This window comes from Fistularia commersonii, chromosome 17 (assembly GCF_037954325.1).
Source record: "Fistularia commersonii isolate RoL2024-O1a breed Wild chromosome 17, RoL_Fcom_v1.0, whole genome shotgun sequence".
NCBI lineage: Eukaryota > Metazoa > Chordata > Actinopteri > Syngnathiformes > Fistulariidae > Fistularia > Fistularia commersonii.
The window spans coordinates 18,010,152-18,079,207 of NC_141300.1; the positions used below are offsets into that span (position 1 = coordinate 18,010,152).

At 52.7% G+C, this 69,056-nt stretch overlaps 4 protein-coding genes across 6 annotated transcripts; 1 reads left to right on the forward strand and 3 right to left on the reverse strand.

Moving 5' to 3' along the window:
* Positions 1-11,771: 11,771 nt before the first annotated feature.
* cyp11a1.2 (cytochrome P450 family 11 subfamily A member 1, tandem duplicate 2) lies at positions 11,772-14,322 on the reverse strand. The gene is made up of 9 exons (XM_086163007.1): positions 14,057-14,322; positions 13,814-13,969; positions 13,540-13,739; positions 13,232-13,435; positions 12,995-13,155; positions 12,750-12,916; positions 12,588-12,666; positions 12,312-12,503; positions 11,772-12,218 (listed from the first exon to the last, which is right to left on the reverse strand). Exons 1-9 carry the CDS (start codon positions 14,320-14,322, stop codon positions 12,099-12,101), a joined length of 1,545 nt encoding a protein of 514 aa, XP_086019133.1. The 3' UTR covers positions 11,772-12,098.
* A 267-nt stretch (positions 14,323-14,589) lies between these two features.
* On the reverse strand, positions 14,590-19,850 carry stoml1 (stomatin (EPB72)-like 1). Its single transcript, XM_086163125.1, has 7 exons — positions 19,517-19,850; positions 18,509-18,615; positions 17,994-18,143; positions 15,570-15,773; positions 15,285-15,477; positions 15,005-15,193; positions 14,590-14,913 (listed from the first exon to the last, which is right to left on the reverse strand). The coding sequence occupies exons 1-7, from the start codon at positions 19,668-19,670 to the stop codon at positions 14,705-14,707; spliced, it is 1,206 nt and encodes a 401-aa protein (XP_086019251.1). The 5' UTR covers positions 19,671-19,850; the 3' UTR covers positions 14,590-14,704.
* An 8,510-nt stretch (positions 19,851-28,360) lies between these two features.
* arih1 (ariadne ubiquitin-conjugating enzyme E2 binding protein homolog 1 (Drosophila)) lies at positions 28,361-47,270 on the forward strand. Its single transcript, XM_086162951.1, has 14 exons — positions 28,361-28,836; positions 34,146-34,213; positions 34,311-34,458; positions 36,898-36,990; positions 37,083-37,138; positions 38,753-38,819; positions 38,930-39,036; positions 39,119-39,161; positions 39,284-39,355; positions 40,621-40,751; positions 41,712-41,769; positions 43,197-43,457; positions 44,005-44,117; positions 44,216-47,270. The coding sequence occupies exons 1-14, from the start codon at positions 28,549-28,551 to the stop codon at positions 44,298-44,300; spliced, it is 1,590 nt and encodes a 529-aa protein (XP_086019077.1). The 5' UTR covers positions 28,361-28,548; the 3' UTR covers positions 44,301-47,270.
* Positions 47,271-49,995: 2,725 nt separating this feature from the next.
* prmt2ip (PRMT2 interacting protein) lies at positions 49,996-60,357 on the reverse strand. Of its 3 annotated transcripts, none has more exons than XM_086162949.1 (3): positions 60,216-60,357; positions 53,390-56,319; positions 49,996-51,774 (listed from the first exon to the last, which is right to left on the reverse strand). In XM_086162949.1, exons 2-3 carry the CDS (start codon positions 56,262-56,264, stop codon positions 50,795-50,797), a joined length of 3,855 nt encoding a protein of 1,284 aa, XP_086019075.1. In that variant the 5' UTR covers positions 56,265-56,319; positions 60,216-60,357; the 3' UTR covers positions 49,996-50,794. The 3 variants fall into 3 exon arrangements, with proteins under 3 accessions (XP_086019075.1, XP_086019076.1, XP_086019074.1); XM_086162950.1 differs by lacking the exon at positions 60,216-60,357 and adding an exon at positions 53,089-53,123 and having other exon boundaries at positions 53,390-58,978; XM_086162948.1 differs by lacking the exon at positions 60,216-60,357 and having other exon boundaries at positions 53,390-58,978.
* Between the last annotated feature and the right edge of the window lie 8,699 nt (positions 60,358-69,056).

A 69,056-nucleotide genomic window follows, 5' to 3' on the forward strand; every position in this document is an offset into this window, starting at 1 on the left:
AGGCGGTTTGGATGATTTTAGTGCGCAGGAGGAAGATGGAGGTAGACGACAGCTGGAGGAGGACAAAGAAAATGGATGCATGGATGGACTTTTCCTCGTCTTATTTATTATTCATGTGTTACAGCCACCGTTTGGAAAAAACATTTCCAGTGGGTGGATGTTACTGCCATGGATTTAATAAGACGTTTGTGTGTAAATATCAGATATTACAACATGGACACCTGCGGCTTCTAGACGGGTGCGGCCTTTATACGTACACATAGATTTTGTGTGCGTTGCAGCTTCTATTCATGAGCTCTCAATCGTCTGAAATGATGCTAATCAGCAAAAAAAAAAAAAAAAAACGTTTTAAGATGAAGCTTCCTCGTGCTTTCTTTATGCTCGTACTCCGACACCACGGGTGAAATCAGGCGCCGCCCCTCCGCGTGACGCCGACACGTAGTTTTCCATCCGTGTGATGACGTTGTGCTCGCATACCGGAACCTTCCCACCGGGCCGCGCTCGCCGTCCGACCGCCTTCCCGCTCTAGCTGTTGCTCGCCGATGGACGATGAGCTGGATGGGGCGGGTCGGGGCGGCGGGGCGGGTCGGGGGGGCGGGCAGGACTGGAGGGTGGGGCCCCGATGTCTTTGTTAGCCGGGCCCGCAGCCTCCTCCTCCTCTGCAGCCGGTCCCCGGGGAGGCCTCGCAGGCTGCCTAATTGAATCAAGTACACATGGCGCCTCCCCACGCCGGCGCAGCCCCTCCCCGCCAAAGACCAGCGGCGAGCGCAGCCGGGCTTTGATGCTTTTGTTCTCCTCAGCACCGCGGACAGCGCTGGGGGCCGGGCAGGACCGGACGGGGGCTGGGCAGGACCGGACGGGGGGCGGGCAGGACTGGAGGGGGGGCGGGCAGGACCGGACGGGGGGCGGCAGGACCGGATGGGGGGGCGGGGGCTTCGCTGGATTGAGATGCTCCTCGTGGCGCCCGCGATTGACGACGTCCGAAGCCGGGACGGACGCCGGACCGGTTCGACCCCGAAGCACTTTTGCACAAAGCCACATTCTGTCGCTTCTGTTTCTAGTCCATGCGGGCGGGCGGGCGGGCGGGCCGACACCGTTGAGACGAGATAAGATACATCTTATTGATCACCAGTGGGGAAATTCTTTGGTCCCGGCAGCGTTACACTTATAAGTGTCAATAATTATGGATATTAATACAAATAGATTATTAGAAAATAGGACATCCATAGATAAATGGATAGCAGAGAGAACAGCAACAACATGGAGGATTAGAACAGACTGCAGAATGGAGAATAAATAAGACAGTAAGGGTGAAAGTAGACAAACTAAAGGACAACAGAAACGAAGTGCAACAACCGCAATGACAAGAATGAAGTAAACAAACAGTAATTGGCCTGCTGAGACCAGCAGGGATAAGAAGACGACAGGCGTGACCCGGTGGAGAGGCTGTGGAAAAGTATGTCTGTGTTTGTGGAGGAGACAAAGACGTTGGAGTGTGACGTTGCGTATCTTCCAGCCCTGCGTTCCCTCCGCTAGCTTTCCTCGGCCCCTCCCCTCTGCAGGCAGAGGATCCGAGCCGCGCCGCTTCTTCGACGCGACCGCTCGTTACGACACACTTTTACGAGTCCGCCAGACCCTTAGAGGGTCCGTCTGTCCGCCGGCCGCGGGGGATTTGCCGTCTCCCCCGGACGATAAAGACTCAGGCGTCCGTCTTCCTCGTCCTGCCGCTGCAGACGCCGGCTCGCGATGAATCCCAACCCTTTCTTTTTAATCAACTCATAAAACGGCACCGCGTAATGAAAGAGACTATTTTCCCCTCATCGGGTCGGTAACACGATCCCGAGGTCGTACCCCTGGACGCGCCGCCGCCTCGAGCCGGGGTCTCGATCCGTCTAAAAGGCCGGGGATGTAATTGTGGAAGCGGCCGGATCGGCGCATCCGCCGCTAATGATGTTACGGGAGTCTGGACGAGGGTTGGGACTCGCGGCCCCGGGGAGGAACGGACGCTCGGGAACAAGGCCTTCCATCTGGAGCCGCGGGCCGCCGTTTCCCGATTATTGATTTTCAGCGACGTGAAGCCCCCCCTCCCTCACTAAGACCACGCCCGAGACCTCCGACACCAGCCGAGGCTGCGGCGCCCGACATGGATCCGTCCGTCTTAAGGATGAAGATACCGCTGCGCCGCAAACGGCTCCGTTTAAAAAAAAAGAAGCTCATCACGTGTAAATCTGAAAGTCTCTCCGTCTCCGGGCCTTTTGATTGACGTCGATCGATATCCACTTTGTGTACAAATTTCAAATTAATCAGGCCGCCTTATATGGTATTGATTTCTTCTTGGGACGTTTCCCGCTCCTCCTCCGTCCGTCGGAGCGACACGAGCGAATGACAGCGGCTCCTCGGGGGGGAAGATCCCCCCGCTCCCGCTGCCTTTCGGCTTCGAATTTCCATCGATCTCCGGCCGCTCGCGCCATCAATAGCAATTCAGTTTCCGTCATCGCCTCGATATCAAGGCCAATCACCGCGAAGCCTTTTCTTTCTGTATATGTTTCCGGTCGTCTCGGACCCGAGAGGCTCCGCTGCTCCCCGGCGGCCTCGTGTTCGGAGAAGCGTCGCGGACGGGGGAGGCAGAATATTAATAGGCAGCTCGACGCATTTCAGCCGTGCAGGTTGGACGCCGCCGTCCCTGAATGGCGGTCGGCCGGTGGGCCGGCCGACGGGGCCACAGTGACATCTACTGGCTCGGCTCGGTGGCCGTGAAGCGAGGCGTTCTGACTCTCCGCGGGTCCCGGACACTCTTTTGTTCGCAAGACGTGAAAATGTCATTCAATTCCCCGCGCCGTGATTTACTTCGTCTCCCGCATCTGGACTTCCCGTCCGCTCGGAAGACGATTTTACTCGACGCCTCCTTTTGTGTGAATGGCCGACGCGGCCGTTCGACGGCGCTGCGGATAAAAAGAAAGCAAAGAGGGAGTGTTGGGGGGGCGGGCGGCGCCGCCAGACTCATGAGCTGCAGGCTTCAGAGACCTTGGGCGGCGAGGGTCTCCGCCAGTCAAGGTTCTGGCGGCTCCCGGATCGAGCTGAGCGTCAGAACCCGGGGGACAGGCGTTGAGCCGGTAATGTAAATTCCCCTTTTTTTTTTACAGCATCAAAATGCGGTTTTGAATGCGTCCGACATGACTCTCTCATTAGCGGACGCCGGCTTCATTAAGACGCGCTTGTTTTCCGCTAATTCCTGGCGCCTCCCCGTCCTGCTGCGGTCCGATAAGGCCGTCGCCCCTTTGGCTCCCGCTCAGCTCCGGCTCTTCTGTTTGAAGTGCGGCGCCGGCCCGTATCTTCCCTCCGCAGACGACCAAAAGCCTTTTTTCTTTTTTCCCTCCTCCCCCGCCCCGTTCCCGGCTCGGCGTCTGCCTTCTGAACGGGGCGGCTCTACGGTGGCTTCATAATGAACCCGTCCTTTTGTTTCGCCCCTCTCGTGTCCGCCGAGCCCCCGGCTAATGGCCGCTGATCCCTCCATTTAACGTGCGGCGTGCGGAGGAACGCCGGCCGCTCAATTAACACCCGAGCCTTGTCCCGCGCCGAGAGGGTCCCGGGGTTAATGTCGCCATTCTGCATTTCAATCTGATTTCAGAGAAGTGCACGGCTCCGGCCGGAGGGACGAGTTCCCTCCTCCTCCCTCAGGGCCGCACCTTTGCTCCCGTCCATCCGCGGGAAGCTAATGCGAGTCTTTAACCCTCCGTCGGACCCAATTTAACGCCCCGGATCCGTCCCCGCTCCTGACGGATTGTGTTTGCCGCGAACGGGAAACCGAGCCGCGATCCAAACAGCCATTTCAGTCAGTAATGGGTTGAGCGCGGCCGCGATGGAAGGGGGGGGGGTTTCCAATCACATCGGCCGACCGTTTGACCTCTGCGCCGGGGAAGGGCGTCGGCATCATCGCTGCCTGACGGCCGCCGTAAATCCAACCGCGGCGACGGCCTCTGCAACACGGGAGCCGCTCATCAATCTGCTGCTCATCAATCTGCTGCTCATCAATCTCCCCAACCTTTTGTCCGCCTGGCGATCGGCGGGAGGGTTTTCTTATATTTCAAAGAGGGAGTGTGTGTGAGGGGGAACATCATTTGGCTTCGCCGTGCATAAACACACCTTCAATCACGCTCGTCCGCCCACTGTGCCGACCCCCTCGCCCACACACACACACACACACACACACACACACACACACACACACACACACACTAAAGCTTTTACATGCTCTTACGTGCACTCAGGCCGCTCTCCTCCTACGCGGCTAAAAAGCTCTGCGAGCGGCCGATAAAGCTTTAATTCCATTTATTACCTCAACATACAGGAATAACATTACAAGCTGCCGCACAAAAATAACACACAAAATAATTTACAAAAATTAGCTGCAAGGCTTTTACGGAACGTGCACGCTACTGAAATGCGCACGTATGTTCGGACAATATAACAAAATGAAAACAAATTTACCGTCACTTCCGAACTATAAGCCGTTACTTTTTGCACTTGCTTCGAACGCCGCGGCTTCAACCTCGATGCGGCTGACGATTGTTGTTTTTTTTGTGTGACGAGTTTCAAGCCGCCAAAACATTTCGCCTCGTCACATCGGACCCATGAAATGAAGGTAAAACTCCGAGGCCGCTGGATTCAGACGGCGAAGAAGACGACGTGAACGGTTTTAGAAGAGCGAGATAGACGTCATGAGCGATGGAGCTGGTGAGCCACGGCCCGCTTCCACACACTCCTCGCGGAGCGCCGTTTTTGCAAACTGCCGAGGTCACCGGTCAGATGTTTTCTTGCGACAAGAGCGCCGAGAAATGGGCCGACGAAGAGGTCCGGGGTTAGCTCGCGGCTAACGGGGCTCCTGACGGGGCCAGGAGGCGATAAAGACACTTCAACCGGTCCGATGGTCCGTGTTTTGGCTCGGCGGACCTTCGAGGCAGCGTTTGGACGGCGACCTTCTTGCTCGGCTTCCTCCGCCACTGCAACCCTTGAACCCTCGTCGCTCCTCGCCGTTCCCAGCTGACACTGGGTCACGGGCCGGCTGTCAATCACAGGGCGTCACGGAGATGACGGACAACTTAGTCGTATGAACCCGTAGAAGCCGGAGAACCCAGACGAGGGAACACGGAGAACCCGGACGAGGGAACACGGAGAACCCAGACGGGGAACACGGAGAACCCGTCGACCACAGCAGTCGAAGCATCAGCTGCAGCAGCAGTGAAAACGTTCCACCACCACATTTGGAAAAGGGCTCCAGCAGGGACAACATTTGCATAGAATTATCCCTTGTGACCTCCTGTGTAATGGCTCTGCGTGTAATGGCTCTGTGTGTGTGTGTGTGTGTGTGTGTGTGTGTGTGTGTGTGTGTGTGTGTGTGACACCAAAAAGCTGATTCCACAATCAGCGCCGCTGAGGTTTCTCTGAAGTAAATGTCAGCCTCTGAGTTTGTAGCTGCGGCGCAAACCTATCATTTGAGAAAGGTCGCGTTGAGCCGGCGGGGAAAAGCCGACCGAGGCGGCGCCATCGACGGCACAATAACAGATCAAAAGTCCAATAAAATATATTTTCTACCTTTTTATGATTAAACATCAAGGCACCTTTCATCGTTTAATCGACCATTAACCCTAATTTTTTGGGTTGACCTTAAATGATATGAGGAAATGTTGTCACCAATTAACTTTTTTGAAAGTAGTGCACAGTGAACCCTTAAGGTACAAATCACTTTATACATTTTTATAATTTTTATAATTATATATGTATATATATATATATATATATATACAACATTATAAAAAATTGATTTCTAATTCATATATAAATTCATAAAAAAAATAATTATAAATGATAAAAAATGTATAAAGTGATTTGTATCTTCAGGAGCTACTGTTCACTACTTTCAAAAGTTTATTATCAACATAATTTCCTCATATTGCAAAATGTGCTCAAATCACTTTGCCTTTTTTCCAATTATTTTTTTTGTAACAACTAGAGTTTGAGTGGTTCGGCGTCTCTGGTGAGTGTTCGTGCAGGAGGTTTTGTCCGAGCTCTTTCAGCGCTTGTGGCCGTGAAGACCGCCAGCTCGCGATAACGTAATGTCAGACACGTTGGATACGGACGGAAACCCGTTACTAGGAAAAGACGGATCCACGACGGCTCCGATTACCTCGATCGATCGAGATCGCGTCGCGACTCCAGTAGAACGTCTCAAATTCCGGCTTTCAGTTTTTAGTCTGCGACTTTGAAAATCTTTCAGCGTGAGATGATCTGCAGACTGGAAGCGTCTCCGCGGGCGTTAAAGACCTCGGGAGACCTCGGGCTGCAGGGCTGAAGACCTCAAGCAGACCCTCGCTCTGTGTGAAAGACACAAGTTCTAAAGAACTTTAAAAACAGAACCGTACAATATCTACTCACCGTTACGCAGAATCAGGGGAACCCCGAGTTTGTTTCCCTGCACCTGGATGTTCCCTCCAGGATCTTCTTCTTCTGGGCCTCGATTGATGCTCTTGTTTCTTCATGTTGACGTTCGTTGTGTTTCTTTCCAAACATTCCAAGGCTGGTCTTGGAGGACTCTTGCTATGTTCTGGTATCTGCTGCTCTTCTGTGTCACTCTGTGACTCTTCTGGTTTCCCATCTTTTCAACTTAGCTCTTCAAATGGTTTTGCGTGGTCGTTTCAGCGAGGCCTGGCTCGGCCACGTGCACGGAAAAAGCCCGGTGACTGAGTCAAGTGCATGTGTGAGGCGCGGGCGGAAGCGGCAACGCTGTAGGCTAATGAAAATAAGATACAAAAATAAGAAAAATAACATACTAAATGTCCTTTAAACACTCTTTCATAATGAATGCAACATGATGATCATTTTATCTGATACTCTGGAGAAGGTTGGATCCACTAAAACTCAGACTTTTATCTTTTTATCTCATTTTATATCACAGATTTTTTGCCGTACCGCTGCTTTTTGCAGTAAGAATGTATTTTACACATTCTACATTGTGTATTTCACAATACACTGCTCAGGAAAATAAAGGAAACACTAAAATAACATCCTAGATCGGTGTTACAGCCACTGTTTGGAAACAAACCTTTCCAATATGTATTTGTGGATGTGGATTTATGAAAACCTTCTGTGTTCCATCGCTTTTCTATGTACATTTAGTTTATTTCAGCCGGTGCTGCTTCTATTCAGGTGGGCTCAACAGTCCGGAAATGACGGTAAGAGTATAGGATGTGTTTGTAAAGCTTTAGAAAAGATCTCAATAATAAAATAAAAACATGGTTGCTACTTCTGGAGGCTCCGACACCTCGCCGGCCGACCGCTGCGTTCGGGTGCAAACATCACCCCGACGTCTGTGGGGTTCAGGGTCGCCTTCTTTACACAAGTGGCCCTGTTTGTTCACGCCGGGGGAGGGGCTGGACCGGCCAGATGTTGCTTACTGCTGATGCTTTCCTGACACACACACACACACACACACACACACACACCTCAGTCTGTTTTGAAAACCTTCACGCCCGGCCTGCCTCTGTCGGGGAGTCGATGAGATTATGCTGCTATTTGAGATGGGAAATGAAACCCCGTGGTCCGGCCACTCGTTTGAGGAGCTCAAAAACATCTTCATGTTTTTTTTTTGTCTTCTCCGTCCTGTATCTCAGCGGGTGAAAACACAAACGTCTCTCCTCCGCCCCCGGGTGAGGATCACTGCTGCACCGTTGCTCGGCTCGGCTCGGCTCGGCTTGGCAGGGTTCCTGCGCCGACAGGAAGAGCAGCTGCGTCGTCTCCTCTCACCCTCCACACCTTCCGCCTCACCAGCCCTCAGCTTTTCAACACGCCCCCCTTTTTACCTCCGTGTCCATTAGCGCCCTGCACCCATTTCCGCTCGGCCTGTTATGTGTTGATGGTGGCAGGAGGAGGAGGAGGAGGAGGAGGAGGAGGAAGGAGGTCCTCTGCGAGAGACGGGACGGGGAGGACACCGAGGTCAAACATGCAATGGGAGGGGAGAGGAGTGGCGTCTGATGAAAAGAGGAGTGCGGGAAGAGGAAGAGGAGGAGGAGGAAGAGGAGAAGCCTCCTGGGAGCTGCCTTCCTCCAGAAGGGTAATTGAAGTGCGCTGGCGGCCGACGCTGAGCTGTCACTCCAGCGCAGGGACGTCTCTGCAGGGTGGCTTTTTATTGTCTCCTGAATTCTGATGATGCTAGCAAAATAGCAGCCCCAATTACAATGTCTCACTTAGCGACCCCTCCTTCCCCCCCTCCATCACACACACACACACACACACACACACACACACCTCCAAACATCTACATGTAACAGGCTGACACGCATTCTGAACACGGGCGGCGGCTGCAAAGCACAAAATGTGAATATGAATGATTTCCCTCGGAGGATTTAGTACATTTGTGGAGCCGCCCCACGCATGATAATGCCACATTAGACTCCGTGGGAGGAGTTTTTATACATTTATTTTCTTTTTCTCGCACGGGTTTTCCCCTCGTTGGATGGGGGAGATTATACGTCTGCTCGCACAGCCGCCAGCTCTACTGCGTGAATTATTGATAGCGAATTAAGGCAGTCAGTAATGAAAATATTTACCTTTCGGACGGGGAAAAAAGTGACATTTTTTCATACCTTGAGCTTCAAATGGTGATTAATATTTTTTTTCCACGTGTGAGCAAATGTCCGTTTCGCAGAGCTGATTCGAGCGAGCGGCCATTTCCTTATTGTGTGTGATTTTTCAATCTAAAACTGATGGAGCATCTGTTTCAGGAGCGACACCGATCCCATCTATTTTACATTCAAGTCACGTCCGTGCACGAGCGTCCGTGCACGCCGGGTCCGAGCTGAACGCCGCAGATTTTCATACAAAGAAGGAGGAGAATACGAACCGGCGGGTCCGCGGTGACTTAAGCCCGGCCGTCAGTCGCTCGCTCATCCATTATTTATACCACTTAACGGGGTCGGCGGCCCGGAGCCGATCCCGGGCGACCCGGGAGGGGAGGCGGGGCTTCAGCCCGGGCGAGGAGCGGGAGGAAGGACGGCTGGTGCCTCAATCCAGTTCCAAACATCTCCGATCACTCGGATCAGCGAGCAGATAAAGTCTCCGCCAGGCTTCACCGCTTCCTTGTCCATGTCACTGCTGCGTGTTTAGGCTCTGAAGGGGCTAATTACACTCTCTAATTGGAAGTGTGTGTGTGTGTGTGTGTGTGTGTGTGTGTGTGTGTGTGTGTGTCTGGAAAGACCAGAACCCTCGCCGCCTGCCGATGCGGCCGCATCGAAGCCTGCCGGGGAGATACTTCCCTTTGTATCACCTACGTTACCCAGCAACAGCGGCGTCGGCCGTGCTCGAGGCCGGCGGCGAAGGACTCGGGTTGTTGACTGACAGCTGGAGTCGGGGAGCGGCCGCCGCAAGCGATGATGTAACATCTTCGTTTGGCGAGGAGGCGAAGGCCGCTTTTGGATAAGAGCGTTTTGTTTACGTAGATGAAGGACATGCTGCCCAGCCGTCAAACCCTGGCGTCGCCGTCCGAGGCCGGACTCTCCCTCCCTCCCGCCCCGTAACGCATGACGACGCTGGCCGGGGAGGCGGGCGGGAAGGCTGACAGAATCCCGGATGACGCGAGAAGAAGCCGGACGAGGAAGGTCGCGGCGAACCGGAGCCAAAATGGCCGCCCGCGAGCCGTTCGGCGTCTCGGACGGCGTGCGGCGCGACCAGGAAGTAACCATGAGGTTACGCTTCTGCTCGGGGACGTGGAGACGATGCAGAGGCATCAGAGTCCAAGAGGTCGGGGTTGTGAGAAGGTGTTTTGTATTTCAAGGAAAAAGAGCTCCTTGCAGAGCGATTCAATCCACCAAGACTTGTTCTCCCCGAGCGTTCGCTGGCGTTCTTTGTGTCGCGTTCAGGGGAAAAACTCCCCGCGGCTCCGGCTGCGCTCGGCCCGGCGGGCGCTTCAATTAGCCGCTCGCCGTCCCGCCTCGCTTCCCCCTGGGAGCCACGGCCGCCGCGACGCAGCGCGGAATCCCATAATGTCCGTCTCTTCAGCTCCACGGAGAAGCGTGTGACACGGCGGCGAACAATGAGCGCCAGCCGTGTGCGGAGCCCTGCCTTCATAACAACCGCCTGCTACAACGGCCATTTCCAGGACGCCAGTTTGGTATTTCTTATAAAAGATAATGATTTTGACCTCCTAAAAGAAGCACAGGGAAATGAAAACAGAAGATTTCACCGACAGACAGGCCGGGTCGAGCGTTTGCGGTTTAAATTCAGGATCGACCTTGACCTCGGCGCACACAGCACCGTATTATGTTCTGTTTTGACTCTGGCTGGAGTCTTTTTCCCGGCGTGCGGTGCCTCTCCCAAACCCAGACCGCTCAATTATTGATCAAACTCTGTACATTAAATATGTACTGGCTACCGAGATGTTTGCACGGGCCGGCCGTGGAGGATCTCCTGCAGAGACGAGGAGCCCGGCAGACTCACAGACGGCGAGCAGGAGACATCTAGTGGCCGTGACGGCTCGCTGCCAGAAACTCACCCCGGCCGGTGGCTCGTCTCATCAGGACAGCGAGCGCTTTTAACACATTGTTCGGCGGCGGCGGATCGATCGGAACGAGGCACGATGGTGACGCGTTTGCGGCTCCACGTCGACAAGAAGGTCCCTGGTCGGATTCCCTTCCTGTGCGGAGGTTCACCGCTGGCCCTGCACCGTCCAGATGTGTGAAGGAGTGAAGGTTGCATGTTGGTGGCTGATGTGGCGCCGGGCAGAGGGATCGTATCCAGAGGGATCGTCCTTAAAAACCAATGTTCTGGATGGATTCCCTGCCACGTCCTTGAGCAGCACACGAAGCCCTCGTGCTAGACGGCTGCCAGCTGCTCACGATGGAGTAAAAGCAGAGAGACATTTCCTGCAAGGGATTGATAAAGTATAATAAAAGTATAGACCCGGAGGTCTGGAGGAGGACCGAGGGAGGACCGATGGATGTGGTGAGATGATATGAAGGTAGTTGGTGTGCGAGAGGAGGATCCAGAGAACAGGGTGAGATGGAGGACTCGCTGAAGGGAGAAGCCCAAAGGAAGGCATGTAGATGAGTGTGAAAGCTTGTATGATTGGTGTGTGATTGGCCGGCGGCCCCGCCGCCTGTCGCCCAATCACTGCCGGGTCGGGCGACCCGAGCGCCTCCGGGGACAGACGAGCTGCGAATGGACGGACGGAGCCGAGCCGTCCCGCTGACGAGCCGTCCCGCTGACGAGCCGCGCTGCGCTTCGGTTTCACGTGGAAGGCGTCTCCGTCGGCGGGCAGACGTCAGGCAGACGTCAGGCAGACGTCAGGCAGACGTCAGCCGCTTCACGATAAGGCGTCTCTTTCGGGCCTTGGACGCGATAAACTGGCGGCGGGAGCGGTTATCTGCTGAAGGACAGGCTGCGACCCTCGGGGACGAAAGCTCAAGGACTCTGCTGGCAGCCGAGCAAGGAGACGCTCTTTGAGGAACTTCAGAGCGTCACGACTTCAGAGGGCTGATTGATGGGTCATGTGATCAGCCATCTCACACACACACACACACACCCACACATGACTTGGACCTGATGGCCTTGCGTCCAGGAAATAGACAGGTGTCTTAAATGACCTATCAGACCAAAACAAACATAAAAGGGGGGACTAATGATAGAAATAAGAGTATATATATATATATATGTATATATTTAGTTTTCCATGAGGTGAGGGTGTGCAAGTAGAACCTGCAGCTGGAATGAATGTCATCACCCACCAGCCGTCCCTTTTATTCCACTCTTACACAGTGACATCATGCAGTAAAGATACTTTCCTCAGTTTGTTGCGCCCTTTTTTATCATGACGTCACACCAGGGACTTTCCTTACAACTTGGACATTGAGGTAACCGATTGTGGGAGCTGCATATATATATGTGTATATATATACAAGTACATATATACACATATATGTATCCAGCAGCGTCCACTGTTGAGCTTCTACTGGCTGTTGACGCTGGAGGACGCGTCGTCGTCAACAAAGGTTGTAAACCGGAGCCGGGCCTCGTCCCGCCGCCGTCTCCGCCTCTCAGGCTCCCGCTCATCAGCTGCTCGCCAGCGGCTTCACCGTCAACATGATGGGCTTCTCTGGGAGGAGGATGAGCTCGAAGGTGCTCTGCACCTCCACCTGCCGCTGCTTCTCGAATCTGAAGTTCTCCAGCATCTGCGTGTGTGTGTGTGTGTTTGGAGAAGGGGGGGAGTTATAACAACGTGAGGCGTGAATGGGAACGCTGCGTGAAAACTCTGTGCGTCTCACGTGGATGAGGAAGATCTGCATCTCCGTCTCGGCGATCCTGCGTCCCAAACACTGACGCGGGCCGAAGCCGAAGCCCAGGCTCCTGAAGTACTGGTTCCCCGTGCGCAGCCAGCGGGACGGCAGGTACTGCTCCGGCCGGGGGAAAACCCCGGGGTCCCTCCCCATGGCGTAGAGGCCAAGCTGGACCAGCGTCTGGACGCGGGTGCGAGGAGACGTGAGCAGATCCGGACGGAGAAACTAGAAACACACTCACGACACACACGCGTGAACGCTCACCCCGGCTGGAATGTGGTAATTCTGAATCACGATGTCCTCTGCCGTGTACCTCTGCAGGCTCACCGCCACCGGGTGCAACCTGGGGGAAGACGGCACGCCGTTTCAAGCGGGTTCCCGCCGGCGAGGAACCGAAAACAAAAGCGGCGTCTCATCTCCGGGTACCTCAGGGTTTCCTTCAGGGCTCCTTTCACCAGAGGGATGCGCCTCAGCATCTCCAGCGTGTCCCCCCGGCTCTCGGCCCTGGCGGAGACCACCTCCGCCCTCAGCTCCTCCTGCAGGGCCGGGTGTCTGGCCAGCTCGTACAACGTCCACAGCAAGGTGATGGAGGTCTGCGGTGCGGAGACAGCATTAGCTCAGGTCTAATCCGGCCCGTGCGGCGTGCGGCGTGCCGCCGGCGCGCGATTTACGGTGTCGACGCCGCCGGCCATCAGCTCGGTGACGCTGGCCTTGATGTCCTCGATGGACAGCTGGTCCAGCATGAGCAGGCTCGCCAGGACGCCGGGATAGCTCTTCGGGCCGCCCGTCTCCCGCCGCAGCTGCCGGTAGATGTTCTGGATGCAGCGGTCGGCTGAGGAGCCGGAGAACACAAGTTGGCACTCGGCCGTACCTCGCCGATCGAGCTGGCGCCGCGGGCGCGGTCGCACCTTGGTTGAAGATGCCATCCCACGCCGCCACGTGGTCCTGCCACAGCTTGGCGCCGAGCCGCCGCAGGAGCCCCGGCGGCACGTAGAGCATGGGAGAGGTGGTCTTGAACATGAGGGTGATGCAGTCGATGAAGCGCTGCGCCTCCGGATCGATGTAGTCCAGCATCAAACCCAGACGCTCGCCGTACAGGACCGAGCTCACCGCTGCACGGGAGAGCCGCCGTTACCACGGGAACGCGTCGCCCCCCCACAGATTTTCAATAATACTTTGAGGACATCTCTCACACACACAGAGGTGTAAGCCTTACACTCCAGCGCGTATTTAAAGAGTTCCTGAGAGAGGTCTACCGTCCACTTGTTCTGGCCGCTGCGCTGGATTTTCCGGTGCACCCTGGCCACAAAGTCCTGGCCCACGTCGTCCAGCAGCGGCGCAAAGTTCCCCAGCATCCGCGGCGAGATCACCTCCTTGTTGAGAACCACGCGGTTGGACCTCCAGTCTTCGCCGTTCCTGCCGTGAGACTGCGCGTGAAGACTCGTCGGCCACGAGCCAAGATAGATCCGGTTTCATGGAGGGACACTTACTTGAGTAGAACTCCGTACTTGCGGTTCCTGTAGTCTCTGTAGGACGTCCAGGCTTCCACCTTCAGCCTTTTGGGATAGTGGCCCTCCGCTTTGAACAGGATGGCGGCGTCTTCGGGGTTGATGATGTTCACGCTCTCGTAATAACCAATTTTTTCCCTGACGGAGGGAAATAAAGGGCGCGGTACCCCGTCGGTGGTGGTGTTGAGGAAAGATGTGCAGGCTGCGTCCTCGGCCCCCCCTTACCTGTAAATGGGCCCAAAGGTGTTGAAATTCTGCAGCATGATGTGGTGAAGGTTTCTGAACCCGTCCAGTTTCCAGAAGTTGTACAAGTTGGCCAGGCTGTTCTTCCACAGGCCGGGAATCTCGCTGAAGGGCTTCACGCCGCCGCCGCCGCCGCCGCCGCCGCTGCTGCTGCTGCTGCTGCAGCGGCGCCGCCCTGCCGCTGCCAGCTCTTCTACCCAGGACAGGGGCAGCATCGTGGCGCGGCGCCACACACGCCACCCAGCCATCCCAGCGGTCACAACACGCTGTCTGTGGAAAGACGCCAGTGCGATTCTCCAAGAGATTCTCTGCTGCCCCGCGCGCAGGCCGCCCTAAATACTCCGCCCTCCGCAGCCTCCCTCCGCAGCCTCCCTCCCAGCGCTCAAGGTTCTTCAGTTCAGCCTCCGCTGGCAGCAGAGCGATACGCCTGGGAGCGTCACTGACACGCTGCTTTTTTTTTTTTATTTTTTACTCTGGCGATGCAGGAAATGTCAGCCGCCTCGCCATCCGACGGGCCCGGACGTGGATTTGCAGTAAGAAAGCAGGGAGAGGAATTTTATTTATAGTGAGTTTAATCAGAGCAAAAAAGCTGCTCCCAGCTGCAACACAAAAGTTTCCAATAAATAATGTTTACACACGCCGGTGTTTCTTCAGCAGCTGGATGACCTGGTCCAGCCTCATGGCCGTCTGAACGTCCCCCTGGACCCGGAGCCTGCCGGCGGTGTAAGCCGCCAGCGGCTGCAGCTCGCCTCGTATTAAGGCCGAAAGGTCGCCGTCGCTCAGACTCAGAGTCACATCGGGCTCCCGGCACGGGGACCCCGACCCAGCCGCTCCGCCGCCTGGACCGACACACACGAGCGATCAATAATCATGCATCTAACCCTTTCATTGATTCTGTCCTCACAAAGAGATTTCACCGCGCGCCGTCACCTTGGCTCAAATCCACAAAGTAACTGTGGCGCCGGCCGTCCGACGAGCTGACGTGGAACTGGAAGCACGCCGCGACCTGCCTCACCAGGGCCTCCGAGAGCAGGGGCCTCACCCGGCCCAGCAGCTCCTCGGCGGAACCCGTGGCCCCGGCCCCGACGCTCAGCTCATCTGTGAACGTCACACCGGCCTCTGCGGAGGACAGCGTCGCTGGTCCAGAACTTATGGCGTTGCGGATGTTATGCAAGATCTCCAGTGTGTGTGTGTGTGTATGAGTTGTTACCATGATGAGGCTGTGAGCCGCCCAGAAAGTGCATGGCCAGCTGCTGAATGGGCCCCGCAAGGCCCTCCAGTCCAGGTGCAGATTGAGGGGCGCCGGGGGTCGGCTCCTCCGAGGGTTGCCGCAGGGAGCCGAAGGTGAGCTCCACCCTGTCCACCTCCAGCCCCCAGGGCCGGGTCATCTCGTTGATGTCCATCTGTGAAGACAGCGGCAGCAATAGTAAAGGTGTGTCTGTGTGTGTGTGTGTGTGTGTGTGTGTGGGGGGGGGGTACAGGTGTGTGTCCTTACTCCAAGATATTCCCCGAGTTTGACCCTCTCCGTCTGGATCTCCCGGACAGTTTTCTTCGACAGGCTGTGAGTCAACGCGTTCTGCGCCGTCATCCTCGTGGAGGCGTTCAAGTCCTGCACCGCCACCACCGACAGCACCGGGTTCCAGATCCTGAACTGGGTGTCGGCTCCCACCGACAGCACGCCGCCGTCCCGAGTGATGACCTGCAGCGGCAAAAGGTATTTGTAAAAAATACCATTTGACGGCTGCCTTTTGGGCATCCCGGTGTGAAGTCAATCGGAATATGAACGCAAAAAACATTTATATTTATTCCGTTCATGTTGTACAAGTGTGTTGCTTTAATTTAGAAAACGGTAGCGGTGTTTACATTAGGATTCACGTACATCTGTGATAAGAGAAGCTTTATTGATCTCCAGAAGGGAAATTCTTTTGTCACAGCAGCGAAACAAAAGTGTCGATAAATATAAATAGAGACAATTAGAAAGAGCAAAAGATATCCACAAATAAATAGACAGCAGAGAAAACAACAACAACGTATATAAATAAATAAAATAAACAAACCAAAATAACACCAAAAAAATAAGCCGATGTTGAACACGGCGTCGTCAACAAGACATGGGCTGCTGAATATTTAATCTAGAAGCCAGAGGTAAAGCGGTGTGTAAGGATTACCATTTGAATCGTCTCTACGTGACTAAACGTGGAGAAGAAAACAACTTGTCTGAGCAAAAAAACAAAGGTATTTTTGGAAAGCTTTGCACACCATCAAATGCAGCTTTCATGGCAACTTACGCCGTATCCGGCATCACTGTGGGCCTTTTTCAGACGGACAGATCACCAGGGAGCGATCATATGATGCTAATAAAAGTTGCACTATTTCCATGAAGTTGATCAACTGCATATCTTTTAACACATTTTTAATGTTTGTGAAGCTCAACATGTTGGACCTGCTGAGAACACTGATGGAATGATTTATTTTTTTTATTATTCTGATAATCAGTAGCAGCTTACCAGGTATGTCATTTACTGCCTTTTACAATGGGGGCTAATTAAAACATTTTAGTCATTGTCGGTTCGGCCTTCGAACGCCGTTCGGGTTTCTCGCATGGCTCCTCTAAAAAAACAATTCCCACCTCTTCTGTAGAATCTAGGGAAAAAGGGGGAGTATAGAAAGTGCGCGCGCTCCGAGACCGCCACCTACGGGACAAAGTGCAACACGTCACGCCCACGACACCCACAGGCCTTTGACAGTGACGTTCAAATGGAGAAGATTATCTATCGTTCTTAGCCTTCTGCTGTCACCGGACAAGAGGCGGGGCTTCTCCTAGAGCTGTCAATCACAGGGAGGCCTGAGCTCTGCAGGGGAACGACACCCGCTCACTTTTAGGATTCAAAGAACTTTTATCGTCACACCAGCACGCCTTACAACACCAGTCAAACTTAAGGCCCGCCGGTCAAATGTGGCCCACGAGAACGTCTTAAAAGGTCAGCTTGTCTTCGAATGCGTGCATTGACCAAAAACACCGGGCCCATCATGTTACCCGCGAAGTGACGGCATCCCGCCATTACATCGAAGTCTGTCTTCGGTTTCAACAAGTGGAACTGAGAAATACAAATGATCCCAAAATGTCCAGGAAGAGAAATGTTGATGCAGCTGGAAGGCTGTTTCAAGAAAGACAGGAATAAATATGTGACATTTGGAATTTGAAAGAATTATAAATTCAGAGGTATTGGACATTAAGGAGTAGTTCCATTTATTTTACATTACATTTGGTTATATTTCTTCTGATCCCATTCCATGTGGCTCTCTGAGGGCAACCATGATGCTGCTGTGGCCCTCAGTGAAAATCACTTTGACACCCCTGCCTTATAGTTTGTGGTACAAAACAAGTACCCAGGTCCGGTTTCAATAGAAGAACAAAAAATAAATAAAAAAACAAAGCAAAAATTTAAGCATGTAAACAATTAGGAACAAAATGAAGTAGAGGCTGAAGTTCGAAAACTGCATGTGAAAGCAGGCTAGTGTGTATTATTGCACCTTTTATAAGGAAATAGTGCAACTGATTGTTTGAAGTCTATGTCGTGCAGGTGGGTAGAGAGAGAGAGATTATGTGTGTGTGTGTGTGTGTGTGTGTGTGTGTGTGTGTGTGTGTGTGTGTGTGTGTGTGTGTGTGTGTGTGTGTGTGTGTGTGTGTGTGAGAGAGAGACAAGGAGAGAGAATGAGAGCACTGTTTATTTTCAGGAAGAAACAATGAAAACAACTCAATTGAAATCCACCAACTAAATCTTTTCGCCCATGAGAACTGGCTGTGTCAAAGAAACAAAACTCCAGCCGTCAGAAGAGCCAGTGTGTCTCCAACTCTTTTACGGCCCGGGGCCGCAGAGGCCTGGGGTGTCGAGTCGAGGGGTGTCAGGAGGCTCACCTGGCACGGCGGGACGTTGAAGGCGCGCGTGCGCAGATCCACCCGCTGCCACCTGTCGATGAGGGGCAGCGCCAGGACGGTCCCGGGGCCCTTCGGGGGACACACTCGGCCCAGGCGGAACACCACTATCCGCTGGTAGTTGGGCACCGACTGGGGGCGAGAGTCGAGTCCCGTTGAAAATCGCGCCGATAGCGGTCTTCGAAAGGGGGTCCATGAGACATTTCTGATTCATTTGAAAAGTTTTACAGTTTTTTTTAATATTTTTCCACAAGTTTCATTCCGTTTAAATACACAAAAATACAAATCCAATATATTTAAGTGAATAAATAAATGAAGCTTATAAATGGCCCCCGTACTCACTGTGTACCTTGAACATAAATATTAATTTATGAACGCGTGCATGATTTGAAGAGCTTAGTATTAAATGCATAATAACAAGGTACCTGGTAAAATATATGACCAAATGTTCAAGGATATATAAAGTAGGGTTCACTGTGGGCTCACTGCTCGCTTACTTTCAGCACAAACCATCCAGACACGGGGAAAGTGATAAACGTGAGGAGGTAGACGAGGGAGATGACGACCACGTTGCAAATCCATGACAGCCAGCCCTGGGAGGTATCTTGGAGAGATTAAAAAGAAAAAAAAATCAGTAGCGTGGAGAAACACAGCCTGCTGTGTCAATGAATATTAGTGTATTTGGCCTGTTAATCGTCATCATCATTGTCGGCTGAACAAGCCTTTAGCTTCAAGTGCCTCTTTCTGGCCGCCCCCTTTTGGGTTCATCGCAGCTCTTCGTCTGCCACCATCTAACCTGCTCTAACCCTGTCCTCTTCCTCCTCTTCCCTCACACCTCCAGCCCTAAACCTCCTCTCAGCTCCAACCTTAGCATCCTGCTACCAATACATTCCCCATCCCTCCTCTATCCACGCCCGAACCGCCCAGTCTGACTTTATCTCCAGAACGTCTGACGCGTGCTGTCTCTACTGACCCAATCCATTGTCCTCAACATCATCATCTCTGCTGTCTCCTTGGTGTCTGTAAAGCAGACAATGTGGCTGGTCTCACCACCTTTATCCCCCCGTAGCTTTTCTTTACCAATTCCAACCAGCTTGAACGTGTTTCTCCACATGTTCTCCACGGCGAGCTGACCCTAAATACATACCTGGATGTATTTAGGTCCCCGCAGCCATGTATTACATACTTGGATGTAAATACACACCTGTATGTATTTCTCAATACATACTGGTGTGTCCTGAGGTCCCTGCAGCCAAGTATGTATTACATATTTGTATGTAAATAGATATTTGTATGTCCTGAGGTCCCTGCAGCCAAGTATGTATTACATATTTGTATGTAAATAGATATTTGTATGTCCTGAGGTCCCTGCAGCCTCGGTCCCTCTCATCCCTTTAGCTTCACCTTCACCGGGACTCTACTCATTCTGTGTCGCAGAAGTTGCGAAAATACGTCAAGGCATAACGAATCGAAGGAACGAAATGCTTGACGGTCCAGTTACCCACCGCTGAAGTCGTTTTCGGCGACGTTGGGGACGTAGTCGAACGACAGCCCCCTCTGGAAGCCGGGCTGCGGGAAGCCGGGCTGCGGGAGGCCCCCGGAGCTCCTCGGGGAAGCCGCCTCCCCCCGGGGGAGAGACTGGTACCCGTAGCTAAACATTAGCAAGTCAATCGACCCTGTTTAAAATAATCAAAACCTTTTAAGAAAACAAAGACCGTGGCAGGCAATCAGTGTTCTTCATTATAGTGGTCAACGACGGCCAAAAACTAAAATGTAAACACAAGCGTGTCGCCGCGTCCAGCCGTCAGTAAACACGTACTTCCGTGTTTACGCTGAGCTTCTTCTTCGTTGGAAGCTGCGGCCTCCGGCTGGACGCAGTCACTCTCTAGCGCCCCCTGGCGGTGAAACATCACACCTACAATAGCTTTTTAAAGTATTCAATCAACATCTTTTTGTCTGGTAGATCTGGACCTCTCTGCTCCGGCTGCACCTGCACCTGACTTCAGATAAGTGGAGGAAGATGGACGGACGGATGGACTTTTCCTATTGACTTGGCTGTCAATATTTGCGATTATGTACTCTTCCTTTCCTCCACGCTTTATAATTGAGTCAGAAAATCTACAGCTGCCTCTCCAAGACATTTCCACACCTCCACAGGTATATCATTAGGACCAACTGCTTTTCCACTCTTCATCCTCTTCAATGCCTTCCTCACTTCACTTTTACTAATTTGTGCCACTTTGTGGTCTACAATAGTCACCTCTTCTACCCTTGCCTCTCTTTCATTTCCCACATTCATCAGCTCTTCAAAGTACTCTTTCCATCTTCCCATCACTCTTCTAGCATCTGTCAATACATTTCCCTCTCTGTCCTTAATCACCCAGACCTGTTGTACATCCTTTCCATCTTTATCTCTCTGTTTCGCCAACCTGTATAGATCATTCTCACCCTCCTTACTATCCAACCGAGCATACAAGTCATGGTACGCCCTTTGTTTTGCCTTTGCTACCTCTACCTCCCTGTACTCCTGTCTGTTCTCTTCAGTCCTCTCAGTGTCCCACGTCTTCTTATGTTACCTTTTGAAGACAAAGTCCCTTGCAAGGAGAAGATGATGATGGATAAACTGCAAATGCATTCAGTCTGGTGAGGAGGGAAGCCTCCTGTCTGTCCCACCAGGCCTGAACCCTGATGGGTCATCTGGAGGAAGCAGCCATTATATTATTCTTTTGATTCAATCAATTTGATCAAAAAATCTGAAAATGTGATTTTTTTTTGGTGGGAGGGGGGCGGAAAACGAGCGTAAATGCATTTTCCATGTCTTCCAGTGGGTCGCCTCCCGAGGCAGAGCTGAGGCTGTGAGCGAGAGAATCCGGTGTCCTGGTTCCTGTCAGGCTCAGCACGCAGACGGTGAAAAGACGCTTTCCGTCTCATCGCTCGAAGGCCCGAGACGTGCCGACGGCTTTAAACGATGACGGACGGCTGCGCTTTTTGCTTTTTTTCCCTCAGATTGATTCCAGGTACCTGGTGTTTCCCTTGCAGGAACCTCCTCTTCTCATTGTCGTTACATGTATACTCCTGACCGCTGTGGTGAACCAGAACTCTAACTAACCCTAACTATTACTCTAACCCGTCAGGGTCAGTCAGCGGCACGACGTCCAACGGGGAGGTAACAAAAAAAATGCACCAACATGCCTCCGCTTTACGTTTTTGCAGCCGGTTTGATCTGGCTTTGTATTAATGTCCGTTTTTATAACACAAGATGTGCTTCAAAGTGCCCTTTCATTAACAAGGATGGCCTGTATTTTCAGTGGATTTTGCCCGGAGTCACGGTTTTAATTCACATCCTTTGGACAGTTTCCTCATCTCTTGTTTGCACAAAAGCGCAGATAAATACTAATGAAATGCAAACACCAGGTAGGATGTGCGCACGAGGTTGGCTCGGCCATCCAAATAATGGGAATCAGGTGTTCCAGTCCCTTCCACGGCCACGCTCGCCCCCCTCGATGGGAGGAGGAGGAGGAGGAGGAGGAGAACGGAGCTATCTCTGCTTTCATATCTTTGGTGTTTATGAGCGAGCCCTTTGCCCTGCCATAAATATCTGTTTCCACAGAAGGCGTGGCTGCGGTAATTTACAGTTTTCAACAAGCGGCGGGGGCTCGGTTCCTCTTTTTGTCCTATTAGCTTTCGGCACGCGTGTCCTCTTTTGCGTGCCGTGATCTCCTGGCTGAGAGTCCAGAGGAGTTTGTACAGCTTTCCAGGACACTTCCCACGAGCGGACGGTATTTCATTTATCTAAACATTGCCCTTCGCGGCACACCGGCCGATGGTCGAGGCCGTCGAGCCGCGCGACCCGGTTTCCATTGAAACGTTGAAAAAAGAGGCATCTTTTAGCCTGAGTTTCAGCTTTCTGTTTCACAACGGCGTTTGCTGATTCGCTTCGCCGATCCGGCGGCAGAAAGCCTCGCTTTGTTTAAGAATGAGCTGAGAACCTTTCGCTCCCCCTTCGGTGCACGACAGTAACCTCGAATCTTCTCCCGAGCGCTCGCATTTCCCGGCTTCCCGGCGGCGTGGCTTGATCTACTGCGGCGCTCCTGCAAGGCGTCCGCTGTTGTTGTTGCATTTCTAAATATCAAAGCTATTATTGTATCATGTCAGCTCTTAGCACCTAGCGGTTAGCGCAGCTGTTATAATTAGCATCTGTGCCTCCCAACCCTCACACCATCCTTTCTTTCTATCCTTCCGTCCTTCTCTAGCTCGCGCTATTTCTACCCCGCCTGGTGGAGGCAGAAGGCCGCCGACATGGAGCCGAGATCTGTAAACGGTTTCCACGGCAGAAAAAGGCGGCGTTTCCTCGCCGAGTGCCGTCGCATCTCAGTAGATCATCTTAAAGAGCGTCGACATGGAAGTGTCATCGGGCGGCGGGGTGACGATGTGGTAGCGCGTCAATATGAAGGACTGTCTCAGAAAATTAGAATATTGTGATACAGTTCTTTATCTTCCGTAGTGCAATTCAAAAAACAAAAAAAATACTTTCTCATGATATTCTAATATTTTGAGAGTTGAGTTTTCTTAAGATGTAAGCCATAATCAGCAATATTGAAATAATATAAGGCTTGCAATATTTCAGTTGATTTGTAATGAATCCAGAATGTATGACATTTTTGTTTTTGTAATTGCATTACAGAAGAGAAAGAACTTTATCGCAGTATTCTAATTTTCTGAGACAGTCCTGTAATCTGCCTTTTAATTTTCACGCGCGCGAATCTAAATCCGTCCAACGGGAGTCCACGAACAGTGGCAACGGAAAGGCGAGAAGGAACTCTCGCGCTCTTTCCCCTCCTGTAAAAAACGGATTAAAAGCGCGGCGAAAAATGAGCGCAAGGAGCGAAGCCCAAAGAAACACTGCGCCGATTCAGCGTTGCATAAGCGAGGCCTCCTGGCTACCCGCACCATTGATCACATCCCCTCTCGTGGCGTCAGTGATGTGCTGATATATTCCCGGAAAGTTTGCCAAACATGCCGGGGGGGCGGGGGGTTGTATTTCAGCCGGGATAGAAATGCTTCATTTACGAGGGCCGGGAAATCGGGTGCCGGTTCCCGACGCCGTCCCGGCCGGGATGAAAAGATACAAACGGTCAGCGGGTGTTCAAACCAGCCGTCACATTCCAGCCTCCAGGCCGGGGTAACCTCGTTCTCTCCTAAGTGGATATAGGAATCAGGCAGCGCAGATCATACTTCCACAAATAGTCTTGTGGAGTCTGGTGGGTGGAGGGTGACGCTGGATTAACAGGGCCAAAGGCTCCTGGTGGAGCTCCGGTGAAATTCATTCGTTCATTATCCACACCGCTGATCCTGGGCTCGGCCGCGCCCCGTCCCTGCCGCGTCCGGAGGGAGGCGGGAACTCCCTGGACCCACCGCCAGTCCATCGCAAGGCCGAACATTCGACCCTTTATTCACACATCTGGACATTTAGGGTCTCCAGTGAGCCTCCTGCATGGGTTTGGACTGCGAGAGGAAGCCGGAGAACCCCGAGGAACCCCGAGGAACCCCGTGCAGAGACGGGGAGAACATGGAGCCTCCACTCAGAAAGAAGATCCAAGCAGGGACGCTGACCACTGCGACGCACATTTGATTTGGGTTCAGAGTTGTATTCACACACAGGTTTTGCCATCTTTGTCTGGCGTCTGCTATTGTTGCAGGATTTGTGTGTGTGTGTGTGTGTGTGTGTGTGTGTGTGTGTGTGTGTGTGTGTGTGTGTGTGTGTGTGTGTGTGGGTGTGTGTGTGTGTGTGTGGGTGGATTGAAGGCCAGGGCGGTTCAAGGTTTGGAACGTGCTCTGTTGCCATTTATAGTCACAGCTTGTTGCTGAATCAGACATGGCAGGACTCCAAAGGCTTTTTTCTCCTGAATAAGACACTCAGACAGATGCTTTTTTGTCCCGCCTCATTTCAGGTCGCTCATTTTGCAGCTCTTCCCCTGGACGCTCCGGCGCGGCCCGGTGAATCCAACCTTCTCCCCCGCAGCTTGTCATATGAGCCTCTTGTGTGTGGACGTGAGTCACTGCATGGAAAACCCCCTGAACCGGCGCCAGGGGCCTTTTGTTCGGGGAGAGGTTGGCCGGAGCCTTCTTTTTTTTCTTACCTTGCGGATACGCTCGCCCCTGTGTCTGGGCGATAGCATGGAAATGTGTGAAATGTGACTCTCCCTCTTTTCGCCCAACACTATTTGCATTTGGAAGAGCCGTGAGTTCACACAGAGAGAAGGGAAAGTCCACATCTGCCTGTTTTCACTCCACTTACTTTTTCTCCTCCTTTGGTCTTTTCCCTTCAGGGTCTCAAAAAGCCAATCCACCTTCTCCATCTCACCCTGTTCTCTGGATCCTCCTCTCTCACACCAACTACCTTCATCTCCTCTCTCACCACGTCCATCCATCTTCTCTCTGGTCTTCCTCTAGACCTCCAACTCCAGCATCCATCTTCCAATATCTTCCCTCTCCCTCCTCTGTCCATGACCCAACCATCTCTGACCTTCTCTCCAGAACATCTACAATGTGTCGTCCCTCTGATGGACTCCTTCCTGATCCTCTCCATCCTGGTCCCTCCCAAAGAGAACCTCATCATCTTCATCTCTGCCACCTCCAGCTCTGCCTCTGGTCTTCACGTTGTTGTTAGTGTTTGTCAGTGTCAGTCTTCTATCTCTTGGTAACCCTGACACTTTTCTCCACCCATTCCAACCTGCTTGAACCCGTCTCTTCACCTCTTTTCCACGCTCTCCTCTGCTCTGGACTCTTGACCCCAAGTACCTGAAGTCCTCCAACATCTCGATCTCCACTCCCCGTATCCTCAGCGTTCCACCGGGTTCCTCTCATCCACACACATATATTCTGTCTTGCTGTGACAAACCTTCATTGTTGTCCTTTCCACAGCATACCTCCACCTCTCTAGATTTTCCAAACACAAAAACAATTTTAAAATGAAAGGCCGAGGCCACAAACGGTCCAACGAGCGGCCGCGGAGGTCATGTTCGTCTGCGGGGAATCTCAAACCTGCTCCGCTCTAAAACTGTCCCAATGTAGAATTTGCTGAAAGGAAATCTTCTTCTTCTCACAGCAAACAGGACAGAACAGCACGGCCGCTGTGTGGCTGACTGGAATGTGTGTGCGAGTGTGTGTGTGTGTGTGTGTGTGTGTGTGTGTGTGTGAGTGTGGGGGCTGAGGGCTGCAGTAATGGCCGCACAAATTGGTGAAAAAACTTAAAAAAAAAAGTTAAGATTGGGGCGGTGAATCACCCAGATGCCGAAAACGGTGGCAATGGTTAATTCATCCCTTCTTCTCCGGATTTCCACTATGTAACTCCTCAGGTTTCAGCCATCCGGAAGTTTCATCCATTTCTTCTCCACTGATATTTATTGTCATGATAACAATGATGATTTCCTGTTTCATTCCTGTATTTGTAAATCCACAGCGGTGGCAGCGTCTGAAGAAGCTGCCCGCCGCTTTCCCCACCACCCTTCAATCCAACAGGTCCGTCTCAAGTATGGTAACTTTGAGACTTCTTGAGATGGTACCAGGTGTTTCTGGCTCCCAGTCCTATCCTTCCCCTGCGTAGCGCTGACATCTTTTTCTTCCTGCGTTGAAATGAGGGCCAACCAGCCCCCCCGCACGCACCCACAGCTTATTGTTAAAAATCCACAAGTTGGTATCTGGATATTTTTATCAATTTTATAAACTCATTTGACAGGCGAAGATGAATGGCTCTCTCCCCTGGCGACGACAGCGGCGGAGCAGACTGGAAAATCCAGAAACCATCTCCCGGCAGTTGGATTTCATTCTTTGTAGGTTCTCCTGGCGCTGGTCTTACGCCTCTGGACACCCACTTCCCAAAAAGGTTACATCCAGCTGAGTTTGTCAGGTTCAGAAGGTGTTTCATCAGATTCCCCTCCAGCGGGCCGACGGCTTTTCTTTTCCTGGCACCGCAGGGCCGTCTCAGGGCCCGGCGTCCCTCGAGGATCTTCTTGCCGTCTCGCCCTCATCGAGGACAGGTTTTTTGTTTTGGTCTTGTCTTTTAACAGCAGTTGGCCGCTGCACCGCCGCCATCTTGAAGTTCTACCCCGGTGAGTGTCCATGCTACGACTTGGACGAGCCCTCATCTGCTCGCTCTTTCCTTTCACAGGAACCCAGAATCCAGTGACTTTCTCTTCCCCTGGCTGTGATACGTTCGGGGTTTTCACAATGCTTGTAATTGCTTTAGCTCATCCGTGAACAAAGCTCCGCATGTAATGCCATCTATGAAGACATGATGACATCACTTCGCACGCACTCAGACAATCGGACGTTCTTTTGCTCGAGAGCAGCACGGTGTGCTAATGCTGGGGCGGCCCAGTTCCCTAACGCACCCCTAAAGCCTGAGCTCGTGTTACATCCAGGTCAGCCGACGCAGGTTCTGCTGCTGATCCATACGTGATACGTCCACGGTCGAGCCTTGAGCTGATTAATGCCACGCAAATAGACCTCCGGTGGGCAAATTCGGCTCATCCTCCCATTTCCGTCGGGACGCAGCGCGATGTTTCCCGCGGTCGTCAAGTACAAACGTCACGAATGAGAGCAATCGGCGAGAAATGAAACCCGCCCGTCCTCGTCTTCATTCCTAGAGCTCGTAGGTGGTCGTAACGTAGGCTACAGATCAATGCTAACATCTACAACTGCACATTAATCAACAAGCGCATGTGGGTGTGTGTGGGGCTCGCTGCTGATACGCACACAAGCGGGAGGTGCGTGGTTTCTTTTCAAGTAAAATCTGAAATAAATAGTAGCACTTTGTATCGATATGAATGAGTCAGTAAGGTCATTTTGAAGAAAAAAATTGTCCTTTCTGTGTGGAGTTTGCACGTTTTCCATCTGCATGGCTTTCCTGTGGGTTCCCTGATCCCCTCCCACAGTCCGAAAACCAAAACGTAGCCAAATGACAGCTGTGAGCAGGCCCCGACACCCCTGACACCCGGGGGCAGGAGAAGCGGTCGATGAATGAATGAATGAATGACAGTTGCATCATTCTCTCTGAGCAGAGTTTGCAAGTTCTCCCTGTGTCCGCATGGGTTTCCTCCAAAAACATGCAGCGGGTTCACTGCAGACGCGTGAATGAGTGAATGCTTGTGTCTTTTTATGTAAGCGTCTGGGGTAAACCCGGCCTCTCGTCCAGGGGCAGCTGGGATGAGCCCCAGCAGATCCCCCGCGGCCCAGACTACAGCATCGGCGCTTTAGATCATGAAAAAATGAAATTGCATTATGGCGCTGCAGTGATACATCACTACCACTGGTTATTACTGTGATAAACTACAACAGATCTGACTAGATGATGTATTTCATTTAGGTGTGTGAGTGTGTGTGTGTGGGTGGGGGGGTGTAACACGCACGGAACACTGAAGATTGGATGAAATAGCGGTTGTTATTCACAACTTAAAACTCTTGGACAACGAGGTAATTGTTATGGATGAGGATTTACAGCTGCTGGCAGTGTTTATCGCATGTACACGCTGGAAACGTGCTTCCCTGTGCAACGACATTCTTATTTGCTGTCTGCAGCGTAACCCAACAGGAAGCCAAACAAAAAAGGAACCAAAATCGGGGGCGGCGTGGCGCGGGAGGTCGAGCGATCGTCTTTGGAAGCCAACGTTCCCGGTTGGATTCCCAGCTCCTCCTAGTGTGTCCAAGTGTTGTTGAGCAACACACTGAAGCCCTGGACGCTCCCCTGGCATGTTCATCCACCATGGCTTCATCGCAGAGACCCTATTTCCCCACGGGCATCGATAGAGGAGGAATTATTACTATTTTAACTAAAATACACACTAAAAAGTTAAGTCTATGATTGCAACCAAATGCAGCGGGTGTGCAAGTTGCAAGGAAAAGTGCAAATTGAAATGTGGCAGCAGTTAACGGGTGTGAAAGGGCAGATTGAGTGCAGGTCAAGTGTGCATGAACTCTCTATTTTCTTGTTCTTCAGCGACGAGCGTAAAACAGGTGAGACGGGTTGTGAGTCCCCGCGGCCGCCCTCCGCACCCTCCACGCCCTCCACACCCTCCACATGGCGGGGACCGGGTGCCAGCGCGGCTTCCTTGCGCCATCACAAGGACTGTGAAGAAACAAAGACAAGGGGGGCGAGGATGGGGGTAGAGTCACTCCGATTGCATGCGGGTGTAAATGTAGTTGTTTTTTTTTTCCAAAAAAACAAAAACAACAAACCCCCCCATATTAATAAAAAGTAGACGGACAACGCGATGTACGGATGGCCCTGGCGGCGGAGGCTGCGCATGCGCGGAGCGCCTCGGAGCTATCCGGAAGTGGTGGGCGTGACGTCACAGGGCGTCAGAGGGTGACGCCGTGTCTCTTTGTTGGCTTAGCAGTGCCGACGTTTTGTTGTTATTTTCGCTGCAGCTGAAAGCAGCCTCGGATAATTTGGGTCCCCGTATTGTTCCGCAATCACCGTTCCGCACCTCCGCAGACCCGTAGGTGCGATTGTCACACGTTGATAGCCGCCCCAGGAATGGACTCAGACGAGGGATATAATTATGAATACGACGACGAGGAGGAGGAATGTAGCGAGGACAGCGCCGAGGAGGAACCCGAGGACGACACCCTGGAGCTCGGGGAGGTGGAGTTGGTCGATCCCGTGGTGGCCGGTGGGGAGCGAGATGAGTGCGGCGAGACTGGTGGAGGTGGCCACGGCCATGGCGAGGAAGAGGAGGAGGACTACCGCTTCGAGGTTTTGACTGCCGAGCAGATCCTCCAGCATATGGTGGAGTGTATCAGGGAGGTCAACGAGGTCATCCAGGTAAGTATTTTGGTGTGTCAGTGTCAGGAAAGACCGGCGTCCGGGCTGAGCGCCGAAGACTGAAGGCTGGAGGCTGAGCGTAAACAGGCCATGGACGTTAGCCTAGCCGTTAGCACTGTAGGAGTAGTTTACTTGCTGGAAGTTGAACGCTCCACCAGCGGGCCAAGATAAACACAAAAATGGATTTGTTTAATCCTAATTTGGCTTTTTGAACGCGAGCGGCGCGACGGATGCAGATTTGAGCAGCGTTACATTTTAATGCCGAAGTGACAATTTCCATGCTGGGTTGGTTCCAGGAAGTAGTCTAATCCCTATTGAGAAGTTGGCAGCAGCGTTTGCTAAGCTAACGTTAGCTTGCAGTTAGCTCGTCTACTAACTGAACCGGGGTCGATCTAACGGCACCGGCACAATGAAGCAACTGTTATTCCTCCATTTCAGTAAATCGTCCTCCCTTCGCCCGGCCTGTCTTAATCCTTCGACGCAAACGGTGTCGTGTCGGCGAAGTAACACTAGCGTTAACGTGATTTTGTCGCCGAACCGAACGCCTCGGCAATCCGGTCGCTTGGTAACCTTTTCCACACCAAGGCTAAGTTACGTTCACGCTCCTTATTTCGACCTTAACTCGAGTTGTGTTTAATGTCACGTTTGAGCTCCACTTCGGTCGGGGTGTTCAAGGCAAACTAAGTGGTACCATTCGGCTTAATTTGGGCCTCCATTTCCTCTCACGTCCGCCCGCTATACTTGGGAACAAGTACTTTTCGCAGACCTATCACGTATTATTACGTGCTCGAAATACAGTGTTTTACAACGCGGTAACTCGCCACGGCCAAATTCTGTGGTGGTCGTGCAGCAAATAACTCTCCATCTTTTTTTCTAGCATGTATGTTTAGAATAAAAGGGAAGAAATTATTTTTCTACATAATCTTTTCAGGCTCCGGACTTAAAAGTATAGCCCTTAGTTGAAGATGTCATCGCAGCGGTTGAACGTCATACCAGCTAGCTTCAAACGTGTGACGCTACAGCACATCCACATATCAAGAATGACTCATTAAAATCATATAAAGTGTGCTTTTGTAGATTTAGAAATCCTCCTTATTAGGAAGCGCCGTGTCGGCTTGCTTCGTGTACCACGGCATTTATACTTCAACTACCGCGGGTGTATTTGTATGAGTAACTTGTGTCATGAGGAAGCCTTCAAAAGGCCATGACTTGGAGGAGGTCCCACCACCATCAGGCCCAGGTTGCAGTCAGCACAGTCTGCACATCCATGGAGTGCAACGTATTTGGGATTCGCTTTTATTTACAACTCAACCGCCGTTCATTTCCGGGGAGCGTCAGAAACTGACGGAATACTTAATGTTACCCATTGGTTTATTTGGCGCGGGGCACGTTTAATACCTCGCCGGTAACTTTAGATGAAGAATATGTACATGTGACGTACGCCGTTTATAAATATGTCATGCCGCTAGTCATGGATTTATGCTGTCCGTGGCGTCTCGGCAGGCAACGCAGAAGCATGACGAGCACAACTTCTATGATCCTTCCGCTTGAGTTTACCAAGGAGGTGCTTGGCACGTTCAAGGGTGGATCCATTCTTATTAAGTCAGCGTTAACCTGCGTCTCAATTGGGGGAGTCACATTAGGCGCGGGCCCGTAAGTTGTCCGAGGTGAGGCGGTTGAGTTTAATCAGCGAAGGAGGGCCAAAATATCCATGCCCAGATATCCATCGTGACAGTTTGTCGCATCTAGTGTTCCAGGGTAGGAGTGCGTCCCCGTGTTCAGCGACGTCACATTGGGCAGGAGAGCACGGCGACGTCACAAAGAGCAAGCAGACTCTGGGTGAAACCGGCGTTGCACTGTCATATGTCGTGGTTTGCTATGACGTCACACGGGGAAGGCGGGGAGGCCCTCCCGGGGTGAAATAGTGTTACAAAGGGGAAACGCCGTGATGTCACATGGGAAGGACAACGAACCCCGCAAAAGGGCGCCTCTAGGATGGACCTCCAGGCGGGGTTAACTCACGGGAGACACCCGACACATGAATGATGAAACCCTAGTCCTATTTATCTGCATTTTGACAGGTCGCCAATTTCAATACTATAAATAATTTATGCAACGCAGTACAGGCTCAAAAAGCAGAATGGATTGCGTCGTATCTCCTGGCGACAGAACGAGCCACGAGTGACGCTCAGTAGCCAATCGGCGCCGTCGTTCCTGCACGCCATGAGTGTGTGACACGAGAGAAATATGATGCATTAGACACTCGGTTCATGCCCTCCTAACTGTTGATTTTAAGTGTCACTTGATCGTCGTCGTCATAAATATCGTGGCTATTCCGATGTTTTGGCTTTATTCACGTTAAGTATAGGTCAGTGAACGTGGTCCGTGATTAGGTTGACGAACTGAAATGAAATATTTTGTCAACAAATTTTTGGGTTACATTTCAACTGTCTTCGACTTAAAATATCCCGTTGACTTTTTTTCCCCTTGCCCGTGGATAAGATTGGCTATTTTCACCTCATTTGTATTATACCTCTCCAAAACATTGTCAACCAAAAGTAAACATTTTAGCTGTCACGATGGTAGCGTCTTATCACAGGGGTAATGTTGATCTTAGCAAAGTGCACCTTTATCTCAGAACACTGGTGTCGTGCCCCCCCCCGCCCCCAAACTTGTCTCGCTTGAAACCGTCATCGCCGTTTTCTCTTTTGTGCCCACTTTTAAATACCAATGAGTTTGTACTTCGTAAGTCATGTCGATTTTTTGAGTTTTTACTGTTGCAGATGAAAAAGTCTACATGACGTAGCATTGACATAGCAATAATGTGGCCATCTTATCTGATAACACTGGCCATGTATCTAGTGCTGCAGTAATTAGATTAGTCATCAGCCTTCTTCAACACTTTTGGGAGAGGATGAATTGTATGTCATTGTTGGACAGAAACATTGCTCCAATCCCAATGAATCAACTGCGAATATATTCCAGCTTTTTTTGCTTCTTACTTTGGATATTTTGGGCTTGTGAGTTGGTTATTTGGGAAACAACAATCCCAACACTTTCTGGCATTTCCGACAAGGCGGGAACTAATACAGTAACCTGGAAAATACCCGAGTTTAATGAATAATGAAAACCGCAGTTTTTTTTTTGTTTTTGTTTTTTTTGGCGCCCTGTGCCGTGATCCTTGAACCCACAGGTGCGATCAAACACTGTATCCCGAATGTTTCTTTTTTATTTTTTTTTATTTTGTCAGAGCGTGTCGTGTGTTCCCAGTGGCCCCGTGATTCCCATCTGTAATTACATCAGACCGGAGTGAAATCATTACTGTGTGCACAACCAGGTACATGGAGACAAGTCCCTTATCTTATCGCCCCTGAGAATTATCCCTCGAGCTGTTCTTAAATAGTGGAACAATTCCATATACGAAGGCACCGTTTCCCCCGCCGCTCTCATTTAAAGTTCAGATTCAAAATGCTTATTCTAATGCCGCTTTAGCTTAAAACCTGCAAACTATTATAATTCTCCTATGTTGACCCGCGTCACGTGTCCCAAGTAGTTTGGGAGAGACCACATGTGAGCCTGTAACTGTAGCGCAAGGATTAAAGTTGTTCATCTCTGACAGATTTCTGACCTGGATTCTAAAAAGGATGTTAGCGACGGGCGTGTGCGTTTCAAGCAGCCGCGGGAGTCTATTTTCACCGGGAGCTGTCGAAAGAATTATTTCCATAAAAGACGCAGTGTTATTTTGATTGGTATTTTTCTCCGAGGCGGCGCGTTCGCTCGCACAGGTGCTCGAGGGCGGCCGGAGCACGAGGCCAAGGGGGCGCCGACACGCTTGCGCTCACAGCTGCCTCCATCTTTTAGATCACCGGCCCCTCGCCATGAACTCAGTGACGCCGAGTGATCAAATTATGTCATTAGTGCGCCTGGTCAAGTGTTCAGCTGCGCATCGGCAGACGAGCCTCCGCAGACTTGCGTTTTGTCGTCAGGGCGCGGGACGTTTGTTAGTCGCTGACCTCCTTTTCATTATGTTCGCGAAAGGAGTGTTTCTGATTGTTTAACATGCGGGGGGTGCGTCACTGCTTTTACAGCCGGCGGATCCGATCGGATCGGCAGTCTGAAGTCCAGCGAAATGTCACGTAGCTGAAAAGAGAAGTTACAATACCAAACGTCGTTGACGTCAGACTATTTTCGGCACGAGCGGACCGGTCGTGTGCTTCCCGCAGGCTCCTCCGTGGCCACTTTTAACACGGATGCTTTATTTCATGCTGGTTTTTCCTGACTCTGCTCAAGAAATGAGGTGATTTTTGCTGCCGCGGCACTTCGGTCTGCCCGTTCAGGCCCGGGTCCGGGGCCGCCGTTCGGCCGTGGCCGTCCAGTTTCTAAAATGAAGATTTAGCACACCGCGTCCTCTATACTCTACGCCGCCTGTCACACGGCGAAGACTCTAGTAGCAGCTGTGCCGCACAATGGCGAGTAGGACTGGCTGGGACTTAAGTGTCAGTTATTAGCCCGGTGGCGGTCAGATGTGGTTTGGTTGCCGGTTGAGTTCAGACGCAAAATAGAGATTTACTATTAAGGGGTTAGGTGATGATAAATGGGCAAATCATTTCATTCTGAATGTACACAGCCCAAAAAGAACGTCCTCCCACTGGAGTGAGTGGATGCTCCCACGTTTTCTCACGAAACTGCACCCCCCCCCCCCCTTTTTTTTCTACGAATTTTAGACGATTCATATCTATTAATGTTGTATTATTCCAGCTGCCCTTTCCATCTCTTTTTCAAGATTACTGGTCAGCAAAGGGAAAAGATTTTTTTTTTCTCCGGGAAAAGCTTTCTTGTGTTCAATTCAAATCAGAAAATCTGCATTTTAATTTGAGCCTTCACTCCTTCCATAATTGGAATAATCCCCCCCTTCCTCATCCACTGGGCATGAAGGCTAACAAGATTTTCTTTTTGCAAAAAATCTGATCTGTTCCCTCTCCTCTGACTGTTTCGATGAACACTTAACAGGCGGCTTCACTGCTGCATTTTCCATCTAATGTTATGTGGAAGCCCAAATGACCCCCATGGGTGTTAGGGTTAGGGTTAGGGTGAGCTCACCTCACCTCACCTCCATGAGGAAGTCCAAAGAAGTCGCTGCCCGCCTGTCTCTTGATTTTCAAAACACTGAAAGTGAAGTAACGTTAAAGATGATGAGAATTTTGTCGCCGCTGTTTATATTGTTGCAGGTTGTGTTGAAATGCCATAGAAATTGTTACTTGTTGGATAAAACTATCTCATGTCTGATCAAGTCTTTGTGATTTTTCTAGAATCCTGCAACAATAACGCGCATTCTTCTGAGTCACTTCAACTGGGACAAAGAGAAACTAATGGAAAGGTAAGCGGCGCCGAAGTCCACCCCTGGCTGTCGCCGCCGCACGTGTCGTCCGCGAGACCTCCAGAGCTCTTAACTGGTTTGGTCTCACCTCCCGCAGGTATTTTGATGGCAACCTGGACAAGCTTTTCTCAGAGTGTCACGTCATAAACCCCAGCAAGAAACCCCGGATCCGTCCACCAATCAACACAAGATCGTCGGCGCAGGATATGCCGTGTCAGATCTGCTATCTGAATTTCCCAAACTCCGTGAGTGAATGCAGCGACGTGGTCGCAAAGGCGAACAAGTCGAGAGCCGGTTCGGGTCTTCTAAGTCGCGGTTTAAGGATAGGGACCTTACCGACGCTGAGGGGATGTATACCGCCGGGCCGTCCGACCGCAGCGCGAGCATTAACGTTGACATTATCGCACCGCCTCGTTGGAAAAGGAGACCCCAGAATGTTCTGTCAGTAGCCTGGGCCACAGGACTGGAAGGAGAACCGGGCAACGTTTCACCCCGGCTCCGAGCTGAACAAGAAAACTGCACAGCTTTTGTTCGTTGCCCGTCAACGTGTTACATTCACTAACATAACAAGTTTCCACGCGTCTCACTGTCGGGCCAAGTTCGCACGCCGCGGCGTCCGGACGCACTCTGTGGATGCAGAAGGAGGTCGAGTGTAAAATAACGCCAAACAAAGTTAAGCCACCACAGCACTCGCGGCACACCAGGGATTACTCCAGAGATGCCGCTTCCGAGTTTTCAGAAGGATTAATTCTTCCGCCAGCTCTTGAGATCGAGTGAATGGCGCTTCGGAGAGAAACGCAGAGCGTTTTGTCGCTTATTCAAACTGCGCGTTAATTCGTTCTCGAGCTGCGCGGTCCCTCCCTTTCCTTCATTACCATCTTTGTCACACCGCCGTTAGGCTGCTGTTGAGCCCAGCGAAGGTTCAGAGCAACGCCTGGCCTGCTCTGTGCACCGAAGATGTTTCAGGAACAAACTTGTCCTTTGAACTCCAGTTTGGGACCTGAGAATGCACCGATTCACTGTGGCACACTTCTTGCTACCGCGGCCTGGTGCCTGCACCAGAGTCTGTCTGTCTGTCTGTCTGTCTGTCTGTCTGTGTGTGTGCGCACGCCTGCGCTCAGTCTAGAAAAAACACTGCTTGTGTCCATCGTTGCTCAAACTATATAATCGGCTAATTTAATCACTTGCCGCGTTTCGTTTGATTTTGTCTAATGAGCGTCCAAAACTGGAAGCGTTTGAGATTTAAAGGTTATCTGCTTTAATTGAGAGGAAAACGGCTCAGAAGAAGTGATGGGAGTGTGTGAGTGGCGCGAGACTTGAATGTGTTGGCTAGAATGTACATAGGAGTACCAAACAAATACCCAAACTTAGAACACATGCTAATCAAATGCTTCAAAATGAGCTCCCTCCTCTCCCCCTGGACTGTATAAGTATTTGAAACACGGTGTTCTATTTAACACACAAAGTGATCGCAAAGCTCAGCAACATTCCCTGTTGATGCAAGCACTTATCGTATAATAATACCAGATTTAATTAAATTTTGCGGATTTCCTCAACAATAGAGGTCGGGCCCGTCGGCAGGTATCTCTAGGCAGGTACGGCAACGGACCGATGTCAGCACAAATCATGTTTCCTCATCGGTGACTATTTTAATTATCACTCCGGTCGCCTGATAAGCATGAAGAATCCCTGCAATCCCAGAATCCCCCGGAGAAAGCCCCCGCCGCGGCCCGACGTGTGCCGCCGCAGACTTTGCTCTAGTGAGCCGGTTGGTTAAACACACCTTATCAGACTCGCCCTGATACGTACCTTCACTCACACGTCCCGGCGGGCTGAGAGCCCTGATAATTCCAGATGTGCGGCGCATGAGAAACGCCACTTTAGTCAATGATCATCCAGGGCGCCTCGGTGCCGGGCAGGGGCTGAGAATCCCCGGCCCGCGGAGCGTTGTTATATTCAGGAAATCGCACGTCACCGGCATGGTGAATATATTAAGATAAGCCAGGGGTCCATAATAATTAAACATTTGAATTTAATGGCCACTCTTTCCCGCTAACTTCCAATGAAACCTCATTTCATTACTCTAATAAAACCACCCGCGACGCCTGACCTAGCCGGGGCTCCCCAGGCTTCTCTGGCTGAACGCCGTTCACACCATCCATTCCGCAACCCCAAATGAAAGTTGAATGCAGATTTGTCAGACGCACATTTTGTTTGACAGGCTTAAAGTGATCTAAATGAATAACCCTGGTCACCACAGTGATGAAGAATATTAGTCTGCCTGTAATTAGACGGCTCCCGATCAGCCGGTGGGGTTAGAACAGGGCTGAGTGAGATAGATTGGATTTGGGGTTGCGTGATATAATTTCAATTCACAAGGCTTCCCGTGTTGATGGTGCATCCGCGGCTGATTTAAAAGGAATCACCAAACCGTCACGACGAAATCACCAATGGCTCTCCATCCTGTTGAAGGATGTAGCGCAACGTACGAGGCCAGGCTGGCAAGCCTTTCAATCATTATGATTGATTTTTGGATTCGATTTATTTATTTATTTTCAAAATCAAAATAGAAGGCGGCGTCCTGAGATTTGTCACGATACGAATATTTGATTCTTGAGAATGTCCTCTCATGCCGTGTCCTCTCCATCTTACCCGAAGTCAAAGTAGACGCCTCTCCCTTGCAGTATTTCACCGGCCTGGAGTGTGGACACAAGTTCTGCATGCAGTGCTGGGGAGATTACCTGACTACCAAAATCATAGAAGAAGGAATGGGACAGGTACGCGTGGCCTTCTCTCCTAACAAGGCAAGGACATACTGACCAGTGTTGGCGCTAACTAATAACTCTTCCTCTCCGCGTTGCCTTCACAGACGATTTCTTGTCCCGCGCATAGTTGTGACATTTTGGTTGATGACAACACAGTCATGTGAGTATGCCTTTTTTATTTTGGATGTCTTTTTGTAGCCTTTGGTAAGCAAACGCCCAAAGAGGACAGGGCGCCGTGACGGGGAAGACGAGACTGAACTGTGTTCTCGTTTATGTGAACGCGCTGATATAAACACCGACCGGCGTCACTATTTACTTCTAGTACTGTTGGCAAATGTCAAAGCTGTTGGTCTTCTGTCGGACTTCAAGTTTAAACGTGGCAAAGAGCAAACGTGAAGTAGTTTGACCATCCGCGGAATCTAGCGAATATGTACTTGAATACGTTAGTTTTCTCGAAATGTTTTTTTTTTTGTGTACATCCGGTGAACAGAAGAATGAAAATCATTACTTTTCTTACCTACATTTTTGCCGTTCCAAACTGAACTTTGCCCCACATTGGGTTTCTAGCCGGGCCGCATTTTTGCAGTGTTTTACATGGATTTTTAAGATGCATACCTCCATACATGCTCAAACGCGGGGACATTAATCTCCCGGGTCAGCTCTTAAGCCGACAGTAATCATCTTAACCTACATAGTGATATCGCCGACTAACAAGCCACCTGATAGCGTTGTCATTGATCAGTTTGGGTTGCAGCGCAGTCAAATTGGAGACACCGCCGGGCCAATATTTTGTATTTATTTCACCAAATCAAATCAGTGCCTCCTGCGTGGTTTGGTTTCCGATGGCCATTAATGACACACCCCTCGGAACGCGATGTCCCCTAATTCCGCGTGCGGCCACCACGCGTAGGAACAACTGCGACCCCGACGGAACTGCCTGTCTGAGTTTCATTTGGTGCGATGGATCTGCCCGGCCCCCCGCCTCCCCCGGGGCAGAGTCCCGGTGGCTTTGCCCTGCAGAGCCAATTACGGCCTGCAGCCTCATTAGGGAGGGATTTTGTTCCAGGACCGGCCAATATCCCCACAACAACACAGAAGAAAGTGAACGCGTGAGCTGCCGGGCGTTCCCGGACACTTCGGTGTGGCCGAGATGCGGATTTGTGTTTGAAGTGGATTGGCGGTGGGGTCTTGCAGCTTTTGGCTGCAGCGATCAGTCTGTCGTAGATATCATTCTCCTGAGCCCAACGTGAGGTTCCATGGCGTTCTCTAGCCCCGCCCCGACTATCATTAACATCCAGCAGAATCCGAAGGAAAAAAAAAACAACCGTTATCGGGCGGAAATGCAGGCGTCTGCTCCCTGCTGATAGTTGCGACTTAAGAGAGGCTCATCGGTTGACGAGAAATATGGCGTCCTTTTCCCGATAGAACCGACGCACCCGCCTCAGCCCGTCGCAAACCCCCGTGATTGCGGTTTTCCATTTAGTATTCGGTGAAAACCGGATGCTAAATAATTTTTCCGCACGCGTCTATTCTCTTCATCCGAGTTGACCTTGAACACGCTCGCTTGTTTTTCCCGACGGGCCTTTGGGGCCGATCGCAGTGACGTCATGTTCACGCCCCGCGGGTCGGCCGCGGAATTTCCTCTTTCAGCTTTTATGGGAATAAGCCGGGATACAAAACAGTCTCAATTAATCACTGCTTTCAAGTTACACTGTTGTGTCAGACATGTATGTTATGAAGGGAAGCCTTATAAATAATTTGTGTCCTCCTACAGGCGACTCATAACAGATTCAAAAGTCAAGTTGAAGTACCAGCATTTAATTACGAATAGTTTTGTAGAGGTAAGCCTTCTTCTCCCAAACGTTGTGCACGGAGGGGCCTTTTTCGTCGGCGGCTCGGCCCGAAGGATGACGCGCCTTTTGTGTCCCTCCCCCCGTTTGTCCTTTCAAAGTGCAATCGACTGTTAAAGTGGTGCCCCGCACCGGACTGCCATCACGTCGTCAAAGTCCAGTACCCAGATGCCAAGCCCGTGAGGTGCAAGTGCGGCCGTCTGTTCTGGTGAGGGCTTCCCGACCAGCGCGATCTAACTGTAGTCTGCCGAGGAGGCGCGAGACTGACCTGTTCTGTGTTCTACTCTCAGCTTCAACTGCGGAGAGAACTGGCACGATCCCGTCAAGTGTAAGGTAAACAAAACCGGGGGCTTGTTTGGGTCTTTTTGACCCCAAAGTTATAGAAATATCATCCGTTTTCCTTTTCTTGCACGAAGCCGATTGTTTCATGCGCTCCTTTTCCTTTTCTTTTTAAGTGGCTGAGAAAATGGATCAAAAAGTGCGACGACGACAGCGAAACTTCCAACTGGATTGCGGCGAACACAAAGGTACGGAGTCGACGGAGAGCCGGTTTTCACTACGGACGAGAAAATGAGGATTCGGTGATTGTGATGAGAGGTGTTTTGTGTTTGCAATACGACAGCCATATAGGGATTTGTTGAAGATGTAAGCAGACGTGATGTGGGAATGTGGGAGCAGCACTGCCACTTGAGACGCTGCACCCACATCTGATAATGCATCTTAAAACCAGACACGTATGTGGCACTAGCATATAGGATGCAGTCTATTTTTGGCGAGCGGGTGGGTGTCTTCAGATTCTCCAGAGCTATAAAAGGCCGGTCGACCCATTTCTGCCCACCGCCGTCTTCAGAAAGACACGCTCGCTCCATCATCCGGGCTGCGAGGTCCCTTTCAGCCAACGGCGCCCAGACCGGTGGAAATGACCCCGTCACGCATCCATCACGGCCGTCGTTTTTTCTATGAAAAAGTGAGCCGGCCCCTCTTTGGCCCCGGACGGGGACATAACGCTGGCCCGCCTCCGCCCTCCCCGCCCCGCCCCGCCCCTCCCTGCGTGCTGTAGTCCGCAGACACCTGCCGGCACTCGCGGCAAAGGAGAGCGGTAACACTCGTCCCGGAGCTGTGATCGGCGCCCTCCTGCCCCTCGGATGTGGAACCAGGCCGGACGCCACACATGAAGACCCGAGTCGTGCTTCAATTACAAGCTGGTGCATTTTGAATGGTTTCCTCCTGATAGTCTCTTGGCTGCAAAGTGCCAGCCAGAGAATCTTCCTCACTCATAACAAAGAGCCTGAAGTTGATCAAACCCGTGCAAACAGCACCCCAATCCCCCCAACCCCTCCGTACCAACCCCCCGTACCACCTCAAGTCCTTCGCTGCAATCTTTCACCGATGGCCATGGAACTACCTCTACGGCGTTCCTTGTGCAGCAGCAAAGCTCTGCAGTCTGGCTGCCTTAGGTTTTGCTGTGTGGAGTTTGCAGTCATGGGCGGGCACACACACACACACACACACACACACACACACACACACACACACACACACACACACACACACACACACACACACACACACACACACACACGCTGGAATGCGACCACACCTGACTTTTTGATTCTTTTTGGAGGGTGACGAGCCCCGGGCATGGCTTCAACTGTGGGCGGTCGGTAAATGTGGCAGCAGCAGAGAAGCAGCATCCTGCTTAGAGATAGAAATGTGTGGCTCGAGTAAATAAACTGGGATCATCTGCAGTTGAATCGAAGGAGAACGACTCATCCTTCTTTTCCCCCGGCAGGAGTGTCCGAAATGCCACGTGACCATCGAAAAAGATGGAGGCTGCAATCACATGGTTTGTCGGAACCAGAACTGCAAAACCGAGTTCTGCTGGGTCTGCCTGGGTCCGTGGGAGCCCCATGGTTCTGCCTGGTAAGAGCCGGCGCCTCCGACGGCAGGTTTTAGTAAAAGACAGTGGAGGCGGTCGAGCCCGAAGCGAGCCGTCTCCCGCTGATGTCTGAGAGAGTTACTGAGCCGCTGACGATAAACACACACTATTAACAACAATCCTGGTGATAGAACCCCTTTCTCCCCCTGAGGATTATAATTTCAGATTTTATTTTAAGGCTGCATTTGTGATTCTGCTCTGCTTTGGTTCATATGAAAGGAACTTTGAAGGCCCGCTGTGACTTGTCCCCAATGCATCCTGGGAAGCAGCGACACCTTTCCATTTTCTTTCCAGTTGAAAATACCGTTCTTCCACCAAGTGTCACGGAAACATGCAAGTAGTCAGAGTAATATCAGGGAGTCGTTGGAATCAGACATTGCCGGCTGGTATTTTAAAGACCCGTTTATGTTTTCATCAATAGAAAAGGGGTATCTTACCTCATCCCCCCCCTTTGGGTAAATACATATAGATTTAGTTTTTCTATTTTGGCTTTTCCATTTTTCTTTTCTTTTTTTATTTTTATGTGTTCCTATGCCTATGTTTCTGGTAGAAGAATCCGTCTGTATTTATGGCCAAGTGGGTTCTGCATGTCTCCCATCCCATCATACACTGCAGTAGAAGTACGATTCTGTACATGAAGGCAAAGCTCACGTTCCCGCCTTTAAATGGACTTTTCTGTCTTTAACACGGATGTAATGCTTTTGCAGCTCGGTCTGGTTTTTCTGTCCCTTTCCTGGAACCCGCCGTCTTTCGTCGCCCCGCTCGTCACTCAGACATGAATTCCTATCCGGAAACGTACATACCGGAGTGCGGCCTCTTCACGCTCCCTCCGCTTCATTTCCGAGTTGGCGCCCGACAAAGAGCAGCTGCTGCGTTTGTGTTTTCACGGTACTTTCCCCCAGACGGGCGCTAGATTGACACGTCCTCTGCTTGTAACATTGCAGGTACAACTGTAATCGCTACAATGAAGACGACGCCAAGGCGGCTAGAGACGCTCAAGAGGTAAGAAACGACCCTGACACTGATGCTCAACAGTTAGAAAACCTCACACTTTGAGAGGAACTCTGGGGGAACGCTGAGGCTGCGGGGAGGAGAGCAAGAAGCTGGAGGATCTCAGGTTCTCGGGGTCACAGTCAGGAGCGTAGGAGAGTGTGGAGAAGAAGCAAGTTCAAGGAGGTTGGAATGGGTGGAGAAAGGTGTCAGGGGTATGAAGAGATAGAAGAACATCAGCCAGAAGGAAAGGAAAGCTGGAGGAGACGCTGGTGAGATGATCTACAAACACTGACAACGACCTGAAGACAGGAGGCAGAGCTGGAGGTGGCAGAGATGAAGATGATGAGGTTCTCTTTGGGAGCGACCAGGATGGAGAGGATCTGGAAGGAGTCCATCAGAGGGACGACACATGGTAGATGTTTTGGAGAGAAGGTCAGAGATGGTTGGGTCATGGACAGAGGAGGGAGAGGGAAGATATTGGAAGATGGATGCTGGAGTTGGAGGTCTAGAGGAAGACCAGAGAGAAGATGGATGGAGGTGGTGAGAGAGGAGATGAAGGTAGTTGGTGTGAGAGAGGAGGATCCAGAGAACAGGGTGAGATGGAGAAGGTGGATTCACTGTGGAGACCCTGAAGGGAAAAGACCAAAGAAGAAGAAGACAGTTTTTCTGTGTCAGTGGCCTGGATTATGTCCTGTGTTAGGAGCTGTTCTCTGACCTGGATTACATGAAGACAACATACTTCATATTTTGTGCGGTAGCCTTCATTCATAGCAGTGTGGTTCACCGTGTATTTTTATATCTGCCGTTTCCAAGCGTCCCTCTGAGTCATGGTCACGATGAAGTAGAGAGTCTCTCATGTCGGTTGGAAACGGCACGGCGGCATGGAGACGCCAGCAAAGCCCCGGAGGCGGCCGCTTTTGGATGCAGTCGAGTTTATTCCATAAAACCACTCCTGTTTCGTCTGAAAACGGGACTTTCTTTCGCTTTTCGGCGCCTTTCGAAGTCAAACGCCCGCCTGACGAGCCTCGGACACTTTGGAACGCCGCACGCCCGCGTACATTTGTTTGGCGCCCTCTGTGCCGCCGCCGCTGTTTCCACTATTTTCCTCCCGCACGTTTCAAGAAGGTTTCTTTTGGACACGGTGCGTCTGAGCGACACCAACAGAAAGGCCTTGAAACGTGTGCACGTACACCCGCGCGCCTCTGGGACGCAGCTGTTCCGTAGGCGTGGCGGAAACTCCTTCTCCGTGGCTGCGTTTCCTTTCCTTCACCCGCTCGTGAGATGCAGGCGCCGCCTCAGTTGATGAATTATTATTATCATAATAGGAGCGGGAGAAAAGCCCAGGCCTGGCGGGCCGGGCTGACCGCCGCTCCCGCAGACTGACCTGAATAAGATGCTAATACAGGCGCTGAAAACGTGGGCTCTGTTGTGTGCAGCGCTCCAGGGCGGCCCTGCAGAGGTACCTGTTCTACTGCAACCGCTACATGAACCACATGCAGAGCCTGCGCTTCGAGCACAAGCTGTACGCTCAGGTCAAGCAGAAGATGGAGGAGATGCAGCAGCACAACATGTCCTGGATCGAGGTGCAGTTCCTGAAGAAGGCCGTGGACGTGCTGTGCCAGTGCCGCTCCACGCTCATGTTCACATACGTCTTTGCCTTCTACCTCAAGAAGAACAACCAGTCAATTATTTTTGAGGTACGTTCACGTCGCCCGCGTTCCGCGGAGGGCGGATCACGCTTGCGTTTTTTCCGTATATTCTTGATATTCCTGATCGCTGTGGTGTCGCGGATGACAAATCGGACGGCTCGGTCTCGGGCGGGCAAAGACGTCCCCGACCTATAAATCTTGTGAAAGCGAACGCTTCTCTCAGTTGACCCTCGGCCGCCTGGCGAGGACGGGACGCGCGACCCGTTGAATTTGAGCATTTGTAGACCCGCAGCATTTTAAACACTTGTCATGAATTTGAGTATTTGTAGATCCTCAGCATTTTAAACACTTGTCATGAATTTGAGTATTTGTAGATCCTCAGCGCTGTAAACACTTTGCAATTAGTCTCAGCCGCCGTCGGCCACGTTTAGCGGAGGGCCGCGCAAACGCTTTCTGAAATGCTCGCCGGGGCTGAGAACCGACTGCGGTCACACAGGCGGTGACTTCCTCCCAGACGGCGAGCAGTGGGCCAGCCGGAGCTCGAAGCCCCGCTTTAACCCTCAGATGTGGACTGAGCCCATGTTTCCCCCCTCAGAACAACCAGGCGGACCTGGAAAATGCCACCGAGGTGCTGTCAGGCTACCTAGAGCGGGACATCTCCCAGGATTCTTTGCAGGACATCAAGCAGAAAGTACAAGATAAGTACAGGTCAGCTCCCCCCCAGAACAAACAGAAACCGATCCCGACCGAGCGCGCGGTCGCGTTGGAATGGTTTTGAGATCTTGACCAAACCTTGTCGTCCGCAGATACTGTGAGAGCAGGCGGAGAGTTCTGCTACAGCACGTGCATGAAGGCTATGAGAAGGACTTGTGGGAGTACATAGAGGATTGAGGACACGTCCCGATGCAACGGACTCTTGAGTATCTTGACAAAATAGAGCGCTGATGCAATTTAACAGGGCAGCACGGGCCTTCTGCCGCCTCTCTTTTGGCAAACCAACCACTTTTGCATCATTTTTTTTTTCCTGGATTTGTTTAACAAAATCTAAGTAAATTATATTTAAATAAAAAGGTAGAGTAATAAAACGAAAAAGAAGAGTGTACTACAGTATTGTTAGCAACAGAGTGGAGTCTTGAGAAAGCAGAAAATTCCATCTTAAACAGAATACAACCTCTTGGCCTGTATTGTAACCCCCCCCCCCCCACCTCCTGCGAGCGATCTTATTTTCCTGTTTCTTGCTTGTGAATCTTCTGTTTTTCGGATTTGATTACTTTTTTTTTCCTCCTCCGTTAGCGCGGAAAAACAACACAGCTTTAAATCGTCCTCGCCATGTCTGCAGTCACGCAATTAGATCCTCGTCCTGGCGGTCGAATGTCGGGTAGGTCGATTTGCAAAAGAGGTGGGGCGGGGGGGGGCGGTTTGCAAAGACATTTCAGGTGGGGGGGGGCGAAAGAAGAAAAAAAGGATTTAAAAAAAAAGAAGACGAAAACGACGAGTCTGTATTTTTCAATTTTTGTAAATAGTCCATTTGCATGGGAGTTGAAGCAGGAGTGGCACGCGTTTGCATCATTTTTGAAATATTTATTCTTTGCAAAATATTCGAGAGAAAGAAAAAAAAAAAAAGAGAGAGTTTTACTTTTCGCCACGTAGGTCGAGTCTGCACTGCTGCCGGCGTGCCGGGAGTTCGGGGAGATGTTTTGGCAATAAAAGCACCCCCGCCCGCGCCCGCGCTCAGCACCCCCACCCTCCGTTAGCCTACCGGAACCCCAGAGCAGGGAAGGACGGGATTCTCCTCCGTGCCGAGCGATGGGTTCGGGACTCGCTCGCCGCGCACCAAAATGCTTAGTTTCTCTTTGGCGTGTGGAGAGAACAAAAATAAAAAAGGTAGAAGGCGTCGGCCCCGCGTCCCTTTTGATTCTAATATTTTTGCCGTGTCCTCTCTGTTGTTTTTAGACGTTTAAAACATTTAAAAACGTAACCAATTAATTGCAAGAGCCAAACTGAGTGACATTCACTCTAATTTTTTTTTGTTTGTTTTGTTTCCTTCCCCCTCTCTTGACCCGACGTGGCTGGAGGCAGCCCTCCCACAGCCGGGCGCACCTTCCAGGGGGACGGGACGAGGGTCGCAGAATGTACCGACGGCCGCTGCCGCCATCGGGCCGGGCCGCTGTCAAACAGGGCCGGGTTGTTGTTGGGGGGCGGGGGGGCGAAGGGGGGGCGCAGGACCGAGCATTGCTTTAAACGGAAGCGACAGGTGGACTTGAAGGATTCTTTGACAGACGAGGTGCTTAGAGGCAAAACCTGTCGAGGTTGTAGGACTGTTTTATAACGCTGTTATGCTTTTGCATTCAAAACCTGTATTTTTCTTTCCCCCCTCCACGCACGGGATGAGGATTTGACATAGAAATGTGAGCGCGCGCCCACGCCCACACCCGCTCCCACACCCACGCCCACGCCCACACCCACACCTCTGCAGGTTCTGCATTATCTTGTGCGGCGGCGGCGATAATGCCGGGCGCTCTCTGCTTTGCTAACGCAGTTTTTTCGCGTCTCTGTGACGCGGCGGTCGTCACAGGGTTGACCAGCGGGGGAGGGGCGGGACCAGGAGAGGAGGCGGCGGGGTCAGGGGTCGTGAACCCGGTGGGGTCAGGGGTCGTGAACCCGCGGGCGCCGATGCAAGCCGGAAGATGACACCAAAGTGTCAGCCATGGTCATAGCGCACCCCTAGCCCAGGTTTCAGATCTCTGGGGAATTTCTCTCCCAAATGCTTCTTATGTGTTCAACCTTATTATTTTATCCTAGCAAAATTATAAACTGTATTGTTTATTTGAATAAATGTCATGAGAAATCTCATTTCTCTGGGGAGTGTCTGTGTGAGTCATTAGAGTAGCGCCGATCGCCTGTCGACCCCTCGAGACCTCGGGCGTCATCTGCGGTATCTTGTCGAGGCGCTTGTCTTCCAGCAGAGCCCCCCCCCCCCCCCCCCCCCCCCCCCCCCCCCGTGAAAAAAACAAAAAAGACTCTGCAACCTTTAGGAAAGTCATGTTTTGATTTGTTCTTCACCACAACAACAGCAGCAAATAAAATTAAAAATTAAAAAAAATTTTTTTTTTTTGCACCCGGTGTACGTGCAGGTTGTGAGATAATGACGGCGTGTTTGTATGATGTCACTTTTTTTAACTCCTATCAATTCACAAACCGTTGCTCGGTTAAAATATACTAACAAAAGATGGACTTGATTTTCCTCCCTCCCTCCCTTCTTTCCTTCCTTCCTTCCTTCCATCCTTCCCTCCTTTCCATCCTTCCTTCCTTCCTTCCTTCCCTCCTTCCTCTCTCCCTTCCTTCCATCCTTCCTTCCTTCCTCCCCTCCTTCCTTCCTCCCGTCCTTCCTTCCTTCCTCCCCTCCTTCCTTCCTCCCGTCCTTCCTTCCTCCCTTCCTTCCTTCCTCCCTCCCCTCCTTCCTTCCTTCCTTCCTTCCTTCCTTCCTCCCTCCCTTCTTTCCTTCCTTCCTTCCTTCCTTCCTCCCTTCCTTCCTTCCTTCCCTCTCCAAGCTGCCGGTAACTGACCGGCTCTAGATGTAACTATTAGGCTCGTTTGCTGGACTCACTCCTGTTTCCGTTGTCTGCTAGTGATTCATAAACCTATTTCAGCGTAAACCAGTTTGAAGTTAACAGAAGCAGCTTCTTGCATCGAGACCCCCCCCCCCCCCAAAAAAAAGACTTTTACTACTTTTTTACATATCTTTTTTTCTTTATGCTATCAAAGGTGTTTTATTTCATATTAGTGTATAAAGACAAATGTGGACAAAAAAAATAGTTGTCTGTTTTGGAGAAAATATTAAAGTGCAAAATGTTGCAAACATCCTCTGGCCTTGGTGGTTGTTTGAGAACGTCGCGTCGGCGGAACCAACCTTCACCCGAGGCGACGTTTGACCGTTTCGGACTTCATTTCCCCGCAGGTTCTTTCAGACGCGCCGCCACATTCTGTCCTCCCATTGGCCCGTTGGCCCGGCACCCGTCTGGACACTTGTGTCCCGTCTGCACCCTGGGAGGAAGCTGGAGAACACGCAGAAGCTGGGACCTTCTCGCTGTGAGGTTGAAGTGCCGAGTGCCACCTTGAAGCCACCATGAAGCCACCTTGAAGCCACCTTGAAGCCACCTTGAAGCCACCATGAAGCCACCTTGAAGCCACCATGAAGCCACCATGAAGCCACCTTGAAGCCACCATGAAGCCACCTTGAAGCCACCATGAAGCCACCTTGAAGCCACCATGAAGCCACCATGAAGCCACCATGAAGCCAGAAGATGCTCAGAAGTCACCGCCGGCAAATCTTTTGAGCTCTCGGTCAGCAACGCCTTCCGTTCCCTCCAATCCGCTGTCTGCGTTTGTGGACAGAATGGATTCATTGGTCCGTTGGTTCTCGCTCGTTCCTTCACAACGGAGCGGGAGGCGGGGTTTAATCTGGACCAATCACCTGCCGACCAAGATCATTTCTCCGTTAATGGAAAAGTGAAGCGAAACAAACTTTTTAAACCCTGTAGGCCTAGTTATTGTTTCAGGTCTTTACTAGGCAATTACATACTTGTCAAATGATCCCGGTGGCCAAATAACTGTTAATGACTGCAGTCGATCCCACTCAACTCGGGTTAGCAGAAGAAATGTTGTGTTTCATCAAAGGATTTGGGCGGAAAATAATTTGCAAAATAATTCCTTTGAGGACTATTCAGTTTCCTGTCTCTCTAAATAACGCCCCCAGTGGCATACGAGTGTATTAAAGTCAGTAAACAAGAGAAACCATTAAGATTTCAACAGTTCTGTACCGTAATTGATTCCAACTTTGAGAGCTTAATAGGTAAAACCTTTGTCAAAAATTAAACTGTGTTGTTTGAGACTCCCTCTTAGCAGTGATGGGCTGCCAGGGCCAGCAAGGCCTTCTCTGCTGGCCTGAGCATACTCAGAAAAGTACATTTAAAAGTCTTTCTTTCTTGTATATCGTATCTGCTTGGTTGCACTGCTTCCACTCTCTTATGGTGTGCTGGAGTTTATGTCCAATCATATTTCCTCTAGCTTGTGTTGTCAGGTTCTGTGAAATCTCCCTGAGGCCTTCAGAGTCGACGGAGCGGGCTCTCGTGCGCCGGAAGTGAGCGGACGCAGCCAGCTGCCCAAGCCAATCGCCTCTCGAGCCTGCGACGCCCAGGCCTGCTCGAAGGCCTTACGGCGGACTTGACAAGATTGCCTCCCGCGATCAAATGCGACCTCGTGGAGACCCAGAAAAGGCGGCAAATATCTGCGAAAGGTCTGTTAGCTCGCGTTGTCGGCAGATTTCTTTGTAACCTGCTACGGCTGAAGGAGGAGACGCAATAGATTTGCTCGTCGATATTTTTTGCAGCACCTTCTTTCTTTGACACACCTTTCACGAAGAGCCGGACCGGCCGAGACCTGCGCTCGCCCAGCGGCCAAGCAGGGATTTTATCTGCAAAGACATCCGTGTTGGTGAGTTCAAGACTTTTACTCCTGTTTTCCACCGGTATTAAACTGATGGTAACAAAATAAAATGACAGAAAATACCCAGAAAAGAAAAAGCGAATTGGGATTAAATAGTAACCTGTTCATTGTTGATTGTTAATGAACCCCATGCATGTGTCTGCACGGGTTCCTCCGGGTTCCTCCGGAAGTCCAAACACCTTTGGTCTCCACATATTTTAATGGCTCTAACACACTTTATGGCACGTGAATGCAAGTGAGTGGTTGTGTGTTTCTGGCGTGTAAATGAGAGGCAACGGTTGTACCGTTACCTCCGGAATATTGAGCACAGCTGAATATGAGCTGCACTGGATAAAGATAATTAAAATGTGTACATATGACGGCCGCGCTCGTCTAGAAGCCACAGGTGTGCACGTTGTAACATGAGATATTAACTTTTCATTAAATCCATAGCGGTCACATCCACATTGCGTACTGGAAAAACTTTTTTCCAGTGTCAGTAACACGGTCGATGAAGAAGGGGAATAATGAAGAGGACAAAGAAAAGTCCAAAACAATCCATTTTCTTCGTCCTCCAGCCCACGTCTCTGGTTCTTCCTCCCGCCACTAAAACCGTTCAAGTCGTCTTCTTCGCCGTCAGAATGGAACGACCTCAGTATTTCACGCTCATTTCTTGGGTCCGATGTGAGGAGGCTAAATGTCTTGGCGGCGTGAAGCTCGTTAGTCCAAACAAAATCCAGAAATTAGTTGCGTCGTCCTTTAAGCTGCAAAGCGTGTGGAGCAAGTAGCGTCTTACAGTCGGCAAACGGCCGTGCGTCTAGACGAGGTGTCGCCCTGTGAACCCGCCTCTCGCCAAAGAACAGCTTGGACACCCGAGTGCAGGTGCAGAGCGATGATGATGCGCCACTGAAGGAATGTGTTGATGCCATGTTGTCTCTTCGCTGCCGGCAGCCGAACAAACACGGACGTGCAAAGGGTTCGAGGCACATTTGCGCCCTCTTGTGGAGAGAAATGAGCATTACATGTAGTTTTTTTTCTGAATAATTTAGACTTAGTCTCGATTTAAAAGCTGCAGATGAAAGTAACAACATGACAGCGGACGTGTCCTGAAGAAAACATTTATTTTACAACAGGTCGGACGTTCGAAACAGTTCTCTAAAAGCCCTGGGAACAAAATGAGGTAAAGGCCCTGAATTTCACGCAGCCGCCGCTTCTTCTAAAGTACAAAACGTAAAAAACAACGCGGAGACGACAAAAAGATTCTCCCATCCTGTAAAACTTCTCCAGCAGCTCCAGCGGACACGCTCTGTCCACCGTTAGTTTTATAAAAACACACACACAAAAGACAAAAAAGCTGCAGGTCCTTCAAACGACACAACAAATTGTGGTCCAAACTAAATGCCAGCTATCTGCTCTCTCTGGACGTGTTGGCCCGCGGGAGTGGAGCGCCGACCTTCTGCCGGCGCTGATAATCCACTCTCTTGAGGCTCCGCTCGCGGCAGAGGCAGCGTTCGGCCCTTTGCTCCTCTAAAACGGCGTACCCTCGTTACAACCCCTCGTTTCTTCGGATCTTTGTGCGTCTCGATGGGTTCTTGTACCTTTTCCGGTGATATTTAATGCGCTGGACGCTTCAGACATAAATGTTTTTAAAACTGAACCTCATAAATCATCTCCGAGGTCTTCTACGTCGCGGGAGCGACCGACCAGCCTGGCCTTTGATTGGCAAGGATTGATTGATAAGGAAATTCCGGCAGGGAATGTAAACAGGAAGGTAGTTTAGGTTTCATTTTGGGGGAATGTCATTTATGTTGAAAATCGTATGAAGCGTTTATTCTGTCGAAATGTTTTTTGGGCGTGTGAGCAAAGATTTGCCCCGGCGTCACCAGGCGGAGCGACTAAAATCACGGACGTGGCGATCCGGCGCGCTTCCCTTCCGAGCGCTTCGAGTTCTTCGGCTCGGAAACGTTCGTGGCAGCGACGGGAACCGAGTCTTCTATCTTGAGCCAGCCCTTCTGGTAGTCCATCAGCAGCTCCAGGAAGTACCTCCACTCCGGCTCGCTGTCGTAACGGACCTCGAATATGGTCTTCAGCGGGTTCCTGTGGGCCTCGTGGATGGACAGCACCTCTCCTCGGTACCAAACCTCAGACTTGTCGTCTTCCTCGTACAGGTGGCGGATCCTCTTCCCCACCAGGTCCGGGTAGTAGAACCTCATGGCGCGGCGTGCCGTCTGGACGGCGGAGCGCAGGACCCACCTCCGGCGGTGCTGGGCGCTGTGGCAGGCCGACAGGTAAGGGCAGTATTTTATTTTCAAGAGCGGCCGTTGTTTTGCGGCGGAGGAGCGGCGGCGGCGGAAGCCGGCCGTCCTGCCGGGCGCCGCTTTGGCCGTGACGCCGCTCGAGCGGCCCGCCCTCGCCGCCCGGGACGCCTCCTCGCGACGCCTCTTTTTTCTTTTCAGCTCCTTGGCAAACATCCTCTTCAGCTTACCAATCACGCTCTTTGACGCCCGGGGCGATTTTACCTCCGTGTCGCTCGGCGGCGGAGAAAGGTCGTCCGCGGTCAAAGGGCGCGTCCAGGAATCCTCCGGGCTCGTGCTGCGCCAGCGCGCCGTCGACGCTTCCCGCCCGGCGCCGACGGAGTCGCTTCCTCTTCCCTCATCCTCCCCTGTCTTGCTCAGTTTGCTCGCCGTGCTTCCCTTCCCAGCCCTCCACCCGCCCCGCTGCTCCTCCTCCTCCTCGCCGTCCGACCAGCTGCTGTCCAGAAACATCTTCCGCGAGCTGCTCTTTATCCTGCTTTTGGTGGTTTTGCCGCTCAGGTTGAGGTCGGCGCCCCGGAGCTCTACTTGGACCTCCGCCGCCTCCTGGCTCGCAGAGTCGGCTAGTCCTGCAACACAGCGGTTCCAAGAGGTCAGACGCGAAATGAAACACGAATGAACGGCGTGGGCCGGAGGAGCGCGGCGGCGCCTCCGACCTCCAGAGGGGGTTTAAACACCACGCGGCGGGTTTTTCCTCCCTCCAGCTGCGATGCTGCGGAACAAATCTAGCCCTGAGTTGCTAGGCGACCGCGGGCGATTGCAAACGATGCCGCATCCGGCAAACACAGACCAGCCCCGACCTGAAACCGTAGCGCGTGACGGATTTGTGGAACCGAAAGAGGTTGTGGCGACTTCCAGGTGGCGGTCTGCTCGGGGCGGCTGCAGCTCAGCGCAGAAGCACGCCCGACGTGAGAGTTGCATTTAAAACCATTTAACAGCCGCCGTCAACTACCCGAGGACCTCTGTGGGCAGACGTCGTGCCCCCCCCCCCCACCCCGATGAACCCCGTGACCCGAGCTGAAGGCGTCTGGAATCGGGCTCTGCAGCCCAGGGACGTTTGCACAGCTGCTGTACGAGGTGTTTGTCCGCAGCCTCTCCATATCACCGCCGGCTCCGAGGCTCTGCCTGGAGTTTTGACCCTGGATGGGTTGTAAGGAACCCAGTCGGTCCCCGTTCTGCCGGCGCCTCGGCCCTCGGCCCCGACCCCCCCGCCGCCCGGCGACGTCGCTTTGCGCGAGGAGTCGGTATCTTCAGGTCCGGCTCGCGCCCTTTTAGATGGTCATCGGCAGGTCTGGCCGAGCCGCACGCGACTCTTAGGTTCATGTCGAATTTTGTGTGTTTTTTAAAGTACGTGCACAATGTTCTCTGGAACACTGACGCACTCGTGCACTGCTCTGGCGTTCCTGCGCACAGCAAAAATAAACACACAAACACAAAAGTCAACATGAACTTTGAGAGCTGCAGGCAACTCTGGAGCCGCGGGTCGGACGGGACTGATGGACGGAAGAAGAAGACAGAGAAGCCGCCTTCTGCAGGGGAAGAAACCGCGGCTGGACGTGCGCGGCTTCCGCCTTCGCCGCGCGGCTTCAGAGTTTCTCCCGGGGAAAAGGACGCGTCGTCTCTGCCCCGAGCTCATCGCCGTCCCCGAGTGGCCCGCGGCCGGGTCGGCCCACAAACTCAACGCTTCCCTATAAACACGCCACGCTTTAAGCCGGGAAACGGAGGCCTTTCTGGAGAGAGAAGGAGCAGATCTATAAACCACTGAGCGGGAAGACGCGGGAGCTGGAAACCAAGATCCTGCACCGTGATGTAATGGATACTGAGCGGACAGCGGTGCAAGGAAAAATAAATTCAAAATGAAACGAAATGAAAAAAAAAAATACCTGGACTCTCTTTTGGACATCGGGAGAAGCTGAGTCTGTAAAAAAAAAAAAAAATGAAATAAATGGATTTTATGTTGAATATTGATTCTTCACAGAGCCAGTAAAGCAGGACATGGAGGCACTTTGGAGGGGAGACAGACGCTGAGAAAACACGAAGAAAACACGACTCCAAATTAAAATCAGACAAGTCGATGGCGTGCAGGACAAAGTCAGGGAGAGCCGTCCTGCCATATGTGTGAGGCGAGCATCTGTGCACGTGTGCACGCACGCACGCACTCGATCACTCGATCACTCAACTCACCCAGGTGTTTGCAGACGAGGCTGTGGTGCAGGAGGTTGACGGCGTCGGCGTAGACGTCGGGCAGGTGTTTGAGGGACATGAGTCGGCGGAGCCGCGAGGAACAGGCGCGTTTGTGCAGCTGGATGAGGATCTTCTCCTCGGAGAGCGTGGTGGGCCTCAGCTGCACCCGGTGCTCCTGCAGGACGCGGTCGATGAGGTGTCCCTGCACGCCGGGGAACAGCTGCTCCTTCACCACCAGCATGGGCAGGAAGACGGCGCCGGTGCGCATCACGTGCGGGAAAGGGCAGCGCCCCTGGGCGGTGTACTCCCGCAGACGTTCCAGAACCTCCCGCAGCGCCGAGCCGACCTCCTCGTCCAGCCACTCCTCGCGTGCTTTCTCCCCCAGCAGGTGCGACACCCCCCGGGCTTTGGCCGACGGGGACGCCGGCCCGGCCGCCTCGGCCGCCGCGGCCCGGGACAACCAGGCCCTGAGGCGCGGCAGCGGGGACGCCGACACCGACTTGGACACCAGCTTGCGGAGGCGGGAGTGCATCTCGATGAAGTGCTTCCGGGGCGGCGGCAGAGGCGGCGGCGGCGGCGGCGGCTCGGAAAGGTGGGTGTCGGAGAGAAGGACCTTGTAGATGCACAGCTGACGGTTGGGCTCGGAGGTGGGTCTGGTTTCGGGCGGGTGCGGAGGAGTCACGTGATCCGCCTCCTCCGGCGAGGACGAAATCTTTCCAATGGATCCCGGCTCGCCTGGGGGCTCCGTTTCATCGGCCGGCGGCGGCCGGGGGTCGTCGGGTTCACGTTTGCTCTCCGCCGGCATCATGGAGACGGCGCGGACCTCTGCGGGTTCTGTTTTGACGGCGGCCCGGTCGCAGCCCGCCGGCACGTCCACATCGGCTGGATGAATTTCTTCCACCTTAATAATTTTGAACTCGGGCGTTTGCGGCGCGCAGACGGCAGGCGGGAGCTCCTCGGCGTCCGTCCCGCTCCACGCCACAGGCGACCCGGGTTTGAGCTCGCGGCTCTCGGGGCGCAGGACGGACCTCTGGGGCTGAGCGCCGGCCCCGGGGTCCCGCAGGTACACCTGACACGGGGCCAGGCTGAAGACGTTGTCGATGATCGGCATGGGAGGGGAGCTCGCTCTCCCGGAGGGAGAAGGTTCCTCCTCCGGCTTCCGCCGCTTCTTGTCGAACTCCACGATGCACAGCTCTTTCTCCTCTTCTTTCACGTTTGGGGGCGAAGGCGGCGGGCTGAGCTTTCTCTTCCGGTTCCCCCAGGAGGCGGCCGTGGTGCCGCCGCTCACCGCGAGGGGGGAGTAAATGACTTTTCTGTATTTTAAATAATAGTCGGTCTGCGGCAGCCAGGTCGCGAGGGAGGCGAGGGCTTCTTTCTGACGCTTCTCGTCCGGCTCGCGAGCTTCCAAACACGGAGAATCCTGGATTCCGCCGCCGCTCGGGGGAGCGCGTTGGTCCGCGTTCACGCCGGGGACCGACCCGTTCTCGGCTTCGGGGCGGCTCGTGCACATCGGGGCGCCCCGTGTTGGGCTGCGGCGCCGGGGGCGCAGGAGGGCGTGCAGCTGCTGGAGGCGCAGGCCGGCGGCGGGCCGGCTCCTGTGCCGCTGGGCCTCACACACGGCCGGGAGCTCGGCCCAATCGCCGCCCGGGGATATTTCGAGGCGGCCGGCGGGCCACTCGGGCGCCGCCGGCCGCCTCGTCGCCGGCGCTCCCATTTGGTTGGCGCTCAGATGGATCCCGGGGGCTGCGTAGCAGGGATAGTCCAAGCCATGCACAAAGGACTGAGCCGGCTGCGTCTCGGCGCCCGGCCGGCGTGGAGCTATCTCGCTCTGAAAGCGTGGCGGCGGCTGGAAGTGGCCGGGAAGCGCGTGCGTCACCATCAGCGGCGCGTCTTCTCTCTGCTTACCGCCGACGTCCTTGCAATGCGTCCTTTCCTGGTCCGAGCCGGCCTGAGGGAAGTAAAACATCGGGTGCTGCGCGAGCTGGCCATATTTGGACATGTGGGAGCGTTCCTGGTAAACCTCGGAGGCCGCGTGCTCGTAGGAGGGGTGCGGGCCCAGGTAGCCTCTCGAGGACGCCTGCAGATGCTGGCTGGGCTCCCCTAAAGATCCAAAGATGGCGTGGGAGGCGGCGCAGGCGTAGCCGCTGTAGCTCGGCTCCAGGACGGCGGGGAAGGCCCTGGTTCTGCCCGGGCTGTAGATCCCCGCCAACCTCTGCATCTGCTCGGCGCCGGAGAACCCATTCTGCTGCCGCCGCCGCTGCTGCGGCCCGTCCGGCGCCGTCCTCTGCAGGGTCGCTCTCTCGCCTTTACACGAGGCCCCTTTGGTCCAGTCGTACTCGTACCCTGCGGCCGGCGCCCTGTGCACGCCGTGCTCGGTGCCGTACGCCGGCCCCATCGCGCAGCCCGGCTCGTGGCAGCAGGGGTTTGGTCCGAACACCAGCTTGGGCACCGCCAGGTACGCCGAGGTTTCGGCGGCCGCTGACAGATCGCCGCCGGATTTCTGTCTGCAGAGAGCCGCCGACGCCGCGCCGATCGTCCCGGGGGGGTTGCCGTACAGCGTGAAGCCGCGCCCGAGCGGGGCGTCGCCCAATGACGCAGCGTGAGAACGGCCGTCGTCCGACGATCCGCCGCCGCGCCTGTAGATCCTGTGGGTTTGTTGCGGCGTGCCGGGGAGGTGGGCGGCGGGGCCGCGGGGCTCCAGCAGCAAGGGCCTGCTGACGCTCCAGGGCGGCGAGAACTCCGCTTGGTCCTTCCCTCGGGGGTCGTACACAAAGTAGGCGCCGCCGTACGGCGCCGGCGCCTTACTCAGGAATCCCGACACCTCCGGCTGCTCGGACAGTCCCGTAGCCGCCGCGGCCCCGTCAAACAACGGCATCCTGCCGGTGGGCGGCGGGCGCTCGTGCTAATGCAGCGGCCACGTGGCTCCGACGCTGCGGAAACAGAAAGAGACGGTAACTTTTCTTGTCGCGCCTCTCGTACCAGAGGCCTCTTCGACTCGAACGGCGAGTTTCCTGGATATAAGCGGCGAGTCGGGGGCCGATCTAAGTTGCGAAGGCTTTTTATGTAAATGACAGACGTGTTTCGCAGAAACTGGGTCGGGGGGGTCCTGGTGTTAACGGGGGTCGTTAGCTGCAAACACACACACGCCCGAGGACTTACCTGGATTAAAACCCCCGACCCGGTGGCTGTTTTCCAAAACTCCCGACGGGCGATCAGAAGTGACGAGCCCCTCGGACGGGGGGGAAACTCAAGCGCCACGAGAAGAAGGTTTTGACGGTTGTTAACCAGGAAAGGATGCAAGAGAACCTCCGCAGACACCAGGTTACTTTTTAATACCGGTATTTATCTTGTCGACAGAACCTCGCGGAAGAATCTTAGACGCTGGAAACCTTGAATTACGAGTACAACAACTTTTCACTGCGATGGGATCAAAAGCGTCCGGCTCGGGACCGTCTTATGATTTTATTTTTTAGTCACTGATACTTTGTCGCTAAATGAAGCCACACATTTTTAAATGTAACTTATTTGACTTATTTTACGTTTAATATGCAGCAAAGCGTGCACGTTCCATTTAGCAGCACAGCGTAGCATTAAACCAGTAAGTAAAGTGATAGAGCACCAAATAGGAAACTCCGAGTTTATATTTTCTTTTATTATATGTTATTTTTAATTCATTATTTGCCATTCATAAAGTCCATTTGTCCTATTTAAAAACCCATTACTAAAACGGGGGCCTTTCGCTTCATTCCACTGAATGGGATACAGGAGCTCGGCCACTGAACCCATTGATAATCCTAACTTATCCTTTATTAACCCCCGCGGGCAGATTGTTTCTCTGCAGTGAAGTGGTGGGTGAACACACACACACACACACACACACACACACACACACACACACACACAAGCGAGGGCTTCGGCGTGTCGCTCAAGAACAGGTGGACACACCAGGAGCCGCGAATCGACCGGGAACGTTGGCTTCCTCGGACGACGACTTCCTGCGCCGCCGCCCAAAACTTACAGTCGCTACATTCTTAGCCAGAGCGGCTTCTACGTGCGACAGGCGGGTCACACGGTCGGCCCGGCTCAGACTTACAGGTTTTACAAATGAAAAACCACAGCCCAGACCGGTTCGCATATGTTTTTTTTCTGCTTTTCTGCCGCATTTACTTGCGGCAAGTGTACCCGTGTCCTCGGGGATAAGAAGTATCGCCTCGGACTCCAGTACCGCATTTTCCAGACTATTGAGCGCTCCTGAATATAAGGCGCACCCACTAAAAGGAACCAAATAAATCTGTGCACATTCTGTGTAACGCTCCAACACCAAAGATCACTGATCACTGAACAAACATGTTATTGCGGCGCCGTTTTTAAAGGAATGATCACACGATCGAGTCCCTCCTCTTGTTTTTTGCGCCTCTTGTTAGAAATATCATTTCATTTTTACATTGTCTTCAACTTGCTTTGAGAAAAGCCCAAGAAGCCGATAGAAGACGCACGTCGGGCCTTGGAGCTTGGAAACATAGAAAGGCTGCATTTGTCTGAAAACTGCAGGTTCCACGTTGTAACATCAGCTATTTACACAAAAAGTTTTAATATAAATCCATAGCGGTCACATCCACAAATGCGTGCTGGAAATGCTTTTTTTCCCAAACGGCCTCAGTAACACGAGACGAGGGAGATGAATAATAAGTTAGACGAGGAAAAGTCCTCCCACCCATCCGTCCGTCTTCTTTGTCCTCCAGCCGACGTCTTCCTGAAACTTCCACTAAAACCGCTCAAGTCGTCGTCCACTTTGCCGTCTGAATGGACCGGCCTCACAATTTCACGCTCTCTCACGGGTCCGATGTGACGAGGATACATGTTTGGCGGCGTGAAGCTCGTCAACCACAAAAAATCCATAAATTAGCCGCATCGTCGTTTAAGCCGCGGCGCTCAAAGCGTTTGCAAAAAGTAGCGGCTTCTCGTCGGCAAATGACGGTACTTGGTTTCGCATCGCAGCGAGAAGATCTTGGATTCTCAGCTTCTCCGCTGAGGCCAAACACGGGGCCCGGCGTGCACGCTTTGCAAAGAGTTGGAAACCTCGTGGAAAACTACATCTGCACTCTTTCAGCAAACTGTTTTCAGCGGGTATTTTCCTCCCTCACATCCGTCCGTCAGATCTTTTCTCACTGGTGAGACAGATTCGCTCCCAGCGACGGCCTCCAGGTCCTGCGACGCCCTCCAGGTCCTGACCGTAGTTACCGTTTCCATTTGGATCTGTTCCGCCTCCCGTCGGCTCCGTGCCTTGAAGAACTTGCTTTGGCCAAGAAACGGGTGGAAAAGCAGAAAGGTTCGCGTCCGTTTGTCTCCGTAGCTACGATGAGGCTCGTCCGGCGGCGGCCGGGACGAGGGGCGGCAAGATAAAGCCTTTCCCCGCAGTCAAGAAGACAGCGGGAGACGGACGACCCTTTGGAAATTTAAAATGAATGAACACGGCGTACGACGTTGCGGCGGCTCGGACTTCCCGCACCTCAGCCGTGAGGTGGTGCTCGGGGAGATCCGACACACGACGCCGCTCATCTTCAGCTACCGTTTCCTTCCTCGGATCGACTCTAATTCCCAACGTCCTCTAAACAGCACTTCTAGCAGCTCTTTGAACTTTTACGGGGCCGTAATGACGGCTAACTTACTGGGAAAAAGCACCAAAAAGCGCTTCAACAGGCAAACGCCATGATGAGCGACGTACCAATGAGCGCAGAGCGCACGGCCGCCGCCGCGCTACAACGCCTCCACGCGGAGAGCTCGCGAATGTTTGTGTGTTGACGCTCAATTCCAAATTTAATGGAAAACTTGTTTCTCATCTGATCCGTTCGTAGGCCGGGTTCTCCTGTGAGCGGACATGTAAGACCCGTCGTCGGCCTTCTTTTTCTGACCGCTTGTGAACGCCGGGCGCCGCCGCTCCTCGCTCGCCGCTCCTCGCTCGCCGCTCCTCGCTCGCCGCTCCTCGCCCGCCGCTCCTCGCTCGCCTGCAGGATGGCGCCGCAAGATGGTCCGAAAGTACACGGCCGTAAAACATCTGACCTCTGACCCCTGCGGGTCACGGTCGCTCCCTTTGTGACGTCCGAGCCCCGACGGCCCCGACCTTCGGCGACCCGCTCCTTCCTCCGACCCGCGGTCACTCGTCTTGGCGTCGCTCAACGGCCGCGCCGCCGTCGACCAATGAGAGGAGGCGGCTGCGGGGGTCCAGGGTGGCGGCGCCGCCGCTCACAAACCATTGAACAACGCTTGTGAAAGTTCAGAGGAGGATGTTGCCTTTTATAGTAAAGCTGCAAGATTCACACACACACACACACACACACACACACACACACAAGACTATGGGGAGTTTAAGAAGTGCAGAGGAAGAAGAACAGGAAGGAGAAGATGCCTCTCCTTCTTCTCCTGCTGCTGGAGGAGGAGAAGGTGGAAGAGAAGGTCTCACCTCTGCTGTGACTGACCGGCGGCTCGAGCCCACGGAGGACGGGTGGGGGGGCGGGAGGCGCCAAACGCTGGAATGTCGGGTCCTTTTTGGGGAAGGCGTGAATGTGCGTGCGTGTGCACGAGAAAGCGGTGAGTGTGCGTTCACTTCAGAAGTGAAATAAAACCGTCCGCGCCGGAGGCTGCGTCTGCAAGTTCCCGCTTCTTAAGGCGAACTCCCCTGCGGGGGGGGGGGCGTGTCCACGGGGGCCCACGCAGGACGCGTCGCCCTTCACGTGCAAGAGTTAAAAGGCGTGATCGTGTGTAGAGGAATAGTAAGGGGAGGGTCTGTGGGTGTGCGTGTTCTTCATCGCACCCACGCATGTCTTACCTCGCCACTCCCCGGGTGACAGCGAACGCAGACGACATCTGCCGTGGATCCATCACGGCGCGGGTCCTCCCCCGCTGAGCTCGGCTTGGAGCGGCCCGCCGTGGGTCCGCCGTGGGTCCGCCTAGGGTCCTCCGTGGGTCCTCCGTGGGTCCTCCGTGGGTCCTCCGTGGGTCGAGTCCACGCTGCTTTTGGCGGAACTTCACCAAGTGACGGGTGAGACGGGGAGGGAAGAGGAGGAGCGCTCGCTGATAGCGGGGCGGGGTTAACACACACACACACACACACACACACACACACACACACACACACACACACACACACACACACACACGCACACACGCACACACGCACACACGCACGCACACCCCCCCCCCGCAGCCCCGGGTTGCAGGTTTCTCCCAGCTGAACCCTTTTATTTCTTTTTCTTTTTTTCCACCCTTGTTTATTTGTTTTGTCATGCGGTCCAAAGTCTCGGCGCTCGTGCCACGTTCACCCCGTGACGTGCACGGACAGGAAACACGTCAAGGATTAAATATGATAAAATATCCTCCGGCGGTCCAGAAGCTGGTCTCCAGCGTCCTCCTGGATCTCCAGGCTGGCTCTTGTTGCATCTGAAAGAGGAACCTCCATCCTCTCCGGACGCCAGGAAGCTTCTTCCGCCCGTTCCTTTCATTCGGACTCAATGAGTGGTTCTCCTCCGCCACGTCGGTTCACCCGTTCCGACCCGGAGAACCCGTTTCTCGGCCCGTTCCCCGCAGACCAGAGGTCATTCCAGCCGTTTCCCCACATTTAACCATAAACTTGGAGTCCTGCTGCGCCGCCGACGCCATGCAGGACGTCCAGTGTCCGAGGAAACGCGTTTCTGCTCCGCGGACCGGAAACCAAATGCAACATTTCAAACTCCCAAAAAAGAGACGATGGCTTCGAAGCAGAATGCTCGATGTCCGTCCGAGTCCTCGTATCGACGACAAAGAAGCCGAAGTTGAATGATGGAACCGAAGGTGGCGCCCTCTGTGCGCGTCCCGTCATGCTTTTACCGGCGCGCAGAAAGACGAAAAATATTTTCACACGTCACAAGATCGGCATCGTCCGCAAATTAACATGAACAAACTCAAATGAAATACGGTTTAATGAAATACTGGCGGACGGACGGCAGAACGGGAACCACCGAAACGACAAGGACGCGGACGGGAACAGAAACGGCCCACGGCGGGGAAACAAGTAAACAAAGATAAGCAGCTTGCGAAGCGTCTGAGAACAACAAGAGGAAACAGACGCGGGAGTGACGTAACCAGAGACAGGATTTATAGATGCAGTAAAAGAGGACAGGAAGCGAGTCAGCAGAAGAGAAGAGGAACGGGTTAATGAGGAGCTGCTTCGCTGAGGCGACTCGGAGGGAAAAGCTGGAGAGACGAGAAGCTCTGATAGGCAATAAAGGGGCGTCAGACAAACAGGGATCACTTCCTGTCACCGTTCTAGTTTCTGTGATTTCCCTCTGCTTTCCCTCTTCTTCCCGCTGCATCTCAGGCGCCGACACGCGCTGGCGGTCCTGCAACGGCTCCATCATTTCTATTTGTTTTGTCTTTTGCTGCTCGCCGAGGCTGAGGAGGCCCCGGGGTCGCCGCCGCTAGCTCGCCTCCAGAGCGCCGTCAACACGGACGAGATCCGACGACCGTCCGACCCGTCCGAAACCGCGTCAGCCTCGGTCGGACCCTCCGAGCGCCGCGCCTCGCCTTACTTGTCAGGAGCGCGGCGTCCGGCGGGCTGAGATAAGAGGCCGGGCCACCGCCGCCTCCTCGGCCGTTGAGCCGCAGGGACGAGGAGGCCGAGACCGGAGCCGTTCAGACTTCCTCCGTCAAACGTCCTTATCGGCCTCGGCGCCTCACGGGGTTACTCACCATCAAGATAAAGGGGAGTGAACGAGATAAACAGAACCTCCCAGGAGCCGTATATCTTTCCATGGGGCCTCTTATCGATCGACGGGTCCCGGCGGTGCCGCCGCAGCGATCGGCCAGAACCTATTTTTCGTCGGCGGAAAAATGCGGGCGATTGGGGTCGTGAAGGAGGTGACCCCAGAAGACCAGGGATAAGGCTGAATAAGTAAGGCTGGATAATTAAGCCATAAATCCAGGTATGTTCTTATCATTTGTTTATTTTGCAGAAGACCATCGCTGTCCAATGTCGCTGTCGGGAGGCCGGGGTCGACCTGGATCTCGTCACCCCTCGATCACGAGGCCACATATGAAGACGTCCAACAATTCACCCTTTCATCCGGTGAGCCTCCCGCGGAGGAACCGGAGAACCCGGAGGAACCTCCTCGCCGGCGCAGGGAGAAGACGGAGGCTCCGCACAGGAGCTTCCCCGTGGGAATCTGACCCGGGACCTTCAGGCTGCAGGGCGGAGGCGTCAGTACAAGGTGATACTTTCACGCTTCCGTGAAACTTCCACTTCGCTCAATGTCGTGGACGCCAGCGATGTTCTGTGTTTGGACTGCGGGAGGAAGACGAAGAGCCCGGAGAGCGTCGAGGCACCGGAACACGGTGCGGAGAGAAACCCGGATCTCTGGCCTCAGGACCTCAGGCCCGGTGGGCCGCGGACCACCGGGCCGCCGTCTCCCGTTTTACATCCCAGGTGGAGAACACGAAGTGCATCTGACGTGACGAGGAACCTTCAAAGACCACAACGACAGGCTGCGGTGTCTCTGGAAAGCGTCGGAAGCTCTTGGCGGCGGCTAAATGGAAAAGGAAGGTGCGTGTTTGCGGAACCCCCGCCGATCGGTAGGCGCTCTCTTTCACGCCGGGGCCATGAAAGCTGAAGGGGCTGCATTTTATACGGCACCTCGCTTCGCTGACGCCGCTCCGCTCAGTCACATAAAAACATTTTTATGGCCTGAGAAGAACTCCTCTTTAGAAGAGGCGATGGGTGGGCCGGACACGAGAGGGGAAAGTGCAGACAATACATCGCTTACATATTTACGATTCACTCGATGACAAACCGCACCGACTCGTGCGCAGACAAGCACCGGCGTCGGACATCGACCCAAACTCTAAGGGAACGTGTCGTCACATACCACCTTTGAAACTGCGTGAGACACCCGAGGCGTGACGAAGTGCACTGGATGAAGGGAAGATGTTTCACACACCTTGTATTGCGTTCAGGTGTAAACCACATGGAACTGCAGCCACTCTGGGAATAATGGGGGCAACAAAAAGGGGTCGAACCCAAAGTTTGGGTGACACCAATAAAATAAAAGAGAGTTGTTGTGCCTAGTTGGGTTCCTCCAGCTGGGTTCCTCCAGTTGGGTTCCTCCAGCTGGGCTCCTCCACTAGTGCAGGCCCGGCCAACCTGTGGCTCCCGAGCTGCATGCGGGTCTTTCGTTCATGTTGATTTTTGTGTTTGTGTGTTGTTGTTTTTTTTTTTTTCTGCTGTGCGCAGAGAACTTGAGCGGCATGTGAAACACAAAATTCGACATGCACTTAAGAGCGGCATGTGTCTCAGGAGCCACGGGAGTGCCGGGCCTGCACTGGGGTATCATATTGAATAGTATAACCATTAGAAATTGCTGTGCAGGGAAAAGCTTGCCAAAAAGAAGAATTGCTGACTCCTCTATTTTTCTTCTATCCTAAAATCAGCGTGGTGTGGAGCATGCTCGGGGTTTGTGTCCGTCAAAATCTACTAATAATACTGGTTCGTCACGCTCACCAATAAGCGTGTGACGTCATGTCGGGCGTCCCTGTCCTGCAGGTCGGGCTCCTCCCTGATGGATCTCACCGCCGCAAAAAGTTGTCTTGAAGAGGAACGGACAGAAATGAGAGCGGAACCCGTCGGGCTTCCTGGAGATCTCGAATCACCGGAGCTTTAACGGCGGTGCGGGAAAAGAAGGATAAACAGACTCTGCCTCTCTCGCTCGACTTCACCCCGGGAGTGAGTTCACTCCTCGCGGCCCTTGCATCAGGCCCTTGCATCACGCCCTGCGCTCCTTGCCGGCGCCGTTCACGCGTCCCCCGGGGGCCGACAAAGGTTGCCTCTAGACAAGACGGTGGCTCCCGTCAGTCCCCGTGGCCTCGTGTCTAGAGATCCTCATCAAGAGGGTTTGACGGAGAGGAAGAGGCCGACCCCCCCCCGCCCTGCGGGAGCCTCTCACATTTCCAGTTGCCATGGCGTCGCAACTACAGACCAGCCAACACGAGGCATCATGGGGCCAAAAGGTGCGCCGGCTGAGACTTCTTTTCCTACACAGACACCAAAACACAGTCATACAGCAGTTAGCCTTTAGCTTTTAGCGGGTGGCATCTGTGATTCAAAAACAGGAACTATGGGATCATTTTAATTTATGATTTCATTTTGATTCGACCGGTAAGCGCTACCGCGTGTTGGCCACTAATATATTAGCGCTGGCCATGACGGCGCGCGCAGGGTTATTTGCGCTCGCTGCTTGTTGAACCTTTTGGAGTGTTTATTGACATCTGAGAGTGCTATCAGTGGCGCCTGTGATGGATAGGGCTGGAGGGCTGGAGGCCTGGAGGGCTGGAGGGGCTGGAGGGCTGGAGGCCTGGAGGGCTGGAGGGGCTGGAGGGGCGGTGGGATTCGCCCAGGTGATCTCTCAGGATGCCGAGTCTGATGAAACACGCCTGAGTATTCCCCGGGCGTGGGAGGTGGGTAGAGATACACGGTGAGCACATGGAGTGCCGGGGTTGCGTCAGACACAAATATTGACTCGTAGGACGAGAGCGGTGGAAGTGACTGAAGGGACTGAAGGGACGGGAGGCGGTTGATGCACCTCAGGGTAGATGTTGTAGACGAGCCGTGCCTCTGACCGCTCAGCCTTCACCCGGCTGATCCAGAAGAAACCACACGCTCGTTCTGGAGAGCTTCCTCGTCCCCGCGCCGCTTTTGGACTCGACCGTCCACTATTTGTACGCGTGCATATAAAACTTGATTCCTCAGGCGACGCCGCCGGTCTCGATGTGGATTTTCAGGCGGAGTCAAGGGCCGACCGGATACCAATTCCGGTGCTGCCTTGGCTTTGACACGGTTCTCTTTTATTCTCCGAGTCTTTACATCATTGGTCCCCGAACTACGGCCCGCCTCCACATCTTGCCTTCTGCCCCTGAACAATACCAGAGATGCATTTTCTTCTTTGTTTTTTTCATTCTGGCCCCGTAATGGTGACTCGTACATGCATAGAACCCTCTCCTCCACCCTTCTGCAGTCTGTGCCTCGGCTGAAACCACTCCCTCAAAAACACACCCCTGTTTGATAAGACGGAATAATGGGGAAAAGATTAGGCAAGAGAAAAATAGATTCAGAATGCAGGTATCTAACCTGGTAGGTGTATTTAGCTCGGTAGGTGCTGGTATCAGTTGGGTTTCGTGGCCTGCTGGCTTTCTGGTTTTTCAGTGAATTTGAGATGAAAGAACTGCAAACAGTTGTGTCCTCAGAAAGTTAATATTCCTTGGTCTTTTATCTGGGAAAAACTTGATAAGGGTTATTTTATATTATTCATTTCATAAATAGTGTTATTTATTTCGTGGATAATGTTATTATTTATTGTCAGATTTTTTTTTTCCTGTCAGGATCCCAGAAAGGGTTGACTTTTTGTTTATGTGTGGCTTTCTGGAAAACAATAAATGTTTACGTTTCGACACCTCTGCCATCGTCAGTGTTCCAGACCCGTCAGAGAAGGGAGAAGTTATCTGACCCTCGCAGGAAAAAGTTTGGGGACCCCGGCTCTGCATCAATACATGTTTGAATCTTCTTCTGAGGGAAACTCGGGGTGAAACGAGCCCTGGCGTCCCGTAAAGTTGAGGTCAGAGAGCGTCGTTCCTGTCGAGGGAGGTCTATCTCGAGGCGAGGTGGCCGGGCCGAGGCCAGCGTCCAGCGTCCAGCGTCCAGCGTCCAGCGTCCAGCCTCAGCGTCCAGCCGAGGCCGTCGGCCGTCGGCCGTATACAGAGAGCATGGACAAACAGACAGAGGCCGTGTCGGCTTGCCGTCCGGCGGAACCCCCTTGTCTTGGTTCAAGCCAGTACCTTTTATGCAAAGGAGTAAGCGAGGCAGGCTCTGGGAAGAACTATTTGGCCCTCAGAACAGGTGGCGAAACAGATAAAAATGGAATGTGAAACGTCGACGGCGGTCAAGGCCGCCGCAGGACCTTGAGAGCATAGACTGCTGTGCGTCTCCCAAGAGAGAAGTGGAAAAGTAGAGGGAAATCGCAGGAAATAGAAGGGTTCAGAATATTATCTACCGTTACGGAGCACAAAGTCCGAGCTGTCCTGCAGAGCAACTGTCTTTTCACCAACAGAACACCACCTGTGGTCTGGAAGCTGTGGGCGTCTCAGGACGAGCCTTTCGCCAGGCCTTCCTTTCCTCCTTCCTCATGCTTTGGGAGTAGATTTCTCTTCTCGCCTTTCCGTTCAACAAAACCTTATTCTAACATGATCTACTTGTGTTATCATTTCCTGTCTTTATCCTAAACGTCCCGTCCTGCTGTGGACGTTGTCGAGGCGAGGTCGTGGCGGCGACCCCTGGGAACGGCGGCAGAACCTCCTCGTGCTCCCGGTCCAGGGCCGGGTCGATGGTGGATGAGCCCTATCTTATCAGAAGTTGGTTGGTAGCTACAGGGAGCGCAGAGAAACAGAGACGGAGGCTGTTTCTGCTTTTCTTCCAGCAGGACCCCGATTTATCGGTTCTGGTGAGTCCCTTTTATACAAGGAGCGAACAATACCGGCATGGAGAAGCGTAGTGCTCGCCACAAAATAGGGGTGGAACAGATAAGGACGGAATGTGCAACAGGACCTCCAAGGCCAGCGTGAGACGGTACCTATCTCCGAGGCCGTCGTCGGGCCTTGAGTGGAGCATCGACGGGAGCGTGGGACATAGAATGGTGACAGAAAGGGATCTATCATAAGCTTCCCGCCTTTATGTTGAACAAAACCTAATGCTAACAGAGTCTTGGTTCCGTCTCTTCCTGCCTGAAGCTTAAACTTCCTGCCTGTATGTTGAACAAAACCTATTTAGTTCAAGCAAACCTTTCTTCTTATGGAGTCCCGGTTTCCGTCGGCCGCTTTTTAAAACTATCCGGACCGTCCCTCAATTGTCTCTCCTGTTATTGTAGCCCTTCCAGGATCCGTATGTGATGTCCACAATTTTTTTGATACTTGTATTCTTTATGAAAAGAAGGCCGCTAGATGAAATAAAAAAACACAATATGACCACGTGACACTATCATCTGACCGAAGGCGCAAGAGCCCGAGGGAACACAGATTTACGGAAAGTCCCGATTCCACAAAGAACACCTGAACAAAAGAGCGATTAAGAGACAAACAAGGAAAGGGTCATGAGGCCGACATGTATGCTCTCTTCATAACAAACCCTCATTGTACCAGCCGGAGAAAAACATAAAGATGCCAGAAGGGTCAGGGTTCAGATTAGGCGCAGGGGTCTTGAAAAGGTCAAGATGGCAAGAAGAGGATGTTTAAAAGGTTGCTTCATTTGGAAAATGGCTGTGAAACAAAACAGAAATTGACCCCAACAGAGAGGTCGCCCCAGGTGATTTAGCTCCCCGGACCGGTAACGATCCACCAAGAAAATTATTCTTGGTACAAATGACAGTCTTTTCATTTGACTTTCCGGATCTTATTTTGAAAAACGAAGGTTGTCACAGCAGCGCAACAATGAATTATTATAAGTATAAATACAAATAAGAGACACAATTGTAAGGATAGCAAAAGACATCCACAAATCGACAGCAGAGTGAACAACAACAAGGATAAGAATAGACAAGAGAATGAAAAAAAAGACCGTTAGGTTGAGAAGAGACAACCTGAACGACAACAAGGATAAGAACAGAAACACAGTGACAACAGCAATGACAAAAACAAACATGATGCAAGTGGAGTGACACCAACAAGGACAAGAAAATGGAGATAGGGTATGACACGTGTGAAGGGGTGAGGTGGTGAAAGGGTGAGGTGGTGAGTGGATGAGGTGGTGAAAGGGTGAGGTGGTGAGTGGATGAGGTGGTGAAAGGGTGAGGTGGTGAGTGGATGAGGTGGTGAATGGGTGAAGTGGTGAGGTGGAGGCAGCACAGATGCTCCTCCGGCCGGACAGAGTTGTTCTCCAGTCTTCTGTCCGAGGACACAAAGGAGCGTCTGAAGCGTTGCTTCAGATGAACCATCGGCCGTATGAGCCGCCCTTCTGCCTCACCTTGCGGCGCAGAGGCGGGAAGGATCGTCCAGGATACTGTGGCTCCTGGTTTGTCCTTCACCCTCCCTGCTGGCACCCATTGAAGAGGGTCCATTTCAGTCCCACTGCCTCACTGGCTTGTTGACCCTGTGACCTCAGCAGTCCTGCCACCGCCGCCACCACGCTGGAGCCAAGAAGAGCGTGCCGGCTGCCGCTGACTGCTAGACGCTCTATCAAGTAAACCAGGGTTTCTTTGTCTTTCCAACAGTTTCTTCATTTCTCCGCAACGATCACACAACTCTTGTCTTCAGATCCACCAAGGAATGGGAACGTGTCACGTTGGGTGCAGATGGAGCGCAGCCGTCCTCGAGACTAAATACGAGTACCGTAAGTTCCGGCATGAAAGATGCTGCTTTTTTCAGACGCGCCTGCTTGGCATGGATGAGGTCCTGAGAACGATGTGACTAATTTATGGATGTTTACCGGGTAACTACAGTAGCTTCCCTCCGCCAACACCGTCACAGAGGCCAAATGCAAGTGTTCGGGCGAGTGTGTGCGTATTCATGATCCTTGTTCAGATCAGCCATGTTGCACTTTTTGCACAAAAACCCATCATGAAAAGGAAGCACAGAAATGTATTTGATGCAGCTTTCAGGT

Coding starts and splice junctions, on each gene's coding strand:
- cyp11a1.2 (XM_086163007.1), bottom strand. CDS start 14,322: ATGGCTGGGTGGCGTGTGTGGCGCCGCGCCACGATGCTGCCCCTGTCC. Junction 13,740..13,813: donor AAGTACGGAGTTCTACTCAA/GTAAGTGTCCCT, acceptor GTCTCACGGCAG/GAACGGCGAAGACTGGAGGT. Junction 13,156..13,231: donor GGATGGCATCTTCAACCAAG/GTGCGACCGCGC, acceptor CCGGCTCCTCAG/CCGACCGCTGCATCCAGAAC.
- stoml1 (XM_086163125.1), bottom strand. CDS start 19,670: ATGTTTAGCTACGGGTACCAGTCTCTCCCCCGGGGGGAGGCGGCTTCC. Junction 18,144..18,508: donor CTGGATGGTTTGTGCTGAAA/GTAAGCGAGCAG, acceptor TCTCGCCCCCAG/TCGGTGCCCAACTACCAGCG. Junction 15,774..17,993: donor TCAACGTCCCGCCGTGCCAG/GTGAGCCTCCTG, acceptor TTGCCGCTGCAG/GTCATCACTCGGGACGGCGG.
- arih1 (XM_086162951.1), top strand. CDS start 28,549: ATGGACTCAGACGAGGGATATAATTATGAATACGACGACGAGGAGGAG. Junction 34,459..36,897: donor ATCTGAATTTCCCAAACTCC/GTGAGTGAATGC, acceptor TCTCCCTTGCAG/TATTTCACCGGCCTGGAGTG. Junction 39,162..39,283: donor ACGATCCCGTCAAGTGTAAG/GTAAACAAAACC, acceptor TTTCTTTTTAAG/TGGCTGAGAAAATGGATCAA.
- prmt2ip (XM_086162949.1), bottom strand. CDS start 56,264: ATGCCGTTGTTTGACGGGGCCGCGGCGGCTACGGGACTGTCCGAGCAG. Junction 51,775..53,389: donor CCTCGTCTGCAAACACCTGG/GTGAGTTGAGTG, acceptor GCTGTGTTGCAG/GACTAGCCGACTCTGCGAGC.